At 33.7% G+C, this 72,089-nt stretch overlaps 4 protein-coding genes across 11 annotated transcripts; 1 reads left to right on the top strand and 3 right to left on the bottom strand.

Annotated features, from left to right (window-relative positions):
* Window positions 1-20,098: 20,098 nt before the first annotated feature.
* On the bottom strand, window positions 20,099-35,021 carry LOC138333803 (shiftless antiviral inhibitor of ribosomal frameshifting protein homolog). 2 transcript variants are annotated; one of them, XM_069282410.1, is made up of 8 exons: window positions 34,857-35,021; window positions 32,873-32,943; window positions 30,433-30,544; window positions 30,004-30,047; window positions 29,603-29,737; window positions 29,069-29,169; window positions 28,590-28,762; window positions 20,099-27,586 (listed from the first exon to the last, which is right to left on the bottom strand). In XM_069282410.1, exons 2-8 carry the CDS (start codon window positions 32,897-32,899, stop codon window positions 27,405-27,407), a joined length of 774 nt encoding a protein of 257 aa, XP_069138511.1. In that variant the 5' UTR covers window positions 32,900-32,943; window positions 34,857-35,021; the 3' UTR covers window positions 20,099-27,404. The 2 variants fall into 2 exon arrangements, with proteins under 2 accessions (XP_069138511.1, XP_069138512.1); XM_069282411.1 differs by lacking the exon at window positions 34,857-35,021 and adding an exon at window positions 34,117-34,332.
* A 253-nt stretch (window positions 35,022-35,274) lies between these two features.
* On the top strand, window positions 35,275-56,545 carry LOC138333802 (shiftless antiviral inhibitor of ribosomal frameshifting protein-like). Of its 6 annotated transcripts, XR_011210032.1 has the most exons (10): window positions 35,278-35,454; window positions 37,063-37,174; window positions 37,310-37,353; window positions 52,200-52,311; window positions 52,468-52,511; window positions 53,769-53,900; window positions 54,057-54,160; window positions 54,914-55,077; window positions 55,673-56,149; window positions 56,350-56,545. XR_011210032.1 is itself a non-coding variant. In XM_069282406.1 (9 exons), exons 1-9 carry the CDS (start codon window positions 35,413-35,415, stop codon window positions 55,876-55,878), a joined length of 960 nt encoding a protein of 319 aa, XP_069138507.1. In that variant the 5' UTR covers window positions 35,278-35,412; the 3' UTR covers window positions 55,879-56,545. The 6 variants fall into 6 exon arrangements, 5 of the variants coding, with proteins under 5 accessions (XP_069138508.1, XP_069138507.1, XP_069138506.1 ...); XM_069282406.1 differs by having other exon boundaries at window positions 55,673-56,545; XM_069282405.1 differs by lacking the exons at window positions 52,200-52,311; window positions 52,468-52,511; window positions 53,769-53,900; ... (2 more) ...; window positions 55,673-56,149; window positions 56,350-56,545 and adding exons at window positions 41,624-41,758; window positions 42,257-42,357; window positions 43,043-43,107; ... (1 more) ...; window positions 44,709-44,837; window positions 45,269-46,385 and having other exon boundaries at window positions 35,283-35,454.
* Window positions 56,546-56,589: 44 nt separating this feature from the next.
* Window positions 56,590-62,103, bottom strand: LOC138333801 (serine-rich adhesin for platelets-like). 2 transcript variants are annotated; one of them, XM_069282404.1, is made up of 5 exons: window positions 61,882-62,103; window positions 61,584-61,701; window positions 60,533-60,616; window positions 57,515-59,893; window positions 56,590-56,708 (listed from the first exon to the last, which is right to left on the bottom strand). In XM_069282404.1, exons 3-5 carry the CDS (start codon window positions 60,612-60,614, stop codon window positions 56,695-56,697), a joined length of 2,475 nt encoding a protein of 824 aa, XP_069138505.1. In that variant the 5' UTR covers window positions 60,615-60,616; window positions 61,584-61,701; window positions 61,882-62,103; the 3' UTR covers window positions 56,590-56,694. The 2 variants fall into 2 exon arrangements, with proteins under 2 accessions (XP_069138505.1, XP_069138503.1); XM_069282402.1 differs by having other exon boundaries at window positions 61,877-61,994.
* A 2,041-nt stretch (window positions 62,104-64,144) lies between these two features.
* On the bottom strand, window positions 64,145-69,566 carry LOC138333809 (crt homolog 2-like). The gene is made up of 4 exons (XM_069282420.1): window positions 68,866-69,566; window positions 68,057-68,277; window positions 65,430-65,525; window positions 64,145-65,086 (listed from the first exon to the last, which is right to left on the bottom strand). Exons 1-4 carry the CDS (start codon window positions 69,377-69,379, stop codon window positions 64,688-64,690), a joined length of 1,230 nt encoding a protein of 409 aa, XP_069138521.1. The 5' UTR covers window positions 69,380-69,566; the 3' UTR covers window positions 64,145-64,687.
* Window positions 69,567-72,089: the final 2,523 nt, after the last annotated feature.

Raw genomic sequence — 72,089 nt, 5'->3', positions numbered from 1 at the left:
TTGACTCATATAGTGACGAAATACTCCGAATGTTAATATATCCAAATGTTTTTACCATGTCAGTGATAAAGTATACATTGAATTGAATTATGTCTAAATAATATTACGTGTATGGTTTAAAGAAACAAAAATGAACTGTAAATACTTTTGTGAGTTAGAAAACATTTCAAATAATAACTATGAAAACATATTCTATTATGATATATACGTATTTGTATGAATCAGTATCTAGGCCGAAATAGGAAAACGTGAATCGATTTCGATCGGTTACATCATGTAAGAAGCCCGTGTAGCTCAGTCGGTAGAGCATCAGACTTTTAATCTGAGGGTCTAGGGTTCCAGTCCCTACATGGGCGTTTATGTTTTGAATTTTGATCTTCCCTTAAATGCCCATAGAAGTTTCGTTTCCATTAACATTTTTTGTTCAATTGGAAGAAAACCCTTGTAGGAAGTTATCCAAGCGTTAGAAGGAGTATTAAAGAAACGATGAATATGAGCTTTCTGCAAACATTTCGGTCCTAGTCTTTTATATCATTTGAAATTTGTTTTAATTTATTTTGTCAAAAATATTAGTATTAGAATAAATTATATGCATTAAATCTCATAAGAACAATTGAATTGATAAAAAGAGTGATTCAAAAATCATTTAAGGTTCTACCGAGATTTGATCTCGGATCGCAGGATTCAGAGTCCTGAGTGCTAACCATTACACACCATAGAACCGCTTAGCGAAAAAATGCTACAAGCTACAGCTACCATCAGACATTTGATCCTTAGATGTGTTTTTAAATGGGTAATCGTTTTAAGCATATGTTAAGTTTCAAATGCGAGAATAAAGCAGTAAAAAAATTATATAAAAACAGTGGTTGAAATAGATTCTACCGAGATTTGAACTCGGATCGGAGGATTCAGAGTCCTGAGTGCTAACCATTACACCATAGAACCGCTCAATGATGAATTCTGTCTTCGGAACCACCAAATGAATGAAATATTTTCATACAACTTTCAACTATCAATTCTTTCAACTGTCAATTGTTTCATAAGTGAATGATTGAAAGGTTATTATATCATATTTAAAATTATGATACCAATATACAAAGAGAAACGAGATCAATGGAACAGTTTGATGACAAAGTCGGTCCGCAACGTCGCGTTTTCAAGCTTCCGCCTTCCAGCCGACTTTTTTGCAAATGACAAACGATCAACAAGAAATACAGTTAAAATCAGATTTGATTGACATATTACAGTAATCCTAAGTTGATTCTATATCAAGAAACAATACATTTAAGATTATACATTAAAATATTATGTGGGACTATTTTTGTATTGATATGAAACTGGCGCGATGTTTGAAATCAGCTGATCGATGCCCGATAATCATTGTATTCATAGTGTTTTCATATGGACATGCTTGTTTTCGCCAGTTGGTTGACTCATATAGTGACGAAATACTCAGAATGTTAATATATCCAAATGTTTTTACCATGTCAGTGATAAAGTATACATTGAATTGAATTATGTCTAAATAATATTACGTGTATGGTTTAAAGAAACAAAAATGAACTGTAAATACTTTTGTGAGTTAGAAAACATTTCAAAGAATAACTATGAAAACATATTCTATTATGATATATAATACGTATTTGAATCAGTATCCTAATGCCTCCCTTGGCAACGCCTCACTTTTGGCCTTGAGTTGAGCGTTCGCCCCTGTGAGGAAGGCTCTGGGTTCTGTCCCCTGGCCGAGACCACCAAAGTCTATAAAAGTGGTAGTTTCTGCTCCTGCTTAGCGTTCAGCATACAGGGAGTGGGACGACTGGTTCGCCCGTTGTCAGTATAATGTGACCGGGTGTGGTGTGGTGCTTGGTGTCTTCGGCGGCATGCTTCAGTGATATAGCACTATAAAAAGGGCAACAGTTCCACTATACAAGAAGACACAACACGAAATACCGCAGTCTCCCAGTACACTCACCCTCGCACAACATACACGCAACACACCGCATTACATGGGAGGCCGTCCTTACATGACCATAGCTGTTAATAGGACGTTAATGAATCAAACAAACAAACAAACAATCTAGGCCGAATAGGAAAACGTGAATCGATTTCCATCGGTTACATCATGTAAGAAGCCCGTGTAGCTCAGTCGGTAGAGCATCAGACTTTTAATCTGAGGGTCTAGGGTTCGAGTCCCTACATGGGCGTTTATGTTTTGAATTTTGATCTTCTCTTAAATGCCCATAGAAGTTTTGTTTCCATTAACATTTTTTGTTCATTTGGTAGAAAACCCTTGCAGGAAGATATCCAAGCGTTAGAATGAGTATTAAAGAAACGATGAATATGAGCTTTCTGCAAACATTTCGGTCTCAGTCTTTTATATAATTTGAAATTCTTTTAATTTAATTTGTCAAAAATACTAGTATTAGAATAAATTTTATGCATTAAATCTCATAAAAATAATTGAATTGATAAAAAGAGTGATTCAAAAATCATTTAAGGTTCTACCGAGATTTGAACTCGGATCGCAGGATTCAGAGTCCTGAGTGCTAACCATGACACCATAGAACCGCTTAGCGAAAGCATGCTACAAGCTACAGTTACCATCAGACATTTGATCCTTAAATGTGTTTTTCAATGGATAATCGTTTTAAGCATATGTTAAGTTTCAAATGCGAGAATAAAGCAGTAAAAAAATTATATAAAAACAGTGGTTGAAATAGATTCTACCGAGATTTGAACTCGGATCGGAGGATTCAGAGTCCTGAGTGCTAACCATTACACCATAGAACCGGTTAACGAAAGCATGCTACAAGCTACAGTTACCATCAGACATTTGATCCTTAAATGTGTTTTTCAATGGGTAATTGTTTTAAGCATATGTTAAGTTTCAAATGCGAGAATAAAGCAGTAAAATTTTTAAAATAAAAACAGTGGTTGAAATAGGTTCTACCGAGATTTGAACTCGGATCGCAGGATTCAAAGTCTTGAATACTAACTATTACACCATAGATCCGCCCAATGATGAATTCTGTCTTCGGAACCACCAAATGAATGAAATATTTTCATACAACTTTCAACTATCAATTCTTTCAACTGTCAATTGTTTCATATAGTGAATGATTGAAAGGTTATTATATCATATTTAAAATTATGATATCCATATACAAAGAGAAACGAGATCAATGGAACAGTTTGATGACAAAGTCGGTCCGCAACGTCGCGTTTTCAACCTTTCGCCTTCCAGTCGACTTTTTTGCAAATGACAAACGATCAACAAGAAATAGAGTTAAAATCAGATTTGATTGACTTATTACAGTAATCCTTAGTTGATTCTATATCAAGAAACGATACATTAAAGATTATACATTAAAATATTATGTGGGACTATTTTTGTATTGATATGAAACTGGCGCGATGTTTGAAATCAGCTGATCGATGCACGATAATCATTGTATTCATAGTGTTTTCATATGGACATGCTTCTTTTCGCCAGTTCGTTGACTCTTATAGTGACGAAATACTCAGAATGTTAATATATCCAAATGTTTTTACCATGTCAGTGATAAAGTATACATTGAATTGAATTATGTCTAGGGTTCGAGTCCCTACATGGGCGTTTATGTTTTGAATTTTGATCTTTTCTTAAATTCCCATAGTTGTTTTGTTTCCATTAACATTTTTTTTTGTTCATTTGGTAGAAAATCCTTGTAGGAAGATATCCAAGCGTTAGAATGAGTATTAAGAAACGATGGATATGAGCTTTCTGCAAACATTTCGGTCTCAGTCTTTTATATAATTTGAAATTGTTTGAATTTATTTTGTCAAAAACACTAGTATTAGAATAAATTATCAGCATTAGATCTCATAAAAATAATTGAATTGATAAAAAGAGTGATTCAAAAATCATTTAAGGTTCTACCGAGATTTGAACTCGGATCGCAGGATTCAGAGTCCTGAGTGCTAACCATTACACCATAGAACCGCTTAGCGAAAGCATGCTACAAGCTACAGTTACCATCAGACATTTGATCCTTAAATGTGTTTTTCAATGGGTAATCGTTTTAAGCATATGTTAAGTTTCAAATGCGAGAATAAAGCAGTAATTTTTTTTAATAAAAACAGTGGTTGAAATAGGTTCTACCGAGATTTGAAATCGGATCGCAGGATTCAAAGTCCTGAGTGCTAACCATTACACCATAGAACCGCTCAATGATGATTTCTGTCTTCGGAACCACCAAATGAATGAAATATTTTCATACAACTTTCAACTATCAATTCTTTCAACTGTCAATTGTTTCATAAAGTGAGTGATTGAAAGGTTATTATATCATATTTAAAATCATGATACCTATATACAAAAAGAAACGAGATCAATGGAACAGTTTGATGACAAAGTCGGTCCGCAACGTCGCGTTTTCAAGCTTCCGCCTTCCAGCCGACTTTTTTGCAAATGGCAAACGATCAACAAGAAATAGAGTTAAAATCAGATTTGATTGACATATTACAGTAATCCTTAGTTGATTCTATATCAAGAAACAATACATTAAAGATTATACATTAAAATATTATGTGGGACTATTTTTGTATTGATATGGAACTGGCGCGATGTTTGAAATCAGCTGATCGATGCACGATAATCATTGTGTTCATAGTGTATTTCATATGGACATGTTTGTTTTCGTCAGTTCGTTGACTCATATAGTGACGAAATACTCAGAATGTTAATATATCCAAATGTTTTTACCATGTCAGTGATAAAGTACACATTGAATTGAATTATGTCTAAATAATATTACGTGTATGGTTTAAAGAAACAAAAATGAACTGTAAATACTTTTGTGAGTTAGAAAACATTTCAAAGAATAACTGTGAAAAACATATTCTATTATGATATATAAGTATTTGAATCAGTATCTAGGCAATAAATAGGAAAACGTGAATCGATTTCCATCGGTTACATCATGTAAGAAGCCCGTGTAGCTCAGTCGGTAGAGCATCAGACTTTTAATCTGAGGGTCTAGGGTTCGAGTCCCTACATGGGCGTTTATGTTTTGAATTTTGATCTTTTCTTAAATTCCCATAGTTGTTTTGTTTCCATTAACATTTTTTGTTCATTTGGTAGAAAACCCTTGTAGGAAGATATCCAAGCGTTAGAATGAGTATTAAAGAAACGATGAATATGAGCTTTCTGCAAACATTTCGGTCTCAGTCTTTTATATAATTTGAAAATCTTTTAATTTAATTTGTCAAAAATACTAGTATTAGAATAAATTTTATGCATTAAATCTCATAAAAATAATTGAATTGATAAAAAGAGTGATTCAAAAAATCATTTAAGGTTCTACCGAGATTTGAACTCGGATCGCAGGATTCAGAGTCCTGAGTGCTAACCATTACACCATAGAACCGCTTAGCGAAAGCATGCTACAAGCTACAGTTACCATCAGACATTTGATCCTTAAATGTGTTTTTCAATGGGTAATCGTTTTAAGCATATGTTAAGTTTCAAATGCGAGAATAAAGCAGTAAAATTTTTAAATAAAAACAGTGGTTGAAATAGGTTCTACCGAGATTTGAACTCGGATCGCAGGATTCAAAGTCCTGAGTGCTAACCATTACACCATAGAACCGCTCAATGATGAATTCTGTCTTCGGAACCACCAAATGAATGAAATATTTTCATACAACTTTCAACTATCAATTCTTTCAACTGTCAATTGTTTCATAAGTGAATGATTGAAAGGTTATTATATCATATTTAAAATTATGATACCCATATACAAAGAGAAACGAGATCAATGGAACAGTTTGATGACAAAGTCGGTCCGCAACGTCGCGTTTTCAAGCTTCCGCCTTCCAGCCGACTTTTTTGCAAATGACAAACGATCAACAAGAAATAGAGTTAAAATCAGATTTGATTGACTTATTACAGTAATCCTTAGTTGATTCTATATCAAGAAACAATACATTAAAGATTATACATTAAAATATTATGTGGGACTATTTTTGTATTGATATGAAACTGGCGCTGCGTTTGAAATCAGCTGATCGATGCACGATAATCATGGTATTCATAGTGTTTTCATATGGACATGCATGTTTTCGCCAGTTGGTTGACTCATATAGTGACGAAATACTTAGAATGTTAATATATCCAAATGTTTTTACCATGTCAGTGATTAAGTATACATTGAATTGAATTATGTCTAAATAATATTACGTTTATGGTTTAAAGAAACAAAAATGAACTGTAAATACTTTTGTGAGTTAGAAAACATTTCAAATAATAACTATGAAAACATATTCTATTATGATATATCTAAGCATTGATGTCAGCATTTTTTAATTTTATCGGGGTATGAGAAAAAAATTGTTTGCAAACTGTGTGAATCCGCGTAGCGGATTCTCACAAAAGTTTGCAAACAATTTTTTTTTCATAACCCGATAAAATTAAAAAATAGTGACATCAATACTTATAATTAATTTTATACTCTATTTGATAAAATGAAGTATGTTTAAATGTAACATTATAGTGGTTTTTCAAGGGATTCTTTTTTCCGAATCAATACGCAACGTCAATGTCTCTATTGTGACGTCACGTTAACGTCGGGGTTTCGGGCCATTCTCGGATTTTTTTTCATAGTGGTATGCAAAAAAAAAATATTGGCCAATCAGAAAGCCAGATTTGGTATGAAAACAAAGAAAAATTAATTATACGTATTTGAATCAGTATCTAGGCCGAATAGGAAAACGTGAATCGATTTCCATCGGGTACATCATGTAAGAAGCCCGTGTAGCTCAGTCGGTAGAGCATCAGACTTTTAATCTGAGGGTCTAGGGTTCGAGTCCCTACATGGGCGTTTATGTTTTGAATTTTGATCTTCTCTTAAATTCTCATAGTTGTTTTGTTTCCATTAACATTTTTTGTTCATTTGGTAGAAAACCCTTGCAGGAAGATATCCAAGCGTTAGAATGAGTATTAAAGAAACGATGAATATGAGCCTTCTGCAAACATTTCGGTCTCAGTCTTTTATATAATTTGAAATGGTTTGAATTTATTTTGTCAAAAACACTAGTATTAGAATAAATTATAAGCATTAGATCTCATAAAAATAATTGAATTGATAAAAAGAGTGATTCAAAAATCATTTAAGGTTCTACCGAGATTTGAACTCGGATCGCAGGATTCAGAGTCCTGAGTGCTAACCATTACACCATAGAACCGCTTAGCGAAAGCATGCTACAAGCTACAGTTACCATCAGACATTTGATCCTTAAATGTGTTTTTCAATGGGTAATCGTTTTAAGCATATGTTAAGTTTCAAATGCGAGAATAAAGCAGTAAAAATTTTAAATAAAAACAGTGGTTGAAATAGGTTCTACCGAGATTTGAACTCGGATCGCAGGATTCAAAGTCCTGAGTGCTAACCATTACACCATAGAACCGCTCAATGATGAATTCTGTCTTCGGAACCACCAAATGAATGAAATATTTTCATACAACTATCAACTATCAATTCTTTCAACTGTTTTTCATAAGTGAATGATTGAAAGGTTATTATATCATATTTAAAATCATGATACCTATATACAAAGAGAAACGAGATCAATGGAACAGTTTGATGACAAAGTCGGTCCGCAACGTTACGTTTTCAAGCTTCCGCCTTCCAGCCGACTTTTTTGCAAATGACAAACGATCAACAAGAAATAGAGTTAAAATCAGATTTGATTGACTTATTACAGTAATCCTTAGTTGATTCTATATCAAGAAACAATACATTAAAGATTATACATTAAAATATTATGTGGGACTATTTTTGTATTGATATGAAACTGGCGCGATGTTTGAAATCAGCTGATCGATGCACGATAATCATTGTATTCATAGTGTTTTCATAGGGACATGTTTCTTTTCGCCAGTTGGTTGACTCATATAGTGACGAAATACTCCGAATGTTAATATATCAAAATGTTTTTACCATGTCAGTGATAAAGTATACATTGAATTTAATTATGTCTAAATAATATTACGTGTATGGTTTAAAGAAACAAAAATGAACTGTAAATACTTTTGTGAGTTAGAAAACATTTCAAAGAATAACTATGAAAACATATTCTATCATGATATATACGTATTTGAATCAGTATCTAGGCCGAATAGGAAAACGTGAATCGATTTCCATCGGGTACATCATGTAAGAAGCCCGTGTAGCTCAGTCGGTAGAGCATCAGACTTTTAATCTGAGGGTCTAGGGTTCGAGTCCCTACATGGGCGTTTATGTTTTGAATTTTGATCTTCCCTTAAATGCCCATAGAAGTTTCGTTTCCATTAACATTTTTTGTTCAATTGGAAGAAAACCCTTGTAGGAAGTTATCCAAGCGTTAGAAGGAGTATTAAAGAAACGATGAATATGAGCTTTCTGCATTATTTCGGTCTCAGTCTTTTATATCATTTGAAATTGTTTTAATTTATTTTGTCAAAAATATTAGTATTAGAATAAATTATATGCACTAAATCTCATAAGAACAATTGAATTGATAAAAAGAGTGATTCAAAAATCATTTAAGGTTCTACCGAGATTTGAACTCGGATCGCAGGATTCAGAGTCCTGAGTGCTAACCATTACACACCATAGAACCGCTTAGCGAAAAAATGCTACAAGCTACAGCTACCATCAGACATTTGATCCTTAGATGTGTTTTTAAATGGGTAATCGTTTTTAAGCATATATTAAGTTTCAAATGCGAGAATAAATCAGTAAAACATTCAAATAAAAACGATGGTTGAAATAGGTTCTACCGAGATTTGAACTCGGATCGCAGGATTCAAAGTCCTGAGTGCTAACCATTACACCACAGAACCACTCAATGATGAATTCTGTCTTCGGAACCACCCAATGAATGAAATATTTTCATACAACTTTCAACTATCAATTCTTTCAACTGTCAATTGTTTTATAAGTGAATGATTGAAAGGTTATTATATCATATTTAAAATCATGATACCCATATACAAAGAGAAACGAGATCAATGGAACAGTTTGATGACAAAGTCGGTCCGCAACGTCGCGTTTTCAACCTTTCACCTTCCAGTCGACTTTTTTGCAAATGACAAACGATCAACAAGAAATAGAGTTAAAATCAGATTTGATTGACTTATTACAGTGATCCTTAGTTGATTATATATCAAGAAACAATACATTAAAGATTATACATTAAAATATTATGTGGGACTATTTTTGTATTGATATAAAACTGGCGCGATGTTTGAAATCAGCTGATCGATGCACGATAATCATTGTGTTCATAGTGTTTTCATAGGGACATTTTTCTTTTCGCCTGTTGGCGAAATACTCAGAATGTTAATATTTTTTGTTTGGTTTGTTTATTTTTTTACGTCCTATTAACAGCCAGGGTCATATAAGGACGTGCCAGGTTTGTCGGTGGAGGAAAGCCGGAGAACCCGGAGAAAAACCACCGTCCAACGGTCAGTACCTGGCAACTGCCCCACATGGGATTCGAACCCGCTTCCCAGAGGTGGAGGGCTTGTGGTAATATGTCGGGACATCTTAACCACTCGGCTACCGCGGCCCAGAATGTTAATATATCCAAATGTTTTTTACCATGTCAGTGATAAAGTACACATTGAATTGAATTATGTCTAAATAATATTACGTGTATGGTTTAAAGAAACAAAAATGAACTGTAAATACTTTTGTGAGTTAGAAAACATTTCAAAGAATAACTATGAAAACATATTCTATTATGATATATACGTATTTGAATCAGTATCTAGGCCGAATAGGAAAACGTGAATCGATTTCGATCGGTTACATCATGTAAGAAGCCCGTGTAGCTCAGTCGGTAGAGCATCAGACTTTTAATCTGAGGGTCTAGGGTTCGAGTCCCTACATGGGCGTTTATGTTTTGAATTTTGATCTTTTCTTAAATTCCCATAGTTGTTTTGTTTCCATTAACATTTTTTGTTCATTTGGTAGAAAACCCTTGTAGGAAGATATCCAAGCGTTAGAATGAGTATTAAAGAAACGTAAACAGAAGCTTTCTGCAAACATTTCGGTCTCAGTCTTTTATATAATTTGAAATTGTTTGAATTTATTTTGTCAAAAACAGTAGTATTAGAATAAATCATAATCATTAGATCTCATAAAAGTGATTGAATTGATAAAAAGAGTGATTCAAAAATCATTTAAGGTTCTACCGAGATTTGAACTCGGATCGCAGGATTCAGAGTCCTGAGTGCTAACCATTACACCATAGAACCGCTTAGCGAAAGCATGCTACAAGCTACAGTTACCATCAGACATTTGATCCTTAAATGTGTTTTTCAATGGGTAATCGTTTTAAGCATATGTTAAGTTTCAAATGCGAGAATAAAGCAGTAAAAATTTTAAATAAAAACAGTGGTTGAAATAGGTTCTACCGTGATTTGAACTCGGATCGCAGGATTCAAAGTCCTGAGTGCTAACCATTACACCATAGAACCGCTCAATGATGAATTCTGTCTTCGGAACCACCAAATGAATGAAATATTTTCATACAACTTTCAACTATCAATTCTTTCAACTGTCAATTGTTTCATAAGTGAATGATTGAAAGGTACATCGTGTGTCACATATTTAAAATTATGATACCCATATACAAAGAGAAACGAGATCAATGGAACAGTTTGATGACAAAGTCGGTCCGCAACGTCGCGTTTTCAAGCTTCCGCCTTCCAGCCGACTTTTTTGCAAATGACAAACGATCAACAAGAAATAGAGTTAAAATCAGATTTGATTGACTTATTACAGTAATCCTAAGTTGATTCTATATCAAGAAACAATACATTAAAGATTATACATTAAAATATTATGTGGGACTATTTTTGTATTGATATAAAACTGGCGCTGCGTTTAAAATCAGCTGATCGATGCACGATAATCATTGTATTCATAGTGTTTTCATAGGGACATGTTTCTTTTCGCCAGATCGTTGAATCATATAGTGACGAAATACTCAGAATGTTAATATATCCAAATGTTTTTACCATGTCAGTGATAAAGTATACATTGAATTGAATTATGTCTAAATAATATTACGTGTATGGTTTAAAGAAACAAAAATGAACTGTAAATACTTTTGTGAGTTAGAAAACATTTCAAATAATAACTATGAAAACATATTCTATTATGATATATTTAAGCATTGATGTCACTATTTTTTAATTTTATCGGGTTATGAGAAAAAAATTGTTTGCAAACTGTGTGAATCCGCGTAGCGGATTCTCACAAAAGTTTGCAAACAATTTTTTTTTTCATAACCCGATAAAATTAAAAAATAGTGACATCAATACTTATAATTAATTTTATACTCTATTTGATAAAATGAAGTATGTTTAAATGTAACATTATAGTGGTTTTTCAAGGGATTCTTTTTTCCGAATCAATACGCAACGTCAATGCCTCTATTGTGCCGTCACGATAACGTCGGGGTTTCGGGCCATTCTCGGATTTTTTTTTCATAGTGGTATGCAAAAAAAAATATTGGCCAATCAGAAAGCCAGATTTGGTATGAAAACAAAGAAAAATTAATTATACGTATTTGAATCAGTATCTAGGCCGAATAGGAAAACGTGAATCGATTTCCATCGGTAACATCATGTAAGAAGCCCGTGTAGCTCAGTCGGTAGAGCATCAGACTTTTAATCTGAGGGTCTAGGGTTCGAGTCCCTACATGGGCGTTTATGTTTTGAATTTTGATCTTCTCTTAAATTCCCATAGTTGTTTTGTTTCCATTAACATTTTTTGTTCATTTGGTAGAAAACCCTTGCAGGAAGATATCCAAGCGTTAGAAGGAGTATTAAAGAAACGATGAATATGAGCTTTCTGCAAACATTTCGGTCTCAGTCTTTTATATAATTTGAAATTGTTTGAATTCATTTTGTCAAAGACACTAGTATTAGAATAAATTATAAGCATTAGATCTCATAAAAATAATTGAATTGATAAAAAGAGTGATTCAAAAATCATTTAAGGTTCTACCGAGATTTGAACTCGGATCGCAGGATTCAGAGTCCTGAGTGCTAACCATTACACCATAGAACCGCTTAGCGAAAGCATGCTACAAGCTACAGTTACCATCAGACATTTGATCCTTAAATGTGTATTTCAATGGGTAATCGTTTTAACCATATGTTAAGTTTCAAATGCGTGTATAAAGCAGTAAAATTTTTAAATAAAAACAGTGGTTGAAATAGGTTCTACCGAGATTTGAACTCGGATCGCAGGATTCAAAGTCCTGAGTGCTAACCATTACACCATAGAACCGCTCAATGATGAATTCGGTCTTCGGAACCACCAAATGAATGAAATATTTTCATACAACTTTCAACTATCAATTCTTTCAACTGTCAATTGTTTCATAAGTGAATGATTGAAAGGTTATTATATCATATTTAAAATTATGATACCCATATACAAAGAGAAACGAGATCAATGGAACAGTTTGATGACAAAGTCGGTCCGCAACGTCGCGTTTTCAAGCTTCCGCCTTCCAGCCGACTTTTTTGCAAATGACAAACGATCAACAAGAAATAGAGTTAAAATCAGATTTGATTGACTTATTACAGTAATCCTTAGTTGATTCTATATCAAGAAACAATACATTAAAGATTATACATTAAAATATTATGTGGGACTATTTTTGTATTGATATGAAACTGGCGCGATGTTTGAAATCAGCTGATCGATGCACGATAATCATTGTATTCATAGTGTTTTCATAGGGACATGTTTGTTTTCGCCAGTTGGTTGACTCATATAGTGACGAAATACTCCGAATGTTAATATATCCAAATGTTTTTACCATGTCAGTGATAAAGTATACATTGAATTGAATTATGTCTAAATAATATTACGTGTATGGTTTAAAGAAACAAAAATGAACTGTAAATACTTTTGTGAGTTAGAAAACATTTCAAAGAATAACTATGAAAACATATTCTATTATGATATATACGTATTTGAATCAGTATCTAGGCCGAATAGGAAAACGTGAATCGATTTCGATCGGTTACATCATGTAAGAAGCCCGTGTAGCTCAGTCGGTAGAGCATCAGACTTTTAATCTGAGGGTCTAGGGTTCGAGTCCCTACATGGGCGTTTATGTTTTGAATTTTGATCTTCCCTTAAATGCCCATAGAAGTTTCGTTTCCATTAACATTTTTTGTTCAATTGGAAGAAAACCCTTGTAGGAAGTTATCCAAGCGTTAGAAGGAGTATTAAAGAAACGATGAATATGAGCTTTCTGCAAACATTTCGGTCTCAGTCTTTTATATCATTTGAAATTGTTTTAATTTATTTTGTCAAAAATATTAGTATTAGAATAAATTATATGCATTAAATCTCATAAGAACAATTGAATTGATAAAAAGAGTGATTCAAAAATCATTTAAGGTTCTACCGAGATTTGAACTCGGATCGCAGGATTCAGAGTCCTGAGTGCTAACCATTTCACCATAGAACCGCTTAGCGAAAAAATGCTACAAGCTACAGCTACCATCAGACATTTGATCCTTAGATGTGTTTTTAAATGGGTAATCGTTTTAAGCATATATTAAGTTTCAAATGCGAGAATAAAGCAGTAAAACATTTAAATAAAAACGATGGTTGAAATAGGTTCTACCGAGATTTGAACTCGGATCGCAGGATTCAAAGTCCTGAGTGCTAACCATTACACCATAGAACCACTCAATGATGAATTCTGTCTTCGGAACCACCAAATGAATGAAATATTTTCATACAACTTTCAACTATCAATTCTTTCAACTGTTTCATAAGTGAATGATTGAAAGGTTATTATATCATATTTAAAATTATGATACCCATATACAAAGAGAAACGAGATCAATGGAACAGTTTGATGACAAAGTCGGTCCGCAACGTCGCGTTTTCAAGCTTCCGCCTTCCAGCCGACTTTTTTGCAAATGACAAACGATCAACAAGAAATAGAGTCAAAATCAGATTTGATTGACCTATTACAGTAATCCTTAGTTGATTCTATATCAAGAAACAATACATTAAAGATTATACATCAAAATATTATGTGGGACTATTTTTGTATTGATATGAAACTGGCGCTGCGTTTAAAATCAGCTGATCGATGCACGATAATCATTGTATTCATAGTGTTTTCATAGGGACATGTTTCTTTTCGCCAGATCGTTGAATCATATAGTGACGAAATACTCAGAATGTTAATATATCCAAATGTTTTTACAATGTCAGTGATAAAGTATACATTGAACTGAATTATGTCTAGGGTTCGAGTCCCTACATGGGCGTTTATGTTTTGAATTTTGATCTTCTCCTAAATTCCCATAGTTGTTTTGTTTCCATTAACATTTTTTTGTTCATATGGTAGAAAACCCTTGTAGGAAGATGTCCAAGCGTTAGAATGAGTATTAAAGAAACGTAAACAGAAGCTTTCTGCAAACATTTCGGTCTCAGTCTTTTATATAATTTGAAATTGTTTGAATTTATTTTGTCAAAACAGTAGTATTAGAATAAATCATAATCATTAGATCTCATAAAAGTGATTGAATTGATAAAAAGAGTGATTCAAAAATCATTTAAGGTTCTACCGAGATTTGAACTCGGATCGCAGGATTCAGAGTCCTGAGTGCTAACCATTACACCATAGAACCGCTTAGCGAAAGCATGCTACAAGCTACAGTTACCATCAGACATTTGATCCTTAAATGTGTATTTCAATGGGTAATCGTTTTAAGCATATGTTAAGTTTCAAATGCGAGTATAAAGCAGTAAAATTTTTAAATAAAAACAGTGGTTGAAATAGGTTCTACCGAGATTTGAACTCGGATCGCAGGATTCAAAGTCCTGAGTGCTAACCATTACACCATAGAACCGCTCAATGATGAATTCGGTCTTCGGAACCACCAAATGAATGAAATATTTTCATACAACTTTCAACTATCAATTCTTTCAACTGTTTCATAAGTGAATGATTGAAAGGTTATTATATCATATTTAAAATTATGATACCCATATACAAAGAGAAACGAGATCAATGGAACAGTTTGATGACAAAGTCGGTCCGCAACGTCGCGTTTTCAAGCTTCCGCCTTCCAGCCGACTTTTTTTGCAAATGACAAACGATCAACAAGAAATAGAGTTAAAATCAGATTTGATTGACTTATTACAGTAATCCTTAGTTGATTCTATATCAAGAAACAATACATTAAAGATTATACATTAAAATATTATGTGGGACTATTTTTGTATTGATATGAAACTGGCGCGATGTTTGAAATCAGCTGATCGATGCACGATAATCATTGTGTTCATAGTGTATTCATATGGACCTGTTTGTTTTCGTCAGTTCGTTGACTCATAAAGTGACGAAATACTCAGAATGTTTAATATATCCAAATGTTTTTACCATGTCAGTGATAAAGTATACATTGAATTGAATTATGTCTAAATGATAATACGTGTATGGTTATAAACAAAAATGAACTTTAAATACTTTTGTGTGTTAGAAAACATTTCAAAGAATAATTATGAAAATATATTTGATTATAATATAAATGTTTTTGAATCAGTATTCTCCATAATTGACATGAAATGGTTTCTAAAACAACAAAAGACATCATTTAGTAAGTCTAACTTTAACAAGTTAGAATTATTGGTTTGAAAACAATAAATTGGGGACAGTTGGAAAAGTGTTGGGATCATTTCACCATGGCCATGGTATGTTTTGACCCCCCCCCCATGATATGATGTTCTCATATTCACAGTTTCTGTAAATAACACTAAATATTAACTGAATTCATGATATTTATGATTTTATTGTACCTTAAAACAGTTAAATGTCAGTTGAAAAAACGTAATTGGAGTGAAAATGGGGGTTGCTATGGTATTTTGAACCCCCTTTCCTGCTTCACCTTCTAAGTTTAAAGTGTACACGGAATGGTTTCATAGCGATTACGGTATTAGAGAAAATGCGACTTTTCTCTAGAACACACCTGAAGTCCCAAGCCATGGACCCCGATTCGGCACCCCTGATCTGTTACGTCACGAGGACAACGGGGTGTACTCTACTCGCATAAGATCAACGAAGATAGAGTGGCGATTTTCGGTGTCTGCCATCTAATAAAAACTATCTGTTTGTAATATCGATTTTGAAGACACAAATACCTGTGTACATGTCCGATACCTAATTGATATTATCCTCAATCACAGATATGAGTTTGGAATACGCTTGAAATTAGGGATTTATACCATGCATATATTGATGTACCTGCCGTAGATATATGAACATCTCTGCGCGATTTCTGCATAATTATACACAATAAAATGTACATAAAAACCCACGTACGTGGTATATCTGCGGTGTTTGGAGCCACATATTCATGAATATTATATCAAGGATTTTTGATTAAGTAAAGTTATCCAAAACCCGACTTGGGTCGTTGAATGTCTACTGGTCAAACCAGTTTTACAAATTTCTTTTCCTTTAAACCTACCCATACGATAAGGTTATGATTCTAAACAGAATTTTTGCATTAACTAATTGCGTTATATCTGAAATCGATCCCTTTTTTTTTGACGAAATACATTCAGCTTTCATATAATACAGTACATTTGAAAACTTGTTGATATTTCACTTAAGTTCATTCATGAGTGTCATAACACATAACAAATGTATCAATCACTAGATGTATACATTTCAGAAAGACTCATACATTTGTCTTGTATATATGTTTCTGGTTAGATGTAAATGTATTTTTATAACAGAAACTAAAATTATCTACAAATGACATGTCGAGAAAGAACAATGCAAATATAATGCTCAATGTCAGAATTTTGATATTTCTGATAGTTGCTAGATTTCAGATATCCAATTCGTTGCGAATTTTGGTCAATATTGATCATTATATAATACCAGTAATGATAATCTATATGACCAATAAATATAATGTTAAAGATTGTTAAAATAACACTTGTTGTCATACATGTAGCTTTAAAAAGAAGAGGGACTCGTTACAGCTACATGTATAAATGAATTATACATTGTAAATTCAATCTCTCAAGTGTTTTTTTACTATTATTGTTTTACTCCCCCTCCGAATTTATGTGTATGATACAGTTGGTAGTAGACTAAAGGTTACACCCTTGTGCACACGGAGTGCACTACGTTTAGACTACAGGTAGACACGGAGTGCACAAGATTTAGACTACAGGTAGACACAGAGTGCACTACGTGTGAACACGGTGTCCACTACAGGTAGACATGGTGTCCAGGTACATTCAGACCTAGACAGACAAGTTGATGTGTTACAGCTAGGGATCAATGAAAAAATACATATGCATTCTCCACTTTGAAATAATACATAAATATAAATCTTTAGTGTTTATTATCTTAATTACAACATCTACAATTCAGTGTACAGTATATATAACTATACGATATTTTTCTTAGTAAATACATCATTGCTACATAAATAATACCTTTTTCCTGCAAAAGTAACAAAGATAAATTGATATTCATTAAGTATATGTGTATTTTATTCTATATAATTAGTTTCCAATTCATATCTAGAATATATTACGTTTTTAAAAGTCCATAATATATATATAATTTACATGAAATACAAGCATTTTCACAAGTCAAAAACAACTTTTAATTGCAGTAATAACCAGACATATTGTACTTTTTGGACATATTTTATTTTATAATAAGCTATCAAAAACACTATCATATTCCGGGCAAAACATTTGATGCATATCGATCAGTATCTAGCGATTGTCTTTCATCAAAATATATACACTTGAATACTACTTTTCTATATTTAAGTTCTAAAGTAGTGTGCGTAAAAATATCTAAATTACGCATCCTTTATTAACAACTAAATGTCAAAGATCATGCAGAATTAAATCCAAATCAAACTATGTGACGTCTTCCACTTATTGTATTCTACCTAATACCCAATTTAGTTTGTTTTTTTATTCTTAATTATCGGTAAACACAATACGTTTATGATCCAAATCTGCAAGTTATCTTGACCGTATGTTGCGTCATGGTCCATTAATTGCAAGGTGACCATGGATAGATAGCCAGAGGGCAGAACCGTTGTCTTCTGTGTCTGCACGGCTCTATGAGAATGGGGGCAGTATCTTTTTACATGTAATTTTAGAATTGTTTCAATGGAAGTTTGTTAGGACAAATAAATACTTTACCGGTTAAAAATCAAATAGGTTTATAAATTTGAAACGCATCAATATCATTCTTATTAGTTACATGTACATGCATGTAGGAGAGCCTGGGTTAACATCTACACCGCCGAGTATCCTGAGGTAGATTAAGATGAGGTAAAAACTAGCTGACAATTAACACATAGTGATGCTGAATGCACCTCAATTATTCTCATGAAAGGCAGCCGTGAAGTGGAGCTGACGGGAGCTGTACTATGCGTAAATCTACCAATAATACTCGTATATATATAAACAGTGATTTAAATAGTATATCAATATTTAAATCTCTTATATTAATGATCAAAACTAATTTAGATAAGGTACTTATTCAACATTATGATAGGTTATTTTGTATACATAGTCAGAATAATCAAGTTTGTGATAAATGTATAATACCAGTGTCAGAAAAATAAAATTAATTAAGATCAAGGACGTACATGAGATATATAAATCCTTGATTAAGATGGATAAAATTAGATATTCCATGTCCTTTGAAATAATGTTTTCGTTAATTTTACACCTGGTATTTATATTTTTTATTTTCATATACATATATATATACAATATAAATTATTGTAAAATGCTTCATTATCAATTAAGGGAAACGCAACAACAGATAAAACACATATCCTTATTGACTAGCATTGTTGTATAACTGTACGTATTTGTGTGATGAGTACAATGTATATACATGTATGTATATGTAATACGTAAGAGAGGCTGTCATCTAAGTATAGCATGCTATAAATGGACCTCCTGGGGTTAGGATAAGGTACACACAGGTGCTGTTAGCTGTGTTACACCTGACTGAACATATTGAAGGGGTCTGACCAATGTTAGGTCATTTAAATTATCATACCCGGTGTACAAATGTATCCGTAGTTGATGGAACAGTATGAAGTCCAAGTGACCATGGCAACTGCAGTCCTAGACTAGCGGTCTACCTTTCGAGCAGGCATACTTTACAGTATAATGTGCATTTACAATAGATGATCAAAATATTTCATTGCACGTACTACATGTCCACGTACAATGTATGGATCACACATTTTGTTACCACATTAAATTATACACTTAAATATTATTGGAACTTTCAAGACAAATACAAAATTCACAATTAATATGGCCAAAGTCAGTGCTTATGTTTCTGACAATGGACTTTTCTAAATTGAACGAATTCCTTTTTGATAATTGAGAATAATTAAAGCCTTGAAGCATCCACGAAACTGTTTATTTAAGCACTGGTGTCACTATTTTTTTTAATTTTATCGGGGTATGAAAAAAAATTGTTTGCAAACTGTGTGAGTCCGCGTAGCGGATTCTCACAAAAGTTTGCAAACAATTTTTTTTCATAACCCGATAAAATTAAAAAATAGTGACATCAATACTTATAATTAATTTTATACTCTATTTGATGAAATGAAGTATGTTTAAATGTAACATAGTGGTTTTTCAAGGGATTTTTTTTTTCGAATCAATACGCAACGTCAATGTCTCTAATGTGACGTCACGATAACGTCGGGGTTTCGCGCCATTCTCGGATTTTTTTTCATAGTGGTATGCAAAAAAAATATTGGCCAATCAGAAAGCCAGATTTGGTATGAAAACAAAGTAAATTAATTATATAAGTATATTCTAAAAATTATATTATGCCATAATTGTATATTGACCCCCGGGTCAATATACCATGATTCAAAGGACCATGCAACACCGGCTTTCCGCTACCGTTCTTGTCCTTACCATGTTAACATATTGCCATTTATAAGTTAAACTAGAGTGTTAGCTTCAAATTTGTAATGGGACTTTATCATAAAACTTCTACAATGTGATGTACTAATACATATCACACAAGTGTGTTGACGTCATCCGTATGTTAACGTAGAACGCCAGCATTCATTGTTAAACTATTTTATTTATTTTCCATACTTATCATCTAAAGATGTTGAAACTACATGTAGATCCCAACATGTAGTCGTAATTTGTTGACAATTAACACAATTATTGTGGTAATATCACAGCATGAAAACCAAATAAAATGTGGGACTATTATACACATCAAAACATCATCATTAGCGAGGTTACATATTCAATTACAAAAAAGGGGCATGATTTACCTGCTGTTGTTGTAATATCTTATCACAATGGGACCCAAGAATCAGAGAAATTCGTCTACATCAGCTAGTAACAGTGAACATTCAATAAGTGAGCGTTTGGATGATATTCCTAAAATACTAGTCTGCATGGTCACCAAATCGGATATAGACACAAAACTTTTAAATCTCAAAGAAACCCTAAAGGCTGATATAAGAGCGGAAAATAGAGAACTCATCGATTCTCTTAAAACCCGGATCGGGGACCTGGAAGAAGAAAACGATATCATGAGAGAAAAGGTTGGAGACCTAGAAAACCAGGTACTGGTACTCCAAGAAAAGCAGACAGAAAATGACGACAAATACAATGACCTTGAACAACAAGGCAGGAAAAACTCAATCCGTATATATGGACTGGAGGATACAGATAAAAAAGAAACAGTGGAAGAATGTGTTGAAAAGATTGTGAATTTCGTAAACTCTTAGTTAAAGGTGCCATTACAGAGTTGTGATATTGACATCGCCCACAGACTCGGGACATTTGATTCAACTAAGAAGACCACTAGGGCAGTCATCGCGAAATTCACTCACAGAAGGAAAAAACACGAAATATTGAGAGCTAGGACAGTACTAAAGAACTCGCAGTATACTGTATCCGAGGACCTTACAAAAGTAAACCAGGACACATTACGACGGGCTTATGGGCTGGAATGTGTACAGAACACATTTAGTACAGACGGGAAACTTTTCGCTGTTTTAAAAGTAAAAAACAACAACGATAAAAACAAAATTCGCCGAATCGTACCAAACACGCCTTTGGATGAGGATTACCTCTTAGATGACTCAAATTTTATCAAAAAACGCGCAATATAGAGCTGAGACTTATTCAATATATCGGCAGTGACTTTTTTCCGGGGTTTAATCCGCCGGTCGCCGATAACTACTTTTCCTATCATTCTTAGGACACTCAGTGCATGCTAAAATTTTGTGTCATTATTCTGTGTGTAAATGTGAGTTTACGAGGAATTACTTGTGTGAAAAGGAGTATATCTTCCCTATTAATACAGGTAAGGTCAAATACTAGTGATTTGTTTTTTTTTCTTAACTAATGTTACGGCTGTACATATAAAATTATTTTTGTTAATCAGTTAATATGCAGGTATGATATGATATCAAGGAAACTAACGCATCAATTTAACTTTACTGTAGTATTGTAATTTTTGCAATGATATATAAAAAATGTTTTTCTTTTTTCGGTAAATAATGTTTCAGGATTCCACATACCGCTTTTTGGTTCAAATATTCCTATGTGACTTCCTGTTCTAAATTCACTTCCGGCGGTATTGGTGTGGAATCAAGTGAAAGTAAGGTGTGAGAGTTAGTAGTTGTACGACTTTGACCACAAATGTTCGTCTTTGTTCCTTTTTTCGTTTTTCTTCCTTACTCTTTCCCCTTTCCTTTCTCACTGTAACGAAGAGTATGCAGTACTAGTGCACTACTTCTTAGCAAACCCTCTCTCTACCCTGGTAAGTCTCTTTATTGTTTGGTGCGAACTGGCAGAACTGAACTTGTTGATTTTCATCTATAAGTGGAGGGTGTAATGATTATGTCGGCTAACGTGCAAGGGCTATCGAGTAGAGAAAAACGCAAAGATGTTTTTTCATACATAAGGAATTCTAATTATAATATTTTCTGTTTACAAGACACGCATTTCACCGAAGATAAAGAAGAGTTCATCAAAAACGAATGGGGATATACATGTAATGCTTATTTTTCATCTTTTCGTGGAAATTCTCGTGGTGTGGCCATTCTCTTTAACAATAACTTCGAATTTAAAGTTCATAAAGAAAAGATTGACAAGACTGGAAATATTTTAGCACTTGAGATAGAAATTGAAGGTTCACATATTTTACTTGTTAATATATATGGTCCTAATCAGGACAGTCCTGACTTCTATGCAAAAATTTCTGATATATTAGAAGAATTCAACTGTGCACATGTTATTTTATGTGGTGATTTTAACCTTGTTCTAAACCCTGATCTTGACTATGACAACACATATAAAAATATTAATAATCCTAAAGCTAGAGATAAAATTTTGGAAATAATTGACAATTTTGGTCTTATTGATGTGTTTAGAGAACAACATGAAAATGTCAAGAGATTTACATGGAGAAAAAAGAACCCGATTAAGCAAGCACGTTTAGATTATTTTATTGTTTCAGAAAGTTTATTACCCAGTGTTAACTATTCAGGTATAGACCCTGGCTACAGATCGGATCATTCATTTCCAAAAATACTAATGAAGTTGAATAATTTTAAAAGAGGTAAAGGAACTTGGAAATTTAATAACTCACTTACACATGATTTAGAATACTTGAAAATGGTAAATGATTGTATTGATGATGTCAAGAAACAGTACTGTCTACCTATTTATGATTTAAATAACATTGAAACTATTTCTAATTCTGAGATCCAATTTACGATTACTGATCAATTATTCCTAGAAACACTACTTACGGAAATTAGAGGTAAAACATTATCATACTCAGCCTTTAAAGTGAATAGTCGGGCAAAGAAAACCAGTCTAAATGCGTTCATTGGCCTTCCAAAAGTTCTCACATATTAATACGACGGTCAAGTTCTGCTTAGTTTCCCAGTTCTGACCATTAAAGTAAAGAAAAGTTGAAAGCATTGAAAGCGAGGCTGTGTGGAAATGTAACCACGGACATAGTGAGCCGGGAGGACGTTTTAGAATTCCCATACTTTAAATTAATTTCTTCGTACGCAGACAGATTTTGACGAGAGATTTTTATTTTTCCATTTCATAAGAAATTATACTGGATACATTCACACCATTTTCACCGACTTTAGCCATCCTTGCCCGACTGTTCACTTTAAGAAAAAGCAGCAAAATTTTCAGGAAGATTCTCTCAGGAAAAAGATCATAGATCTTGAGGAACAGGAAATTTTGAACTTAGATGAATTAAATGAAAAAAAAGAAAGAGTTAGAAAAAATAAGATCCCATAAAATTAAAGGAAGTTTCATAAGAGCAAGAGCCAAATGGACAGAAGAAGGGGAAAAACCCACAAGTTATTTTTTCAATCTAGAAAATAGAAACTATACATCAAAAATTTATCCAAAACTACAAACTGATAATGGAGACATTATATCTAAACAGGAAAACATACTGGAAGAAGTTTGTTCTTTTTATCTATAGAAATCTATATAATGTTTCAAATACAACTGATGCACACAATGTTAATTTAAATCAGTATCTTAATCATTATGATGTTCCAAAGCTAACCAAAAATGAGTCTGATGATTTAGAAGGGGAAATTTCGCTAATATGAAAAACAATAAAAGCCCTGGATCGGACGGTTTCACAACTGAATTTTTTAAATGTTTTGGGGGAAAATTAGGTGATTTTATTATTAGGTCGATAAATTTTGGGTATCAGACAGGGCAACTTTCAATTACGCAGAGACAAGGAATTATAACTTGTATTCCTAAAGCAGAAAAACCTAGACACTTTATCAAAAATTGGAGACCAATTTCGCTTCTTAATATTGTTTACAAAATTGCATCTGGAACTATAGCCAATAGAATAAAAACTGTTCTTAATAAATTGATAAATGATGATCAGACTGGTTTTATTTCAGGACGTTATATTGGTGTGAACACAAGATTGATATATGATATTATGCAATATTCTGAAGAAAATGATATACCGGGTATGCTACTGATGATTGATTTTGAAAAAGCGTTTGATTCAGTTTCTTGGCTATTTATTGAAAAAACTCTTGTTCTCTTTGGTTTTGGCAAAAGTATTATCCATTGGTTTAAAACTTTACACAAAAATGTTCACTCTACAATAAATCAGGGGGGTAACTTATCTTCATTTTTTTTACATTAAGAGGGGCTGTAGACAGGGGGACCCGTTGGCACCATACCTATTTATACTCTGTGCAGAAGTGCTAGCCACAAAATTAAGATATAATGAAAATATAAAGGGTATGAATATTGAGAACTGTCCTATTTTATTATCACAATACGCTGATGATACATCACTTATACTAGATGGAAATGAGAGGTCACTTAAGGAATCAGTTAGTGAACTGAAAGAATTCGCAATAATTTCAGGATTAAAGATGAATGTAGAAAAAACTCAGGTAGTTTGGATTGGGAGCAAAAAGTACAGTCAAGACTGTTATTTACCTGAGCTAAACTTACAGTGGGGGAAGGAGAAATTCACACTATTAGGAATAGAATTTAGTGTAAATCTTCATGAGATTCGTAGACTTAATTATGACAAAAAACTAATAAAACTCAAATCACTAATTAAGATTTGGAAAAGAAGGTCTTTAACACCTATTGGCAAAATTCATATCATAAAATCGTTACTTATATCTCAATTTAATCATCTATTTATATCTCTTTCAAACCCAGACGACAAATTTGTTAAGAAACTAAACTCTTTGATATATGATTTTCTGTGGAACGGAAAACCAGACAAAATTAAAATGGAGGTAATTATTAAAGTAACTGTAATGGTGGTTTGAAAATGGTTAATATTACTGCTTTTATAAATTCTCTGAAGCTGATATGGATAAGAAGGCTTTTCAAAACTAATGAGAAGTGACAACATATAGTAAAACTTATGTAGATGAAGACCGTCTTGCCATTTGTGGTTTAGAATATATAAAAGTATGCATCAATAAGTGTACAAATAGATTCTGGATAGATGTCTTTAACTCTTGGTATGATCTGATTGCTAAATACCACGATAAATTTATTAAAAAAATATACTTAAAGTCCCAATTTGGTACAATAGAAAAATAAAGATTGGTGGAAAAGCTGTTTTCTATAAGGCATTTTACCAGAAAAATGTTTGCATTTTGAATGATATAATAAAAGATATCTATAAGAATTCTATTCCTTTGAAGATTTTATTCATAAATATGAGGTAAACACTAATTTCTTACAATACCAAGGCCTTATATCTGCAGTGAAACACTATATTTCAGCATATGATACATATGTCTGTAAGATTTCCTACCCATATATACCATTAAATCTTCATTTTATTCTTAACCATGAAAAAGGGTCGAAAATCTTTTATAATATTGTAATAAGATCAGATGTGACACCATCAGGTACAAGAAAGTGGAATGATATCTTTGAGACTATCGATAAAACAACTTGGAGCAACATTTATCAAATTCCTTTCCATGTAACAAAAAACACAAAACTTCAGTGGTTCCAGTATAGAGTGGTTCATCATATTCTTAATAAAAACTCATTTTTATATAAAATTTGAGTAGTTGCCTCCCCTTTATGCATTCTGTGTAACTCTGAACCAGAAACTATAACCCACATTTTTTGGGATTGTCAAGAAACTCAAAAACTTCTAGATAGTCTCGAAACGTTATTAACGGCACTGTTAATTCCATTCTCGATTAATAAAAAAACATTTCTTTTTGGATTCGTTCATCAGAATAGTTTGCCAAGTAATAGAGTTGATAATGAAATTATTATCATTATCAAACAATACATCTATAGAATGAGATGTTTACATAGTTCTCTGAATATTAACTCTCTAATTAACATAATAAAAGATAACTACAAGATACAGAAATACTAAAACTAAAACTAATGGTAGAGATGCAAATACTATAAAGAAGTTTGAAATTGAATGGAAGAAATGGGACAAACTGATTCAGCTATAGTTAATTAAAAAAAAGTGTTTTATCATTATTATAATTACATTGGCAATTTATGCATACATTGTATGTAGACATGCAAAATCTCATGTTGAGCAAACAAATTTGACTAATTTAGTGTTATTTGAGATACCCGGGATTATATTTTCCAGAAGAATTTTCTCCCTTAAATCCTGTGATACAGCTGATAGCCCTTCACAAAGCCATATATATTTTGCAATACTATTAGAAAAAAAACTTATATTTGCAAGTATTCATAGCTCTGCCATCGCACTCCAAATAAACATACTTAATTAATCTACTGTCTCTCTTTCTACCAGCTGCTCTCTCTCTCTTTTTCTGTCTTCTTTTTCTCTTTCTACCAATCTCCTTCTTTCCATAAAGTCAATACATTATATTGGTAACATCAAATTTACTTAATTATAAATGCTTGCATTTGGTATTTGATTTAAATTATTTGTAATAATTGTATGTATTATAGTTTTCACACTTTGAAATCATAATAAAATACATAATCTTTAACTTTAAACTAATATATGCTAATATAAACTAAACGCAATATGCAACCTGATAGGAATAAATAGTAGATATATATATGTGTTTATGTGTGTTAGTAATGTATTTGATTACCATGTTAAATACTTTTTGAAAGAATATAAAAAATCAATATCTTTAAGTGGGTGCAAATGAATGAAAGATGAGTGCAAGCATTTTCATACATTGTATATTGTACATGTATTGATGAAAAACCTGAATAAAAAGTAAATTATAAAAAAGGGGGCACGTTTTGAAAGCTATATTGGGGAAATGATGTAAAATCCATTGAACCGAGGCGATACTATAACACAATACAATTGAGTGCGTAAGTTACACAGGTCCCCTAATTTTGGAAGAATGATAACAAACATGCAGAGGTCAGAACATCTGACATTATTTCATAGTTTCATTGTTATTCGATAGCAAAGACAGAAATAGATATTATCCTGAATGCGTATGAATGAATTACGATCCAGTACATGTATGATGAAATTCTACCAAAATACGTGCTTCCAGAGTACAAGGACTTTTCCACAACATTGTTGCTGTTTACACAAACTATTTAGAAAGAAGCGAAGAATCTGGATACAAACTTATGGTTTAGTAATATGCTTAAGCTTCAACAAGTTCATTTACTTAAACACCAATAAAGCAGTCCAAAAAAGCTAGTTATTGGTCTTTTTTTGTGAATCGAATTTCAGTAAGTGGCACATGTGTTCATTGTAGATTACACAAAGAAATCACGTGATATTTATGTAAGATTTTCTTTGATCTCATTTCATTTCAAGCGTGCCCTAATGTCCGACAGAGTTGTGTTCTGCATGGCTGAACAGAGGTCGTCCTGGTCCCTGACGGACGAGATTGTCGACCCGGTACTGATGTGGGCCTCACTGGCCACGATCACTTTGGACTTTCCCGCTCTAGATCGAGGATGTACGCATTTCTTCTCTGAACCATCTCCTGTATTGGTAAAATAAAGCAAGCGTTATATTATCTTGTTTTCTAGAATTGCGTATTTTCTTATCACTTAACTAATTAATAATGCTTGTTATACTAGACAAAAGCAGTTAAGGGTCGTCGCACATGGTAAGGAGAAGGCAATTTATGTTTTGTTTTCTTTATAATAATATAATAATAATTCTCACCCCACAATAATCGACAAACAAAATATAAGAAAATACAGGCACACAAATTAATGCATTTTTTCTAATTTGAAAATAAATAAGACAAATAAATACATATAACGTGTTTAAAGAGAGCTCACTAAAATGTCCAAACGACGGCTCAGGATAGGGTGTAACAAACATACTGGCCTTGTTACGCCATTCCTCACACTTACCAGATGTTTGGCACAGTGTGAGATTGTGGAAACATTTCCAGACGGTGTGTTTGGTACCACCAAAATGCACAACTCTATAGACAACGAGTACAATTATTTTGTTAAAGTGTTACACATATGTCGCCTATGCATTGGAGACGCCATCAAAAGGGATGATATCGCGACTGTTACTGGTTATTTTGAAAGTCATTTACATTAATGAAAAAACTAAATTTTAGTCACTGTTAAAATTATTTCGCCAGAAGTATATCCTAGCTACAATTTGTAATTTTTATTTCTTTTGTTGATTATATTTATAGATATCCAATACACAATGTATCACTGGTTCCAATCCTTTTTTAAGTCCCTCCTCCTATTGTTTGGAAAGCTCTGAATCTTAAATTTCCATGAAAACGATACCTGGTAAGGACCTTACTTTAAATGTCCTTCGAAAGTCTTAGTAAAAAGTGTCAGAAAATAAAAATAAATATTGGTAAAAGTTTTCCCATACGATATTAAAAGCTTGACTGTCGATATGCCCTTGTGTAATGTATTTATCCTAAAAATACTTGCATCACCACTGATAACTTATTACATTTGACAGACTAATGGTGATGGAATAGTGTAAAGTAGATGTTATTATACCGGCTCTTTGTCTGCGGGCCGAATCACATCCGGGACAGTCCGGGGCGTCACACATGTGCTTCTGGTTAGACTTTGGCGGTCGTCGGCGGGACGGCGGGCGGATGGTGGATGGATAAGATAATGCCCCACAACTGTAGCATTTACTCTGCGTCTTTCCCATCTGTCCGAAACCACTGATAGAAAAACAAAGGAGACGGAAATACATCTTTTGTTTGGAAGAAAAAGGAAAAGCAGTTTTCCCTCAGTCCAAATAGTTGCATAATTCTGTTAGAATTATTTAACTTTCTTTTGCATTAATTGAATATTTTGGAGCATATTGTATTTTTAGAGTTTCGACAATGTAAAAATAAAATCAGAAGATTAGGTGAACACTTCGTTACTCCATGAAAACATACACAAGGTGTAGTTTCTTCACATGATAAATTGTGTAGTTTCTTCACATGATAAATTGTACTATGTACTTAACATATGTATATTACCTGAATTCGTTGCCGCAATCACATTTGAACACGGCCCAGCCCCACATCATATCGGTTGGGATAGCATCGTACTTTGATTTGCATACTTTGCATTTCGATACCTGATGCCACGAAAAAGACTTGAATTTCAACATCTGCCCTCTTGATGTTGTCCCTCATCCTTGCTTAATTTCATGGATATATATATAGCTAGGAGTTTTTTTGTAATGTAATTGAGCAAATATTATTCTGGGATAAGACAAACTAATTGACTTATGGTGAATAGTATACAGATTTAGACATTTATAATCGTTAGAAAGGTGGACGTTCATTAAACAAAATCATTGGTACATATCTCATTTGTATTAAAGCATGGAGTGATTTCTCGCTTTATGAAACTTTATTGAGTAAAGTAATCAATTTATCTTGCAAATTCATGACATAAACATAGGTGAGGATCGCTTATATCACCTCAGCACAAAAAAGAAAATCAAATTAGTGAATAGGTTTTACAGGTGCCAAAGTACAAAAGGACGGATGGCGAATTATAATTACCTGTTTGTTGACGGGGACTTTCTTCCACCAGACTTGGTCACACTGGACACAAGAGAACTGTCTCACGACGTCCGTCAAACCTTTACTGACAGTCCGAATGATATCGTCATCCTTCTCTATCGCGCCATTCTCATTCTAATTCGGGAATTAAACGCGAAATGTTAATCTTATTTTATATTAATTGATGGATGCTCATGAACATTTTATTTATCGTGATTTTGCTCTTGGCTTAAAACATGTGATTACACGATACATTCGTGCTGTTTGGCTTAAAATAGACTGAAAATAGACTTGTTTAAGGAACTGAACAAGGCAAATAGTGCAGCAGGGAATGTGATTTGAAATATTATATTTATAATAGCATAACTGATCGATGACAAAATTCGAAATAACAACATTACCCCTAGAAGTCGAAAAATGAGTTTACGGACTTCACTTGGCTCGCCTGTAAGAATAAACAAAAAGCATATTTTAGCCAAATATATTCACAAAAATAAAAAATCTAGGCATTCAAAGAAAATGTACATGTATATAATTTGGGATTAAATTTCAAGAACTAAAACAATTAGGTATACAAACATCTGCCAAATTGTTGAAATTATTTATCTAGTAGCAAATATAGACGACGCAGAATATTTCAACTTCCTACTGATGTTGAGAGTTTGAATTATCGCCAATAAATAAAACAAACATATTTAGATGTTAATTATCGTAAGGAACGTCATTGAGGCAAAAATATAAGGCGTAAGGCTTTCATGCTCGCTATTACAAGAACATTTTTTTCTGAAATTATCAGGACCATTTTGGATTGAAATATGTTTTTTACTAACTTTCGTTTATGAAGTTGATTGTTTTGCTTTCGTCCCAGTCGTGATGTTGTAGTAGACATTTCGTCTCTTCTTGGTTGTATCTGTCTCTATATAACTTTTGTAGGGTCGAAATCTACAAACAAGTGCATTCACTTATAAATAGAGTCGAGATCTACAAACACCGCATGTACATAACTTATATACAATATAGAATCTACACTAGCAGGTGGTGACTTATTTAGCACCAAAGTCAACAAATAATACAGATATCTATACATGTAGATAACATACATATTTGGTTGAAATATACACAATAGTCATATAGCCTATGTATTGGGTCGTACACTGCTGACAAAATACAGAAGTATACAAACTGTACTTATACAAAATGTTGGTAAATTTAGTGATTGGACGAATACTACATATACACTTTTATATACTTTGTATATAATGCTATATGATGATTCCTAGATAAAAATTGAGGATTTATCGTTTGACAATCTTGAGGTTTGTTTGTTTGATTATTTTAACGTCCCATTAGCAGCCAGGGTCATGTAAGGACGGCCTCCCATGAAGGTAACGTGTAGCGAGCGTGAAGTGCGAGGTGCGTGTTTTGGGAGACTGCGGTATGTTCTTGATGTGTCTCCTTGTATAGTAGAACTGTTGCCCTTTTTATAGTGCTATGTCACTGAAGCTTGCCGCCGAAGACACCAAGCAACACACCCCGCCGTTAACATTATACTGTGACAACGGGCGAACCAGTCGTCCCACTCCCTTGTATGCTGAGCGCCAAGCAGGAGCAGAAACTACCACTTTTATAGACTTTGGTGTGTCTCGGCCAGGGGACAGAACCCTGAGCCTCCCTCACAGGGGCGAACGCGTAACTCAAGGCAAAAGTAAGGCGGTGCCAACGGAGGCATTAGGAAGGGAAAAGTCAATTAGGAAGAAGATAAAAGTCAAGATTCTAAATTTAGTCGCCTTTTACGATCATGCAATAGGGACAGCTGCTGCATAGTGTTTCCCTGAGCCCCGATTAGCAGGGCGTCGCACCGTGCCCTGTCTGTCTCCAGTACATTTTTACTGAACTACCAAAATACCAGGCAGTCGCTTGATAAGGAGTAAACAAAAGAGGTGTGACCACTCCCTGACCCCCTAAGCAACACCCCAGTGGCCCTAATAAGCAGCCTTGGGCTATTTCCACCTTGGCTTGTGGTGTCACTTTCACGTCTGTGTATTACGTAAGCTGAAGTCAAGCAGCCTACCGGTAGCCTAGAAAACAATCAGCTGACCTTTCAATAAGTTTTATGACTACAGCTAGTGAGCATGACTACAAAAACAAATACTGCTTACAACTGTAAATGATTTACTCACGTTTTTAATGTTAAATAAGCCTATCTATATCTGATGGATATCACAAGCTTTGCAAACGTAATGGCCGCCATTTTGGGTGTATTGTAATAGTGGTTCCGGTTTTCAGGAATTTACTAACATTCACGTTTTTTAAATTAAAAACAATATTTTTTTTTCAGAATTCCGGTGTGAATATATTTTTAGAAAAAATATATTAATAATAATAAAATTATTAATAGCAAATTTATTCAAATAAATAAAATGAAAAATAAATCAACTTTTTCTCTCTCAGATTAAATTACATTTTGAATACTACTGTAACAATCATATCTATATTTTTTATATTTAGTGCTTGTAAATTTAAGAACTTTATTTTAATTAATTATCCATTATTATGAAACATGTTATCTTATTCAATTAAATACAGTATTTTTTAATATTTCAACCAAGAAAGATAAAGGTAATTGGATTGAAATAAAGGCAAATGTTTTTTAATTAATATAAATGAAATGTAAATAAATCTTTCTTGTGAATCAATTACAGTAATAATCATATGATCGGGAGATTACAATTTCCAAAATCATTTTTTTACTCAGAATAATTTAATATATGTCCTGATATTACTTAGCAACTCAGAGAGTTTAAAGCATTTGAATGATATTAAGTTGAACCAGAATTAAATAAACAACAAGACAATTTTAAAGATTTTCACTTTTATTGGAAGTCATCGAAATAACCTTTGTGCCCCCCTGATGGATATTTATAGCGGTCTAGGTGCCCGTTTCAAAACCCATCACCATGCCCTTTTTTCCCTGTGGGAAACACTATAGCAGGTACAATTCTAACGCCCTACCTGCAGGACCAATCTTGAGGTGAATATATATACGTACATGTATATGTACATTAGTAAACATTATAATGTATGTGGGTCTTGTGATTAAAGGCCAACAAGGTATTGTGACAAATTTCATAAAAAAATTTTTTTATTTATGTTTAAATTTCTTAATTAAACTAAGGAATAATGTCACATTTCTCACATACAACTCGTAAAATACATTATCAGGTATCCATTGAGAACTCAAAAATAATTGTTTTGATAAATGTTACCTACCTGAGACTGCGTTTGGACTTCTGCCATACCATTCAATTGCTTAGCGTTAAGTCACTGGTTAGAATTTCACCCTGAAAGAGTAATTGAAAATCAATAGATATGGAAGGGAAGACATATGATTTATTAGAAACCGTCTGGTCAACAACGGCCTGCTATAACGACAAAAATAAACGGCACCAACAACAACGATAACAACTTCGACAACAACACCAACAACGATAGCGACAACGATATCAACAACGACATTAACAACGATATCAACAACGACATCAACAACGACATCAATAACGACATCAACAACGATATCAACAACGACATCAACAACGACATCAACAACGATATCAACAACGACATCAACAACGATATCAACAGCGATATTAACAACGATATCAACAACGACATCAATAACGACATCAACAACGACATCAACAACGATATCAACAACGACATCAACAACGACATCAACAACGATATCAACAGCGATATCAACAACGATATCAACAACGACATCAACAACGATATGAACAACGACATCAACAACGACAACAACAACCACATCAACAACGGTATCAGCGATAACGATAACAACAACATTGACAACAACGATAATGATAACGACAACAACAACAGCATCCACGATAATGATAACGACAACAACAACAGCATCCACGATAATGATAACGACAACAACAACAGCATCACACGATAATGATAACGACAACAACAACAGCATCCACGATAATGATAACGACAACAACAACGATAATGATAACGACAACAACAACGATAATGATAACGACAACAACAACGATAATGATAACGACAACAACAACAGCATCCACGATAATGATAACGACAACAACAACGATAATGATAACGACAACAACAACGATAATGATAACGACAACAACAACGATAATGATAACGACAACAACAACATGCATCCACGATCAATGATAACGACAACAACAACGATAATGATAACGACAACAACAACGATAATGATAACGACAACAACAACATTGACAACAACAGCATCAACGATAACGACAACAACAACAGCATCAACGATAATGATAACGATGACAACAACAGCATCCACGATAATGATAACGATGACAACAATAATGATATCAACATCATTGGCAACAATGGCATTAACATAATAACGACAACAACAAAGCCAACAACAATAGCTACACCAGAAAAACAATCACCACATCAATGACAACAATCAAACATACCCTGTCAAAGGTTCCTGTATTCAGTTCAGTTGGAGAGAATTATGGTGTACGTTGTGAAGCGGAAAATTGCAGAAAACATATATATATAGGTCCATTTGTCGTCTTGTCGCTTAAATAAGCTTTTTTTGCATGGGATTTTCATAGATTACGCTCGATTTTATCTTACAAGTGTAACTTTCACAACGTACGATAACTTTATCTGGGAGTGTTGTTGTTTCGGTTTCTATTTCGTTTCTGAGAATCTCAATAGCACACCATAGTGTTGTTTTCAGAAATCGGAAGCAGTAGACTGCATATGAGCCTGTACGATAATGTTCTGTATGTAACAGTTAAATTGTCTTTAAAAACCCTAATAAGGAGGAAAATATTCGTATATGTTACAGCAACAGTGTGGCATTTCGAAGTTATTATCTATAGGCCTAGGACCAGCTAGAAGCTAACAATAAGATATTGGTTGAAGAGCAGTTTTAGAATACGAGCCCACCAAGGGACGACGTGCTGCATGGCTTAAAGGCATCGTGAGAAATAAAAACGTAAACAAAAACGACATAAAACGAAATAAGAAAAATACGTAGAAGAATCTAGACAAAAATCTGTCATGCAGGTGGTGAATTTTACCGAGAAACCGTTATAGAAATATGTACTTGAAGCTATATTTAAATATCAACAGGACTTGCTGCAGCTGTGATATTCAAATACATTTTATAACATAAATTTTATAACACTTTACACATGCTTACCTTTAAAAGTCAGTCTTACGTAGATATATAGAAATAGGAATAGCTAATACACAACTAGGCACTGAACTCATCAGTCGATCAGTGCAGGTCACATGTGCTCCCATATGCCTTCCTATATTGCTGGTGGCATGAGTGTGTGTGTGTGTGCATATGTATTACATAATATTATGTCATGTAAGAAGTACACAAACAAACTGAGTGACAGGGAAGATCACTATATAAACATATGTGTGACATCATAGAGAAAATATACACGTTACAATATACCATTCCATATGTATGCATATAAAAAATAAACAATTATATTATATAATTTACAATTTGAATAAATATTATTGCATGTAATATCATATGTAAATGTATTGTGATATGTAATTTGCATTTTTTTAATATATATAAAAATACACAAGCGCACGATACAGTGACGTAATACACATCTACGTTCTACGCAAGCCTTGCATAAGTGGCGAAAGAGTAAGGACCGTCCACACATCATAAGGTTTCTGATCGTTTTATCAACATAGATATTTGATCGAAGATCTGATGGTTTTTAAGGATGACAGATAATCTTCAGGAACAAAGAGAACGACTCAAGCAGGTAACATATTTAAGTTTTACTTTTAACAGGAATATATTATTGCATCCTGTTTATTCTATAGTGTTTACAGAAGCAGGAGATATCGAAAGTGAAACTAAAAATAGATGGGAATAACTGAATATGTATGTGATTTTGTTAAATATTTTCAAAATGTTGATAAATGAACGTCATTTTATGAATCGAGTAAGACGAAACAGTTGTTAATGTTGAATCTGGTGATCAAATGGTAAACAATTTAATGAATTCTTTTGACCGACAGTCAACATCAAACAGATATCAATTAAAAAAAACTCCGATTAAATTGATGATATCAGTTGAATGGGTTGATAGTAACAGTACAAAAAGGCCTTTTGACCGGACACTGTACATATTCCTTGGACGCTTGTCCTAATTCAAATAACGTTTCATGTAGGCGTCGTAAACGTTAAAACTTCTTAGGCGCGGTTCATAAAATATATATTACTTGGTGTTCGTTTATGTCCGTTGTTTTTATGTTGTGTTTTTATATTCAATAATATTTTAAAGTCAATGATATAGCATGAATTCTTAGCGATGTTTTACTAATTAAATGTGTTAGTGTGTACTGTATATGTAATACCATTGTCGACACAGTCGGTATTCCGGACGATGATATACTTTCAAAGTTTATTGACTTATCTGATAAGGAAGTAATGGGCCAAAATCGGTTGACTATAATATTTAGTTCTATTTTTAAATGTCATTTTATTTTGTGTAATATCGATCGACTGTTGTCACTCACAGATAAAATATTTAACAACTTAACTTCTTATATAGATCTCCGATATATGTTCATTCTCTTTCGAATTATTGGCTTTTTTGTTATAATAAAACGTTATACAGGTGTAATATTGTGACAGTCACATAAAGAGATGTCTGTACACTATAGAATCGAGAACCATTGATCGGTCGATATCTAGGATAAAGGATCGAGCAAAGTTAATAATAAAAGTTTGAATTTGTCTATGGAACTACAATTTAAAACGTAATTTTAATGAAAACAATGCGCATCATTCAAATGTTTGCTCCTTCTTATTCAATCTGATTGAAATACAGATCCTTATAACCACTCCGTTCAATATAGGATCTCACAGTATCCCATATGGGGTCACGTTCGGATGACCTTTTACCACGTGTACTCCAGATCAAATTCATGTTCTACACATTTCTACGTCAGTTGTTAACGCCATTTCGTCCCAGTAAGCATATACATTGAGCATTGTTGTGCACTTTGGGCGAGATGACTACATACACGAAAATAATTCGGACAACTTTTTTCAAAATAGTTCGTCCCCAGTCAAGATTCTGGCAGTGCCAATTTGATTGGCCATTTCCAAAGGTCATCCTGACGTGACCCCTAATGGGATATTGTCAGATCCTCATATCAAACGGTAGTGATAATAAGGATCTGTATTTCAATCAGATTGCTTCTTATTCAATACAAAACAGCCAAAATTCAGTCATCATTTTGGCGACATTTTGGACCAAGCCTTCTGTTACTTACCTACTGGATTAGTGTGGCATTTACTATGCAGATGTTCTTTTATATATTATATGTTATATTGTGGAGATAATTGTATCGTTTTTCAGGTACTCAATTTACGAGAGCTGTACCATGGGAGATTCACTCAGGAGGAAATTGATGCTCTTCTTGTAGACAACGACTGGAACGACGATGAGGTCATTAGTTTCATACAGGAAAGTAAGTAACATTATTTGATTAAAGGTGCTTCTTAAAATAATACGTTCTCCAAAACTACGTTGAAATATAACAGTTTGATATTTTTAGTTGGGGGGGGGGAGAAAGAAAAATTCTAATTCTGATTTTTTTTTGTAGATGAGCCAGCTACCGTTCGGCAAGCCGTTCAAAGACTAACAGAGGTAGGTCCCCATGTTTAGAACACCAAACGGATAAATATTTCATTGTCTGTTTGATATGAAATACAGAAGCCGGTGTAATGTTGACTTTGAATTCCCAGTTAGGCGATATGAGAATTTGCCTTTCATCTAACCGACGATATGGAAGTGAGAAGACTCAGATTTTCTCCGGGTACTCCAGCTTCTTTTTTATTCTAAGACCCTAGCACGCTCACATCAGATCTATCGAGAGTTATGTGTACATGTATGGCATAAAATATATACTTTAAGTTAAAAGTGTTTCGTTGTTGAAAATTTCTCAAACCAGAACGTATAACTGTGAAAGACCTTATTCTTGTTTAGCCCTTAGCACCCGGAGAAAGACAACTGTCATTTCAGTTTAATGTGGCAGGTCTATTTGTCTCTCCTGGTTATCTGACGGGTTTGCTGCTGTGAGACACCATTATAAAAAATGCAATAATTCCTGTTGAATACCATGCAGCATACACAACACAAACATACCACAATCTCCCAAATCAGACACACCACACACTCTTGTACGACGGTACTTGGAAAGCCGACGTTATAAAACATTGGCTTATCCTAGGATATTTAGACCAATACTTTCTATAGAAATCAATGTCTTCATCAGAATTTTTCGTGGTCTGTCCATGATTAACTTCACTCGTCTTCAGTTGTTCCTAGGTGCATACAAGCATGCAGTTTCGTGATATCATCATGTTCTCTCTCATGGTAGTTGTGATACTTCAGATTTACATATGAAATACAGTTTCAATGTACAAAAACGATCTTTCATGATCTGTCAATCTGGTTACACAGTAATGTACTCCGATCGTAGTCAACAGTCGATGTTTAGTTCGATGTTCACACCTCTTTATCGATCATTATTAAAGAGGTAGTGTAATGTGGAAGCAAACCTTAAATAAAATCATTGATTAACCATAAAAAATACTATAACACGAAGCAAAAAAATTTCCGGTGCGTCATTTCACATATAAAAGGCGTAAAAGTAATCTCCGTTCAAAAACATACCTTTAGAATTTTCAACTTTAGGGAATTCCCCCTTTTACCGGAAGTGACGTACTGTGAGCAACAGATTACGTCTGTGTTGTGACAACACGATGGCTTCGTGCTCGATGCGTATTAATTTGAAAACATTGCATTATAACTCATCGCCTCTTTATATTTGAATTTATCTTTTTACGTACGTATACAGTTTTTTGTATGCCTAAGCTTAAGTTTTTTCCTGTAAATGTGATAAAAATGGCAAGTTTTCGGCACAAAGGATGCCGGTGCATTGTTGCAGCAGGCAGCAGCGGTATCAGGAGACCTCGGCACTTGGGTTTTTTTCACCTCGGCATTTTCCCGATATCTCGGCACTTGTCGGTATCTTTGTCGGTATAATGATATAAAGATACATCATTGGCCTAATGTTTGTTATATGAAATACTGCAGTAGATTCTACCCCTTTTATAATTTACAGAATACGAACATGAATTGTAGAAATTAAGATTGATTATAATTTTCGACACTTGTTTATACATGTACAAGAATAGTTCTCTTTTCTTTTAAAACTCTACCAACGACGAAGATCTAAATCTTATGTCATAAACACACGTGTTCCGTGGTACAATAATAATGTACATTGTAGTTCAGACTTCCGAATGTGTCAATTTACGATATATTTATACATATAAATATTCATTAACAACCTTAATGCATGTTATCATTTTTCTTTCAAGTCGGTTAATTATAAGCTCTGCAGTTATCTTTCATATCATACAATAATTAGTTTACTGCAAATTAAGTCCTTAAAAGTATCTGTCAGTGATTAATGGTAAAAGATACAGGGAATGTAAATTATGCTGTCGACAGACTTTTGAAGCGTGTAGTAACTTACAAAATATCGATAATCGGTAATATCGATAATCGGTAAGAGAATAAAATATGCTTCAATTTCTTGATTTCAGCATTTTTGAAGATGACCTCTGACAAGTGGTATTTTTTTCTCTATCAAAAACAAGAGCTGACGACTTTACACTTAGTATTACAAAAGTTACTTACTTTACATCATTACCACCATTGAAAAGTTTGAGCTTCTAATTTTACTTCAAGATAAAGATATAAAAATAATTGCATCCCGAAAAAATATGTGGCACTATGTCCTATATGCAATGAAGTACTGATTACGTATGCACCAAAATCAAATTAATTTATCATTTGTGTTAATTAGATACCTGTATATACATACGCGATTAAACACCAATTATAGTTCAAATGGTGAGTATCGTTTATACTCTGTCGGCGGTGGAGCATCTTGAATAAATTGGCTGTAATTTATTTTTCTGATATTCACAACTGGAATATTTGCAACATATTGATCATCGTATCGCTATAAGTCTATAACAACCTGTCATTTGACACGAACGCATGCATTTTTATGTAATATGTTTTTTTTGCGGGAGGTCGCCGTAGATCTAAAGGCCCCGCCCCCGCCATAGCATTGGCTACAAGCCTCGATATTCATGTGTCAGTCAATTATAATTACCAACTGATTGACGAGGCGTGTTCCATTGGTTACTGAATCATTTATTTCTGCAACCAAACCGAAGCATATGATATGAAATGTGTCGCTATAAAGAAATCTTCAAGTATATGTTGCAAAAAACGTTAATTTACGTTCCGGGACTTGTATTTTGCATAACCAGAACAAAATACCTATCACTGTAAAATCTACTAAATTTGATGTATACGCCGTAAACTCCCTATGAACGGAGTAAATAATGAACAGCGAACTTTAAGTTGATTGCTGTAAAATCTTGCGATATTGGAAATTAAAGCTCAGATATGTCAATGTCTGAGGCACGTTCATGTCTTCTCAGTAACAACTTACAAATGTACCTAGCTTCAGTTAACATTTTATGCAGAGAGAACGTGGTAAATTTTCTTGTACATATATGTTTGTGGTTAAAAAAAACCCTGAAAAGTTACGTGTATTGGGCCTTTGACATTGTCGAAATCAATTCTTTACGTTTGCAAATTGCAATTAATTGTAAAATCAGATTTCCTGGTATTGTATAATTTTTTTAATATATTTCATGCCTTTTGACATATTTTTAGTTGATTGTCACAGTTTCGTTATTTAACCAAATTTAATTAAATTCCGTATGATCGTAGATAAAAATTTGCAGATTCCATAATAATGGTATAATTTTCCGTGGTCTATTTAATTTATATTCTAATGTTACAGGCAGTTTTATCGCCAGCGGAACATGATATTGACGTCAATTTTTTGTTAAGCACTAACAACAGAATTTATGGAAAATTCGTTGAAAAACGAAGGTGAAATTCGACTGAAAATTAGTCAAAATTCATTAAGTATCATATATAAGAAAAGTATCAATAATATACTAAAACGAACATTCTTAAAAGTGTGCAATATAGCGATTCCCCCTCATAAAAAGCTATTTCTTCGTTCGCGGTACCGCCAGGTGGTCGCTCTCACTGCCTTGAATGTTGCTCATATGACGTCACAATGCTTCGAAGCCAAACCGGAAGTTGCGTTTTTCAAACAGGTGCAAATGGGCAAATTTTGATCTTAAATATCTCGAAGATTTCTGGATCGATTTTCATAATTATTTTTTTGTTTTTGTTGGATTAAAATTTTCTTTCTGAATAAAGGAAGGAACATTTCAATTACACTACCTCTTTAAGGCCTCAGGCGAATGAAAATTCGCTCAAGACAGACTTTTTATACTGTGTGGGTTGTAAAAACATGGTCGCTTGTCACGTAAGACAGGGAGTCGCTGAAGACAGACCCATTATATAGCAAAATACGTTTGGGGTCTCAAGTAAGGTCACATAAGACAGGGAGTCGCTACATACAGGGGGTCGCTCAGACAGTCTCGACTGTACATTGATTAACGATTGAATTCAACATAGCCTTTGTTTTTGCCACGCGATATTTTTTTTCTTTTTCTTTGTTAACGTTATGCAATTTTTTCATGATGAAACTATATTTAATGATTATGTTCACTTAAATCTAACTAAACATGAAATCTCTTTTGTAAAATGCAATGTTTGACGAAGGTTTAGTGAACAAATGGTACATACATGCACATTGTACATGTAAACTGCAGTTGTATTTGCCTAGTGCAAGTTACTTCATCAAATATCACATCATTAATGTATCAAGTATGGAAACATGTACATGTCCCATGCTCTAATATGATTTTATAAAAAAAATTAATAATAATTATAATAAATATTTTAGGGAGAAATACAGACAATCCAGAGTGATCCAGACATCGCTCGGAGTCTTGCCGACGGTATTAGATCAAGTACTCGGCTTTTCTCGTGCCAGGATTGCGACCGTTTCTGGTGGAGGAAGGTGCCCTCCAGAAAAGAGGTAATGTCTCTTTGGGTGTTTTTTCCCACACAGATTCATTATGTGTGAATCAAATGATTATACATTATTTTTATTTTCCGTTTGGTTTAAAGAAATAGCTTTGTTATGTATATTTCCTTGGCTATCCATTTTATATTTTTGATAATTCTTAATAAATATTTATAATCGTCATTCATATTAAGTATGGTTGTCATGAACGTTATTGGTAAATCGTACCATTAAAATCAGGTATGGTTGTCATTCATGAAATTGGTAACTCATACTGTCAAAACCAGTTTAAGTTTAATTTATACCACCGATAACTTGTACCATGTAAATTGAACGCATGGTAAAAACAAAATTGTTTTAAAATGATTTTATGAAAACAAATAATAAATTGGGTCAGTAGACAGGATGTTCCTAGTCGCCAAACAATAAAATTCAACAAAGGTGTCATGAAAAACATGGTTGTACCAAATGCATTTTCAAATAAGTTTATTAATCATTAATCTGCAACAGGTATCGAAATGCCATCGGTGTCATGTGAAATACGACCCAGTACCACGAGACAAAGAATGGGGATGGGCTGTTTATAGCTGTCAATGTGGCAATGAATTTAGGTAACAAACAATTGATGAAATTTATCTTTAGTACTACTTTTCACCTTTGCCCTTTTCGCAGCATCGATTCCTTCTCTTTCGTCTTATCGCGTAACTCCTTACTATCTGTTGCCATATGCAAACGTAATAAACAGTTTGTCTTAAGACTTTATACAGTAGGAGATCAAATGTGTCAAAGAGTACTTTCAATCTCGACCGTAAGTCATTAGACTGGTTCTTCGCATCAAAGAAAATATATAAAATAGAATACGTCGTGTTGTACTTTTCTTAATCTCAGTTGCTATGGTAACGTAATGAATTCATCGTATTGGTCAAACTCTAACGTGATATCGATGAGAAGATGATCCAGGTACAAAACACGTAATTCAGGATATATCAATGACTTTAGATTTATTTTCAAAGAAGTAATGTGAATCTCATTTTCTTCATTATGGCAAGTTACTCTTTTGGTTTGTGTTTTACTGTTGAGTGTTCTTTAGGTTTAATTGTGAATGTTGTTTAGTCTTTATTACTCTGTTCATTGATCAATCATATTAAAATAAGACTTTTCATTCTGCTCCACTACGATGCTCTTTGACACGCGCCAGAACAGTACTCTATTGGAGAGTGCCGTAGAGCATCGTAGAGGAGTGGAATTACAAGTTTGATTTTAATTAGATTGTTCATTGGTGTTCATTCTTTTAAGCGGACATGGTTGTTATGATGTGGGAAGTCAATGTTACAAGTGCAGAAGCATAGCCTACCCTACAGGTATGTTTTCAAGTGTTATTTAAAATAGATAACACAGGGTACGAAAAATATCTAGACATTTTAATATGCATGGGTATTCACGCATGATGTACTATTTTCTTTTCACGAATTTCGCGAAATAATACAGAAAACAGTTAGAGATTCATAATAATATGACACAAACTAACAGCAATAGCTATAAGAATATGAGTCAAATTAAAACAGCTTAAAGATGCTTCACCGTCAACTGAAAAAAATTGTATCAATTGATAACAGGAGCAGACGATTAGTATTTTTCTGTGCAGTAACGGAAGTTACTTAATTTATTGAAAAGTGTGAGTGTCTTATTTTCAGGTAAAATTATATAAATTACATCCCAGAACAATACATGTGAACAAAAATCCGTAGACGAAGAAGATCTTTTATACACGCTTTATATTTTTATCAATATTTTCTACTTTCAATTGGTTCGAAAGAATGAATAAACGAAAAGTAAAGTCATTTGAGCACCAACGAATATCTGCAATGACTTTACAGTGATATTATTGGTAATTATGATATATAGCCCTTTAATTGTCATTTTGGAATAAAATAGCATTTCGCTGTACTCAATATTTTAGAAATCCGTCCGCCCTCGAAACGGCGTGGTAGACGAAGCCGCCAGCAACACAGCTGTAATGCTCCCGACTGTGACGGGTTTAGGAGCCATCAGGCGGACAGTAGGAATACAGGGACCGGAGGAGGAGGAGAAATAGTATATAACCGTACCTCCGCAGGACAGAACCAAACAGTGAATGGTCATGTAGCACATGTTGGTGACCATGGTGTTACTTCCGGACAACATCAAGGCGGACAAAATCGACAATCTGGCGCAGGTAGGAATTGTCTATAATTGACAATGAAGATTTATTAATTATTTTTCTTCATCCACATAGACTCTCGGAAAGCACACTCTATAATGATACTTTTCAGAAATACATCATCTGCCCTTTGTGAACTATTTTCAGAATAATTATATTTCATTGACTTTATAGCACGCTATGTGAATGTATCTCTTCTTACTTAAAAATTGTCATCTTATCATCACTTTTTCATCACTTGAAAAAAATGTTATTTCCCCTATACTGGCTGTCTAATGTTTTTCCGATGTCATCCTACTCCAGGGCCCGGATGTTCAAAGCATGATTAGCTTAATCACAGGATTAGTGAAATTTTCATTTCTCATTAACTGCAAAAGTTGTAATCATTTCTTCATTAAATAACGCAAGTAAGTAAAGAATGGAGTTCTTAAATAACTTTATAAAATTTTGTAAAATTTCTATTACCAGAAATAATTTTGTCTTGAGTTGTAAATTATCGTTAAACTGTGATTAGCCTAATCAGCCTTTGAACAACTGGGCCCTGAAGTTGACTTTCATTGTGAATATATTTGAAACCACGTTCTGTTCTTCTAGTTTCAAGGTGTAATAATCGGGAAAAATGCAAATATCGAAATTCAAACTCGCGAAAATATCAACATTTATAATATGTAACGTATGTCAAAAATGTCAACTGATTGAAGTCGTTTTAGACTCAAGAAATCGGGGCCAGCAAAATTTAATCATCAGTTTGATTTGTCGTAGATGGTGTTGAAGTGGTGTATAACCGAGACACACCAAGTACTAACCAAGGAGGCAACATGGCGGCGGGAGGTGATCACGATGGAGCCCCTGGTCGATATCAAGGTGGACATAATGGGCATTTAGGCGGAGGTAAAATATATTTTGGAGGTTACTTTTAAATACATCGTTAAGATATATCATAACATGTTGTAACTTTCCGTATTTATATGATACTATATATACACTATGTACTTATTTCTATTGTGTAAAGTGCAACGACGTTGATCAGTCCTAAAGTAATCTGAAAAACACTACAGCTCTCGTGCTTATCGTCGCTTAAATTTTCTGTGTGGCCCCTGACAAAACAGACCTGAAAATTTTTTAAAACATCATTATTCTTTTACATCTACGTGTATTGCCAACCCATGCACACAACTTGTATAGCTGATGTTACCTAAATACCCAACCAGCAGGTTCCGAATAATTAAGTCTATATTAATCTTTCTGCCCCAAATCTATTTCACACATAACCTTTATTAAGAATATCTTGATCACTTCCTTTGTGATTTTTTTTTATTCAGTGGCGGGACATGTTTGTGTCAGTCCACAGTCTAGGCGGGGCAGACCGAAGGTCATATACGCCAGTTCTAGGCATGTCAGCTCTGGTTCTACTGTGGATACGTTCCTAGATCAGGATGATCTCTGCTCCCTAGATTCCTACGTATCATCCTTACCTGTTATTCCAGAGCAGTGAGGACAAGATATGTTCTATAGATTATCACATCATACAGCAGTGAATCCGACAAAAACATATCATTACTCATTTTTTATGGGTGAAACTCTAGGATCAGACACTAGGGATGTTTTATGGTGTGATATAACCAAACGAATAAATGTGTGGATAAAAACCATTCCTTGTGAAGTCGAGGATTTGATAATCAATAATTAATTAAGGAGAAAAAGACTGGGTAAGAATGAATGTGCAACCATTGTGCTGATTTTGCTTATGAATTAATGGTATGGTAAAGAAAGTAACAAGTAAGAGGTGCAACCCATATATGTGGTCGTATATGTTTCCTCTGACTTCTGAGTTTTAAGACATGAATTGGCTACTTTGTGAAATCCGAATATCAATGTTTCATTTCAGTCATTTATACTTCTGTTGACGAATCGTGTGGTAAAATTAATCATGTGGTAAAATTAAAGCTGTTCAAAGTTATGCATTCCATTTTTACCATTTTAACCAGTGATTGCCAATTGCGACAGAAAATGTCCACTATGATTTGGATTCGATAATGCATTGATGTATAATGTTGTTGATGAATAGGCAAATGTATTATTTTATTAAATAACAAATTGTAAATATACAGTTTTATATATTGGTTGAATACATGCGCTTGATATTTGAAACGAGCTTCATATTATCCAAATTCAATAACATTTCAGTATACTTGATAGAGTGTTTATGTGCATAGAAATAAGTATTGTATGAAGCATTGATCTTACCTTCATGAATTCGACGAACTGTCGGCGACGAACATGATACGTGGGCTATCAATAAAGCAAATTACTCTGACTCATTTCGGAACTGTAAACGTGAATCGATTATATCATGAGGGTTGTTCTTCATATTCATATCCATTGAGTGCATGCCTCTGTTATTCTGATTAAAATATCAATGATTAATTAAAACGATAATTGATTTAATTTTCTATTCTGCCCTCCAGAGTTAATTGTGACTTGGCACACCGCTAATTTGATCATAAAAATGGGCGTTTATTTTATTTCAACTATGTGTTGGCTGAATAAAATTCCTCCCCGTTGGTATCATCTTGATTACGTTAAAATAAATATTTCAGAATCGATGATGACCAAACATCGAAGAATATCGCTGTGAAATAATATCATTATACATGTACAGCCAAACCTGCCCTAGCGACCGCCTCTGAATAAAGACCACCTGCGCGTATTCAGGGTCCCAAATGGTCACTTTCAGCATATTTTGTCTTCGCTGTCGGCCTGTTGCATATTGTCCAATTTTCATAATATTAAGGCTATTATTGGTTATAAAGATTTTTTCCAAGTCTCTTCGGTGGTCTTAATAGACAGGTGTGATAATGTGATAAATAACGTCATATCAAAAGCATTGGTTTTTTTATAAATCACTGGGCCCGGCACCATGAAATTTTCTCAGACAAATGTTTTACTCAAGTATGTGATTTTACATAGGGACCTGAGTAAAAAATCTGTCTGAGAAAGTTTTATGGTGCCGGGCTCTGATATTTTAAGATAATTCATTATTTTTAAGGACAAAACATTGATGAAGATACAGGATTGCATTTTAGGACAAAGTATTGATGATTTAGGACGTATAGGTCAAGTGGGTGCATGCATCGCCTGATATGTTCAAGTATGTCGACTTTAGTACGAAACCGATCTCGACTTCAAAGTTCTTTTTCACAGACATAACGACGAATGCATTAAACATAGCAAAAGTAAATGACACAAGAAAAACAGTTTTGATGAAAAATTAAAATAATATCACGGTAAACAAGAACAACGCACGACAATTTAAATTAGAGCAAATAAAATAAGGTGATTAACTGAAAAGAATGAATATTAGGGAGTTTTGTATTCGACTACACTTGACGAATTTTTTATCAAGTGTCGTAAGCACGTAGCAGAGAGCCATGGATCTTCCGGAGCACATTGTTTAATTTCATAATATTTTGTGCATATCCAATTCTATTTGTCAACATAGTTGGCTTCTTAAATAGGTATATTTCGCTGAATTAGATTACTTACATTTGAAACGATGTGTCTGATAATACGGCTAGTAGAGCTATCGAATGACAGGTGAAGAGTTTTAGGGATCAACCAACTAAATAAAAAAGACCTTCGAAATGGCCCCTGTGTATACAAGATTGAGCCCAGGATAGAATTTTACCCCGGCCGCTGATTGGCTGGCTAATTATGAATTTCAAAAGTAAAAATGTTTTCTGACAGGTAATTATTCCTAGATAACCATGATATGAATTTGGAAATTCATATTGAGATTTAGGTTCAAAATATCAACTTTGATAATGAATAGGTAAAAGCATTAGAATTTCAGGATTTTTTAGTGCAAAATGCGCCTGATTTCAATAAAGCTACCCTGGTTGGAGTTTTAGCAGAAGGACCCAAACTTTTTTTTTCTATTTAGTGTTATATGAGAACCTAGACTTTAATTATAGAACACAATAGCTAACTAATATTCCTTTGTTTTAATAATACAGTACAAAACTTTAACAAAGTTTAACACTGTGGTCTAAATTATTTAGTTGGTTGCTCTATTTTACGTGCCGTTACGCTATATATCTCGTTTCGGGGCTTTCGAATGACATAGGCGAATAAACCGACCCCAATAGGCGACATTCATACTTTTTCAAGCTAGACGTAATAATCAATGTGACAATTTATTAGTGCAGGGCGTTACGTTAACTCCGCACCGTATTGAGCGTGTGTACCCGTTGAAACAGCACACATGAGTAGCCGTGTATTGTGCACTCCTCTCGTCTTTAACAATTGAAGTGTTTTTACGTGCAACCTTACACGCCGTGATAACATTGTAGACTCTATAGTAAAACAACCTGACCTCAAGCGTTTGCCCTGGCACGTAGCTCCCTAAAGCCCCTATTGGGTCCCGGCGATGGAAGTAGAAGCTGCAGTTGTTGGGGATCACGGAGCGACGGATGATCAACTGCAGCAGGTATGTTGGTGTTGACATGTTTGAACCGGTTCAATCAACACGTTTGTTTACATTACAACTGTTTTAAAATGTGTGTGTTGGAGGTAAGGGATAGCCGATAAACTCCTTTTTCAGTCTATATATAACTAGTTATGTTATCGGTTTGTAGCAACACAGCGTCTGATAAGCAAATATGTTCGTAATTAGTTTACATCTAAGTCAGCGGAAATGCAGCTGTATGTGCATAAGTGCATTGTGTTTGTCCTTTCAATAACTGGCACATATTTCTAAAGTCAATCACACAATATATAATTACCAGAAATTTTGTTACATTTTTCTCAGACTCATGTGTATGCTGCTAGGACAACATGTTTACAGTAAACATATATAGAAAGAGTTCGCCCGTTGTAAGTTCCATATTAGAAGTTAGATTTTATCACCTCATGTACATGTAATCCTTATTCCGGTTTGTATCTATTAATAACAACGCGGGCCAATGAAACGGCTGTCCATATAGATAAAAAATGTGTACTCCGTTTTGGTTATTACCAGTATATGTGTGTTGACGAATCGTAGGACATTTACTCTCGATAAGATAATCATGTCTGAGATAAGAGGTAAAGTGGGTGTACAGATCACTGAGCAACGGTTATTCTCGATTACCGCAAACTTCCGGCAGCCAGGAGTATTTGTATTTCCTGGTCACTGTTGTTAATATACATATTCAGCTAAATGTGTTTTCCCATTGATACTATATATGACTGTAGAAATGCATGTAGAAATGAGTACTTCTAGCTCAAAAACAAATGTCAATATGGCATAGGATGTACGATGTAAAAGACAGGTTATCTGTAGATTATCATACCGGTTTATTGTTAACATAAACAATTTGTTTTACGGCCCATCGACAACTAAGGTCATTTAGGAGCAAACTACAAGGCAGGCATTAATATCAGAAAATAAACAAAGACTGTATCAAAAAGATCAGGATGAAAAAAATAAGTAAGAACTTAAACACTTAAAACAATAACTAAGCCTTGTGTTTCAAAGCTGGTGATGATCATCTGCATTTTTTTTTTTTTTTTTTTTGATATTTCGACTTGCAATCAAATAAAGATGTAGTCATTAATTATTTAACAATAGTGTTCATGAAGTTAATTGTTATGGTCTAACATACTCTAGTTAAATGTACCATATACCAACATACATATGAGAGGTAGTGATCCATAAATCAACATAAAAAACATAGAAATATCACTTCATGTAAGCGTCCATTCATATACAAGTAATATTTGATCACATCGATCAATAAAAAACTACTGTTTTTCTAACAGTGTAAACATTAGTATTTAATTTACAATGTAGATACTGACAGGTACGTAGTTAATGCAGTAAAAGGAAATCAATCGATTGACATTTTAACTAGTGATTTAAAATGCTAATGTGGTAGAAGCCAAATCTTATTTTAACGAAGCATTTCATTATTTCTATCTTTAGAACGATTTTATTTTCAAAAAGTGTGTTCATAGTTTAATCATAATATTGAATCATTGATAACTGAACACCCAGAATTAAAAAAAAAAATTAATGCGGGGTAACGCGGGGCTTTATTAGTTTAACGTCATATTAACAGTCAAGGTCATGTAAGGACGTGGAAGGTTTGTTGGTAGAGGAAAGGCGGAGTACTAGGAGAAAAACCGCCGACCAGCGGTCAGTGCTTGGCAGCTGCAAGTCAATGTTTACAGATATAATAATAAAATATATGATAAAAAGACAAAATATTGATACGTTGCAGTCATGACCTTATTCACATGTAACTTAAATATGCTTTCGAAAGGAATAGTTTTCAAATTCATAGTGCAAATCCTAACTAAAATAATAAACAGTCACATGGTTTTTTTTTACAAATACACGTTCTTTTAATTTCGAGTTAAAGACGTAAACGCAACTACGACTTTAGATCTAACAATGTACAATGATCAACAATTACATTTTAAGAGATTTAATTTGCTGTGTAGGCAGATCTGACTATAATGACTACTCACGAAAGAAAGGCTGTCTACATACACGTGCCAAAGTGATATAAAATTGATCATTTTGGGACATTAAAGTTAGGTGACATGGAGTTATCGCTATAATTAGTGGTAATGTATTAATTATATATTGAATGATGTTCTTTATTCTAATTTGAAAAAGAAAGTAGTGTTAAGTAAAGGAAAAGTCGAACAATGTCGACTAATCATAAATGGAGACTAGAAAATATAGAGAATAGAAATATCCAACTATAGAATCGAAGGAACAAGCCAAGCATGCCACTACTTGTTAATGTTGATATACATGTGGTTTATATACATGATTACCTGGTCGTACATGTACATACACTATAACCGAAACACAATACACTAGTCCTACCCGATAATTAAAGCTGTTATATGGCTGAACAGGTATACAGGTCTGGTTGTTCTACAGCTTTGTACAATATGATATTGAATTCCACATTACCGATACAAATATAGTTTACGACTCTTCTCGATCGTCTTATGTCTCATCGTTTGCACTCTGCACAAGAAAGCAATATCAATGAAATGTTTCAATAATCTTATATTGACTGTGATTTTTTAAAAGTTTATAGAAATGTGGTTAAGCTTAATGTTTTGAACGGTTCGGGTTCGGTTATCCATGTTCAAAGTGTAAAGGTAGGGTCATAAAGGTAGGGTGTATGGAGCATGTATGTACTGACATGGCATAGACGGGTAAATATATTTCATGTGATCGTTTTATTGTAACATATTATCTTTTATATCAGTTTCCATTATCATAAGATGTAATGAAACCGTATCTATTTCAATATCTATGGACTACCACTATCTAAAAAACACAACTCAAAAGGTACATGTATCTATGTAAACAATTTTCTTTATAAAAAATGATAACTGATCAGAAGCGTATTACCGATTGAAGTGAAATAGTTGTGTCTGAAACCGCACGTGCCTATGTATTTCGTGTAATGTATCACATACGTTTGTAATTAACTCACTGTTAATATACGTACATGTATATGTATTCAAATACATGTTCAGTGTATCAATGCTATCCCTATAGCAATTTTTGGCTGATTATTTTAACGTCCTATTAACAGTAAGGAGCCCCCCCATGTATCTATAGCAATGCAAAGTTGCCCAGGGTTAGTGCGAGACTATCACTGGTTTATTAGCTTATCGAGTACAGTCTACTGACGTATATAACAATACTTGTATGCATCTATCAGGTTATATGACATGTGAGACGTCTGATACAACCTATTTATTCACTGTATAATATATGAATATTTTTAAAGTATGCGTGTCTCATAGGTCAAATATTGGCCGGACATTTTTTAATGTTTATTCTATATGTATTTTAATTTGTGACACGAAAATAAAATATATATTATTATCAATTATTATTATTGTTATTATATCACGATATTAAATGACTCTGTTAAAATTATTGCATCGACTGATGTACGTTTTTACAGAATTTTATTCAAGAAAAAACGACTTTCCTCATTGTTTTAATATTTCAATGGATGTAAATGTAAAATCAATAGAAACATTTTTTTGTAATTAATTTACTGTCATAATGTACTTGACAAGTTTAATAACAACCGAAATGATATATTTACCTCGTTCCGCTTTTCATAGAGTGCATTTGTAGGGGTTATTATCCACTATTTGATGGTTGCATATCTATATAACTCTTATAATATGTGCTAGCCCTATTTGGTTGTTCCTTTGAAACCTTAGGCCAGACGTCTTCAGGAGCTGTTAAAGGGCAGGTTCACGGAGGAGGAGGCTTTACGGATATTGGAGCATCATGAATGGGACCTTCAGGCCGCCGTCCACTTCGTATTCGAAAGTAATTATATAGAACTGTTATTACGTTTCTGTGTGTCTGAGCTTTTGATCGATCCAGTTTATAAATTTCCAACTATAAGAAAGTCCATAACAAGTAGTAAAGTACTTTTATTGAAATACAAAACCAATATGGTTTTAACTGTATTTTGTATTTCAGGTGAACCTCGACAAGTGAGGCAGATTTCAGGGTCAGGAGAAGGGGTGCGTATTGTTGTGTTCTTGGCTTTCTCTTTTAGCAATATCACAAAAAATGTACAGCACAGTTTTGTATTTTAGTACAGCCACGTAAGGTTATAAATCCATTTCACTGCTCTCTACAATACCGTATCTTCTTCACTGAAATTGTAAGCAAGCTGGGATTCCTATTATCCCAACTAAACTATGCACTTTGCGTTATCTCCAATCCAACTTGTAGCCTAAAACATCAACCTCCAGCTCCTACACTCACTAAAACTCCTTTCTTCTCTCTCCCTATCTACCTGCTCTCTGTATACCCCTTACATTTCCTAAACGGTATCTAAACTAAATCTAAACTAGACCTTACCTTTGGACCTAAGCAAGGAGAGGGGCATTTAGATAAAAAAAAAATACATGTCTACCTTATATTCCGAGAAAGTGGACTTAAATGTCATAAATCTCTACTTGACCAGAATGGAGAGGGAGACTTGGTTACAGTTTAGGTTTCAGACCTAAGACCGTATACCATAGCTGCACTGTCAGTAAGATGTTGCGGATAAACGTGGTATCATTATGTTTTGTAATGTTAATTTTGCTGTTAGGTTTTTGTGTTTCATTTTATTTATAACACAATACAGAACAATGTATAATTAGATATGTATAATTAGATATCTTTAAAGATGCTACACCGTGTACAAATGGTATTTTTTCACTATCAAAAACATAAGCAGACGATTTAGTATTTTTCTTCAGGTACAAAAGTTACTTACTTTACACCATTACCACCATTGAAAAGTTTGAGCTTCTAATTTTACTTCAAGTTGAAAATATGAAAAATAATTAATTGCATCCCGAAAAAATTCTGTGTCACTATATCCTATATGGAATAATGTACTGATTGCGCATGCATCAAAGGCAAAATAAATTATTTGATATTATTTATTGTGTTAATTAGACATATATATACACGAGTAAACACCAATTATTGTTCAAATGATGAATATCATTTATGCGGCGGAGCATCTTTAAGTAAATAGTGACGAAATTGGGAGACTAGGTCACTGTTACATATATTTTACATATTTTATGTATTTGCGCAATGGCGAAACTGCAATATATATTTTCCATTTTATTATTACCTTTATTCTATCTCAAACAATTCAAGACCATTTCCGAGTACTGTACATACTTGTACAGACAACTCCCGAGTTTGTTACTTATTTTGCCAGGATGATAATTGTCAATGTAACAACGAAATAAATGTTTTCTACTTTATCAAAGTGGACTGAAATTCGAGCTGACCATAATGTACGGAATCTAGCCTATCAAAACCATGTCCCTTTCCAAGTACGACAGTTTGCATGTGAGGAGAATGATAATGTGTGGTGGAGGAAAGTGCCTACTAGGAAAATGGTAACGGTCTTTCAATTTTTATCGATCTCCATTTAAGTTCTCATTCAGGTTTCTGCGCTTTTGTGTCTTATCAGGTCATGACAATATATGATAAAGCATATTGTGAAGTAAATAACGGGATGAGACTCAAAGCTATATTTCAGTATATTTTACTAGGTTTCCAAATGTAAGAAATGTAAGAAGCGATTCGAAGCTGTACCTAAGGATCGAGAGTGGGGATGGGCCAAGTTTGTTTGTGGAAATTGCGGAAACGAGTTTAAGTAAGTTTAACGACTCACTACAAAATTTTGTTGTTGATAACAAGTGGTGATATTCTGTAAAGAATTATTAGTTTTTTTCCGGTATAAATCTTGATGTTGATCACTTAACGATTGATAAAACCCTTAATCTATACGGTAAAACAAAAGTGTAATAATGTGTGCTAATTATATGGCATTATGAAATTTTGCGTTGTGGTATATGAGGAAAATATGTATTGTAAACATTGTAATTGATTAATGCTATACATAATTTTCATTATATATATGGTGAGTTGCAAACATTCTACATTGTAATACACGAATGATAAATAAAATAAAAATTTTATATGTTGGTTTGTAGACATTCGAATTAATTATTGCTTTAAACACTCTATATCCTGATTTGAAAACTGTAATTAATTATTGCAATAAACACCTCTTATTTAAGTGTTTGGTGTAACAAACTACTGTATAGCAGGTTATTTTCACAGACAAATGGAAAAAACGATTTGATCAAAAAACGAGAAAATCATGTTAGCGATTTTCGCGATAAGGATTTAAGGATAGATATAATTCAATCATTTTTCAATATTTCGCGGATCAAATTTTCGCGATCCTAGTAATTTCCGCGAAATCGCGAAAGCATCATCCCCGTGAAAATAACCGGCTGTACGGAATCTCAACATTGTCCATTTTAAACGCGGATTTATGAAAAATTCTGTGAAATGTACATGGCTATTGATACCGTTTAAACTGGACCTTTATTTGTTACAGTGGATTTGGTCAGATGAACAGCACAACATCTCCCTGCTATCACTGCGGTACAGTGTGCCATGTAGACGAAGTTATCCCTCCATACCGTCGCGATAAGAAAGGACGACCATCACGCCGTTCTACCCACACGTGCACAGCACCTAACTGCTACAATCGATCACCAGGTCAGTTAGGATTGTCATTATGTACTTTCACTTTTAGGTGTAATGTAAAAAATTTCGCTTAGTAAGCTTTGAAACTGTTCTTGGTATGTCATTTTTCTCTCATCTTCACTAGCCATTACTTCTGATTACGTTACACTCCGAGAGCTTTCCTTTATTAGAACGTAATCAGAAGCATTATTTAGCGAAGATAATTTGCTCTCAGTGCATTTATAATGTAATTATTCACATAAAATATTTAAACTGGTCTAGTTGAGATACACACTGAGATATATTAAGCGAAAGTTATCTAAGTCGCGGTATGTATTTCGTATTACTTTGCCATATCTAAAACGATATCATTTGATAAAATTTGATGTTATATAAACTATTTAGAGTTATGAATAGAACGTCTCCAAGCGTTCGTCTGATTTTATGCTCATCAAAACGTTTTATAAGAAAGCTTTCTTAATCCCATTAATATTAGTTATGATGATGAAATTGAGAAAGACAATAAACAGTCTGTGATGTATGGTCATCGTTTTTGCTTAAGAGTTTGTTTATTTTTTTGTAATCTCCAATTGTCCCTACAATCATATATACATATCATACTTTGCAGATGCACCTTTACGTCCTACCAGGTGTGTCCATCCACGATCTCTGAGACGACAGGTAGTCCATCCTAGTCTACGTCATCAAAGCACAGGCTCTACTGTAGCTACATTCCTTAGTCAGGGTGGCCTGGATATTTTTCAGGACTACCCAGGACCACGCAATATGGCGGATGTTTCTGAGGCTGGAAGTGACATATCTGATAACAATTAGATCTAACCGCATACCCATATAACATTTTTTATGTAATATCTTATTTTATTTCTGAATTTCGTATTTCTATTAACATTATCTGTCTTCTTTCTTCAAAATCCAACGTATTATATTTATGTGTTTCGAAATAGCTGTATTCAGATACAGAAATGGTACGGATTTTCTAACCGAAATCTACATATAAAATAATTTTGCATTGAATCATACACTGTAGGTGGAAAACTTTAGAATAATAGAGAAACACGCACTATTTTCTGATTCTATTTTGTAGGTTTGTTTGTTTGTTTGATTTATTAACGTCCTATTAACAGCTATGGTCATGTAAGGACGGCCTCCCATGTATGCGGTGTGTTGCGTGTATGTTGTACGAGGTGCGTGTTTTGGGAGACTGCGGTAAATTCATGTTATGTCTTCTTGTATAGTGGAACTATTGCCCTTTTTATAGTGCTATATCCCTAAAGCATTTTGTAGGTTATATCAATGATGTCATAATCTAAAAAAATACATTAAATGTTTGGAATGAATGTATATAGCACTAAAACAGAAGTATTGAGCTTTAAATGCGTATGAATGTATTCACCTTGTAAAATTCATGTATTTTTATTGAAAAGTTTTAACACTAAATCAAACGTAAACAATGTGTTTTGTTTTCATTTTTGCATTTGAACACAACCGGCATGAAATAAAATAGAAGATATATGAAACCGTGTGCTTATTGATATATCAATATAATATAAGTTGTAATTGGACAAGGCTTGATCTTGTTTTCATCTAGTTGGAAGTTCTGCTGTGTCACTAGTCCTTACTAGTCTTTACTTAGTATGTTCCACCTGGAAAACAACAAAAAACTTTTATAGTCGTAATTAATAAGTTAGAAATTTAAGCCATCCATGGTTAAACCAGATATGTTACCATCATTTTTATACATGTATTATCACTCCATTAACAATCAAACTCTAAAGGAAACTCTTTACTTGATGATACATATAACTGACGTATGTGAACGCATGTGTAGAAATCTGACACTTTGCAATAACAATCATTGTCTTTAATAATTGACTTAAATAAATATTATTTTATATAATGGAGATTTAGCGTAACAATATACATGTACGTGTACTCTAAATACTCAAGTTATTTTGTGTAATATTTCCATAACATAAAAATCTATACACTATCTTCATTATAATTCAATTTACTAAATAGTATATCTTCAAATTTTCAACTTCATTTTTGGTACTCTTTTTATATGAATCCATAACGTCATTATCTTGGCCAATCAGAAGCGACCTACAAACGGCGACAACATTTTTTCCGTTATGGGCAAATAAAGTATTTTGAAGTCAGTGCCAAAAATGTCAAAAGCTCTTTACAATCAAAAAAATAGGTATGCCACCAATTTTAAGGAATAAACTAAATTGCCATGTTGGTTGTCAGATATAACACGCATCACATACACTTGACACATGATCAACTAATTAAACATTTAGAAATTAAACATATTTGCTAATGCATGACAATGATTTGAAATGAACATTATTCTATTCATTTTGTACATTTAAAAATGTGACGACTATATCCTCCATTTCAAAATCTATAAAATCGTTTTATTGGTCAGTAAATGCATATTACATACCGGCCGTCATCATATTGCCTTGAAATATTCCTTGTCTGGACTTAACTCCAGTCGAAGTAGGGCTGTTCCAAATATTCCCTACTCTATTTGCTGATGTTCGTGCCCTTCCAAAGGTCGACCTGTCTCTCACTATATTGCTGATTTGGTTAGGTAACTTGAAGCCACCTAGGTTAGAAGTGCTTCCAACTGAAATGCTTGATGTACCTAAAGGAGATCCACGATTTTGGATAAAACGGGATGTTTGGCCAAACTGTGCAGATCCTCTCGCTGAAGGATTAACTGTCACTCCTCTGGCCGGTGCAGTCGCTCTTGTAGGAAGTATCATAAATACTCTTACAGGAACATCCGGTTTCCCACTACCTTGAAATGGAGAAGAGGAAGAACCCGTTTTCCCTAAAGAGTTTTGATTATTTCCAATCCAAGAGTTCGACGAACGAGGGGAAGTCGCAATAGTTCCTTGTGTTTTACCTGTTACAGTATTACCTGGAAATCCTGATGAAAATATGCTATGCATTGAGCCTGAAGCACCCAGTTGTTGTCGAGTGTCTCGTCCATTATTGGATCCATTATTTCGGGCTAGGGTTGGATTTGCTGGCGATTTAATCGGCTGTCTTGTTATTTGATTTCTGAAGGAAGCCCTATTTCTTGTTCCAATAACAGAACTAATCCGACTGTCTTTCGTACCCACATTAGATGTGAATTTGGGAGTGCCTAACTTAGCTGAATCCCTAGATTTGGTTCTGGTTTGCTTACTTGTTTGAAATACCATATACGGACCACGAGACACGAAATTGATGTTTGTAGAATCACCTTTCTTGGTATTGTCCATACTGCTCTTAATCTGCTGGCGGTCTGTGTCTCTTGAATTTGAAAAAGTTCCCTTTTTAGAGGAATGAATGTTCGGAGAAGACATTGTCCTATCAGATTTTGCTTGACTTTCTTCATTATTTGTTCTGTCCCTCGGTCGAACTTTGGATGCAACTACTCTTCCTGATTTTGAACCAAAACGAAAATTTTCATCGTCAATGTGCTGGCCTATTTCTACGTCTCTTGTACCTGAGTTCTGTCTACCTTCTTCCTGTTTAAATCCTGTGTGTGTTCCTCTTTGATTAAATAATTCACTCATACGTGTTAAACCAGCATTGTCAACGGCGAAATCTTCTCTACCGTCGTTAAATGTCACTTGTTCTCTTGCTTGGCCTGACATTACAGCCCGATCCTCGTCTGTGATTCCTCGATTTAAGCTTGTGCGTCCTTCTTGTTGGGATCCAATAGTTTCACTCTGAGAATTATCTATTGCACCAAGTACATTATCAATGGTACTTAGAGAAGCATCACTATCCCCAGAGGTAGTACTAAATATTCTAGACAAAAGAGTGGAAATCAAATTGTTTCCAAGAGACGACGAGCTCATTCCCCCAACATTAGAATCCTCAGTGCGGAGAGTTGATGCCAAGTTACGTCTTTCTTCAGTTGGTACTGACATACTGCCACTTCTATCGTCTAGTAAAGCATTCTGGGAACGTACTGAATCATCGAACCCATTAAATAAAGAGCTTCGGTCATCTGTAGTGCTAACTTGCTGATCTTGTTCGCTGAAGACTTGTACTGGACGGGATCGTATACTTTCCCTGGCTTGCGCTGATGGTCGACGTCTTTGGGATCCCGAGGCTACTCTTGCACCTTCATTGATTACTGATATGTCGTCATTCCCACCTATAATAACAGGTTCTCTAAATATTCGACCTTCGTCCACATCAGAGAATCGGACATCTTCAAGCCCACCATTTTGTCGGAATAAATCCCCTGTTGGTCTACTATCGGCAACCCTAATCCTATCGGACCGTGCTTCCGTCATCATTACACCTCGTGGAGTTAGTCGCACAAGAAATCGCTCTGGTGTTTCATCACTTCTACCTGATGGAAACACCGATATATCTCTTTGACCAGGAGTATTGCTTGCTCTTCCGATTGCATTGATCGATGGAGACATTCTATCTAATCCACGCCGCAGTGAGGTAGTTTCTCCATTCATGACGTTCACATCATCGACAGGACTCGTGCTGTCCTCGGTAATGGATTCGATGGTTTGTGATGCAGATATTGGACGAAAAAGAGAACTGAAGCTGTCGATAAAATTTTCAATTCTCTGTTGTGGAGCAGATGCGCCGTCATTATTTTCAGTTAGAAGAGTTCCGAAGATCTCACCGTTTTGAGCTCGTCCTATAAGTCCAAGGTCTCTCATACTAGTAAGAGAACGAGAGCCTGTTGAACCAGCAAGGGATCGAGGGCTCGTGGACAATCGAACTTTAGGCAGACGTTGTTTTGAAGAGAAGCGTTCCTTTTGGCTGCTCTTTTCTCTCATCCCATTCCGGTGATCTTTAAATAACAAAACATATATCACCACTTTGATCAGACCTATCAGTTAGCATCTTACTAAAATACGGAATATATTCAATAAATTGGTAATTTTTGCTATCATATGATAATTCAATCTTACTAGTAACAATCATTTATATTGGCATAATGTAAAACTATTGATGTTGTCATATATAACAACGTATTTGATTGGCTGATACAGAGGCGTAGAGATTTATCATAGAGATTTATCAGACAAATAAGTTTCATAATTGGTTTGATATTTCACTCGATTAGATTGGATCGTAAGGATTAACTTGAAACGAGTTTTATGTTATGAAGCTTTAATACAAAAATCCAAATTTACTTAAGATTATTTAACAAGGAAATGATTTACGTACAAGCCAATCGCATTATAAAAAACTATTATTGAAAAAGACTACTAAAATGCAAACAGTTCCTCTTTTAAGATTTAATTTTACTGCAAAGATTTAATCAAGAATGAAAATACAGTATCGGCTGACAAAATAGTTCAATATTAGTCTAAAACCTATCCGCCTTTTCTATTACGTACTAAATAATACTAATTACTTATGTCAGTACAGACGTAAAAGAGTAACTATTAGGAGATGTAATGTTAGTATGTAGTAATTGTCTTACCTGTAATTAAAACAACCTTGCAAGAGCAATATCCGATCAAAATGACGACAACGACATACTGGATCCATGCGGAAGACGCCATACCTGTTAGGAAGAATGCTCATAAAAACCTACATATATTACAATTACATAATTGAAATCTACCAACATATGTTGTCTAGTGTCGTGTAATCATTATGATAACATATAACTAAAAATGCTACATCGCTTACGAATGGTATCTTGTCTGTAACAAAAACAGGACAAGGCGATTTAGTATTTTTCAGTTTCAAACGTTCCATGCTTTACACTGTTACTATCAATGAAAAGTTGGAGATTATTATTTTACTTGACGATAAAAATATTAAAAATGATAATTACGTCCCAAAAACATTCCATTGTACTATGTCTAATATGGAATAAAACACCGATTGCGCAAGCGCATCAAGCAAAACAAGTTATCTGATATGTATTTTTGTGTTAATATGATATAAATTGATATAAGTAAACGACCGTTATTGTATAAATAGTGGTTACACAGTGAGTGGTTGTTGATTATTGAATTTATTTCACGCGAGTGAGTTTTTTTTCCAAAAGTTACAAAAGACACGAGCTTTAGCCAGATAATCATAATAAAGGTCATAAAATAGAGATATATAATCATTGAGTATTCATTTTATATATGTTTATCTATATTTTTGTGAGACTACGATGTGAAACATTTCAATGACATGTGTTACAAGTAATAAAGCGGATGGACCACTTATCACGCCATCCTTTAATTATAGCATGGCAATGATATTCCTACCACAGTCAATGAAAAACGCTCAATGCCATATTTCATTGAAACATATGCACATATATATCAAATTACATGTTCTAAGCCAATGTAGGGCATTATGAAATAATTAGCAAATGCGAATAAAACGTTGACAATTCATAGTTTTTACTTTAAATGTCGATATATATGTATCAAAATAAATGCTATTATAAAATGTGTTAAGGAGATATTAACGAAATACACTTTATAAGTAATTATGCAAACTATTATATCGATATACTTTTGCATTACCTGTATCCGCTCACGAGACGAGGAGCTGCAGTCTGTCCGACTCAACGAGATAATCCTACAGGTTTCCCATCATTTTAAAATACACTGCAACAGTGGGGGACATCAGGGAAACGCATGTCTTAAATTCAGATGGAAACAAAAATGAACAAAGAAACTAAATCAAAAAAAAAAATATTTCGAATATTCTGTAAAAATTGCAAGTGTGATAGATCAAAGGACATGAAAATGACAATTTTACTACAGAAAGGAACAGGCAATCGTGCAGTAGTAAGTCTGCGGATTGCCTGTCGCACCTGACCCAATAGACACGATCAAAGCACGTTGCACATGCACTATAGTTGTACAACACACTCCCAAGCAGTGCCACTGCAGCCGAAATGACGGAAGTCGACGTCCCAGCAAGGCGTCCGGGTCAGACATTAGACACCACCGGATGTATGTTACACGCATACTAAACGCCTTGAAACACTACTTCAATAATTTGCGTGTCTGGTTTTAGAATAATGTGTTATTGTATAGTTTTAAACCTGAAGACATTTAATTCGGTGACTAACTTTATTGTATGTACATTGAATTTATACGCTTTGCTGTTCGTTCTCCATTAAAGACGTGGTGTGCATTGTTCTCTAAAATGACTACCTATATAGAAACAAATGCTTATTTAACGCCAGAAAAACATATTTTCATTAATTCAACCGTAGGTTAAGTGCAATATAGGAAAACACACGTGCCTCTGAATAGTCACTGATAATATATTAATCGATGTTCGAGTTATGACTTATTAGGTGTTTGTTAGTTTCCTCATTCTTATTATTGTTTCTAAAATCATCACAATAAAATACATTGACAGAAACTTATCAATACAGAACATTAACATTGATCATGATTCGATCTTACTAAAATTATTCGTATTCGTACTTGATGTGTCATTTCCGTCATTTTGATTCTGATAAGGATATATCGAACTACGTGGTCACATTTGTCATACGTGTAAGACCCCTTAAACTTTTATCAAATTTTTTGTCTTTACCAGCCATCTTTAAACCTTTCTTCGAATTTCTTCCGTAAAACTCGCAAAAAAAATTGTATCCTGCCTGATTTAAGAGTCTCTTTGAACCCGTATATTCCCATTTCTTTCTTTATAATTCTTCTTAAAATCCTGGTTGTACTAGTGACCTGTATTGAATATCACGTTTACGTTGAAAATGAGTAAATTATAAATCAATTTTACCAGTTATACATCTTGAAATGAACTTCCAAATCGTCCGTCTACCATTTACGAAGAGACACTTAAAATAAACTCTAACATGTTTTCCTAAAATATTGTCTTTCAGTTTCTACTCTTTTAATTTATATTTTTCTTATCTCTGTTTCTCGGTTGTTTGGTTCACTTTACAATCATTGTAACATCTTCTAGTCTGTATTCTAATGATCCTCTTAAAATATGTTCCCTGTTTCAACCTTTACGAGTCACCTTCCACCTTGTATTCGGATTGTTATACATACCATGGTTTCTACATCTTCTTACTACATTATTTATCACAGTTTTAGTCGCTGGATGATGCACACAATAACATAGAACAAATCAATGAACCGTGTCATTTTTATTTCTAAATAACAAGTATTTATACCAAGTACTCATAATTCGATGACCATAAAATTATACCCATCTTCAAATAATAGTAGTATAATTTAGTTTTCTTTAACATTTATTTAATACATGGGACTTATTGCAGTCACTTCTGAATGTTTTCGGTAGGTTGGGTGTTAGAATTGTACCTGCTGCCCCTATTGCATGATCGTAAAAGGCGACTAAATTTAGGATCTTATCTTTTTCTTCTTCCTAACTGACTTTATCCTTCCTAATGCCTCCCTTGTCACCGCCTAACTTTTGGCATTGAGTTGAGCGTTCGCCCCTGTGAGGAAGGCTCTGGGATCTGTCCCCTTGCCCATATACACCAAAGTCTATAAAAGTGGTAGTGTCTGCTCCTGCTTAGTTCTCAGCATAAAGAGAGTGGGACGAAAGGTTCGTCCGTTGTCAGTATAATGTGACCGGATGGGTGTGTCGCTTGGTGTCTTCGGCGGCATGCTTCAGTGATATAGCACTATAAATAGGGCAACAGTTTCACTATACAAGAAGACACTACATGAATATACCGCAGTCTCCCAAAACACACACCTCGCACAACATACACGCAACACACCGCATACATGGGAGGCCGTCCTTACATGCCATAGCTGTTAATAGGACGTTAATTAATCAAACAAACAACAAAAAGAATGTTTTCGGCAAATCAATATGACAAAACAATGTGCTTCTGTATTACAATGATAGAAAACCTGTAAAATACTTTTAATCCTAAACAGCCTCAGATGTCTGCGCTTTGGATAATTTACAGCCTCAGATGTCTAATTTAAGACACAACACGAACATACCGCAGTCTCCCAGTCTCCCAGTACACTCATCTCGCACAACATACACGCAGCACACCGCATACATGGGAGGCCGTCCTTACATGACCATAGCTGTTAATAGAACGTTAATAAATCAAACAAACAAACAAACAAACAAAATTTAATTCTGCCTCAAGGGGTATACACCGGGTTTAACATTTTGATCCAAAACTTAGTAACATTAAAAACTATATAATACTCTCTAGAGTATACTTTAGAGCAGATTTGCTATTTGAATTTGAATGTTGTTCTTATACTGTCATGGTCTTTAGTGTCTAAATGATATGTTCCCATGGCGGTATCAGTCCAATAAGCTATTATTAACCAGTGGATATGTTATACATGTGAAGATAGGTGTCTACCAAAATTTGATGACCATACAATTTTACCCTTCTTCTAATGACGGTGGTATATGTTAGTCATTTTAAACTATTATTCCATACGATGTTATTGGAACAAAGTGTAAATTTTGGAATTTTGAACTTGAAAGCAGTTCAAACAATGTCATGGCCTTTAGTCTCAATACCATATGTAGTTATGATAACAAGTTATAACGCGATGCAAATCATGTGGGTATGAAAATATTAAGTATCCTCTTCGACAACTTACGACGACGAAGACGATAAGACGTCACCTTCTGTGTAATACGATTAAGAGTTATCTGTCCTTTGTGCAGCGGCTTCCTGTGCTTCTTTCCGACTGAAATAGTTGTAGAGAAACACGCCTGGCACTATGATACCTAGTCCTGCTAGAGTAAATCCTGTGGTGGCATTCATCACCGGCTGCCAGCTGAGAATGTCAGTGGTATCGTCATAGTTAAAAAGTGTCCAGAAAACAGTTGCTAATGGAGTAACCATAGCTTGCACAATTACCGCAAAAACTGAACCTTCCGCATATTGTATTAGCAAGAACTGAAACAAGTTTCCGAATACATAGCCTACATTGAATATCCAGGCTTTCCCTGCTAACCCATGACAGGAATCGGCGGAACTGAACAGGCAGGAAAATCCTTTATTGAATTTCGTAAAGAATTGGGATGGTGAATCAGACTGAAAAAAAAAATATTTGAATATGATTTATTAAAGTTCAACGAAGACAAAAGGAAGTCACATAAACAAAATTAGAAGGAAAGTATTTCAATTACAGATTACTGTGAAACCTTCATAACAAACTGGGAAAAAACATCACTACCTTTATAAAATGTTGATAAAATCAACAAAATATGTGAGGAAAGCAACACTGTCGGTGTGAAACACTACAAAACTATGTGAAAAAACATCACTTCCAACGATGAATACCAAATTTACATGTCATATATTAAAAATTTGGTAATTAGAATTTTGTTCATTCATATGATAACGATATAATTACATAAATCAACGTCCTACTTACCGTTCCGAATCCCGGTACAAAGTCGGTCCAGAAGAAGAAAACCATAGTGACAAATTGAAAGACATTAGTCCACGTGATAAAACCAAGAGACTCGCCCTGAAAGTAGAATGAAATCAAACTGTTTGTTAGAACAATACGTATTTATGTAGGGATATCACTTGTTACAGACGTATCCTTCATTTGAAACGGTTTTAGGTTATCGATTTTTAAAAAATTCTTATCCTTATATAAAGTCCTGTATTCGCGTCGGATACATGTATCTTCAATCTTTGCAAACAAAACCACTGTTTACTAGTCACTTCATTCTGAGTAACATATAATGAAAGGAACATCTCTTTAAGAAATGAGCTCTTGAAATTATATTATGTTTTTGTTGAGGTAAGATTTGATTCATATTCCAACAAGTTATTTATCGTCATATTGGCAATTTTGTCTCATTTCATAAATAGTACGCCATGTTTGTTTTTGTCACTTTTTTTGAAGGTTTACATATTGCATGCGAGAAAAATAAACACATTTCATTATGGAAATGGGCAATAAAATGTCAATGAAATAGGAAAGTAATATTACCTTGTATGAATTTAAAAAAACTCCTTTTCTCTAAATTTGATAAATTGCGATGGAATAATTAAACGCCGTATATGTGCATAGCCTGTATCAATGTCAATGCATCAAAAGGCTTTACTTATTTAAGAAATGTTAGTGTTCATTTCATTATCAAAAGGAAACCTAACAGAAAAAAATAACGCATCTATGGCAGTAACTATAGATTGAGATATTACTGCAAAGCTGGTTAATTTCGGGAGGAGATTTTCGAACATTACAATGATCAAAAACATTTGGCCCTCGGAGAATTAAATAACCATTTTAAATTAAAGACAGGATTAAGGGAAAAAACGAAATGTAATGTAACAATTAACCCCTTCCCTTGATGAATTGTTTCAAGTACTAACACGTTTCATATTTACCTACTTATCTTTACTACCACTCGTTCTGTTGTTGTTCTTTTTTTCCTCTTTTGTTTTATCTAGTGTTTATCCCTTTTATAAAATGATCTTTTGTTCTCAATAATAATTTTTTCTTCATTTGCACTTTAATATGATATGATAAATTGATTATATTGGTATGAATCTATGAATCTAATACACTGAAACTGAACGTTCTGGGGATTTCTTTTTTAAATCAAATTTTGAACTGATTACTTTGCGCAATTTGGAATAGCTAAATTATTGATAAGTACATACCTGTGTTTACTTAAACCTATCTGTACAAAAGAACCTTTAAATGTTAATATACATAGTATGTAGGTAATAAAGATATGTATGAAATATATTGTATTCAATTTCTCTCTGAACTATCTCGGAATGTTTTGGTATCTCTTTATATTTGTTAATTCAAATTTTAATCACTATGCTTACTATGTTTAGAACATGAATAATGAGTTTTTGAATAATACACTTACAGAGAACCTGATGAAGTGATAGTATCCGGTTGGTTAATTGTTTCTCTATTTAGACACGTGATGAATAATATACTATCATACATGTATAAGTTAGAAATTGCATTACATCACTCAGGCTCCGATTAATTTAAAAATAAAAACAAACCATTGATTACCCTACACCAAACAAAGGGTTTGAAAATAAGGAAAGAGTTGCATCTCAACTGGTGGAAGACTGAGTGTCAAGTAGGCTTCTTTTTTTAAAGAACAAACAAAAACGAAACTTTTTAAACACCCTATAGCTGTGTGATAATTTTGGAAATTGAATGATTTGTTCTACATATACAGTTATGTTGTAGTATTTATGCTGAGTAACGACGTCCTAAGATTAGGAGAAAGATGACCTCATTTCTCGTGATCTGATAGCACGCTAGGGTTATAGGAAGTAGGCTGGATTAACTAGTGATGTATTGATCTAATTATGTATTTGTGTTATCGTATCTTTGTGTTAGTACGACAATATATTCGGTCGGTGCTAAAACCTTTAATTTGTAAAAAGTGATCTTCGAATTATAAGCAGATACTTGTTGATTTCGAAAAGTATATTATACTGTGAACATGAATGCTTGTTTTTATATCAATACCTAATGCATTTTTAATTGTAGTTAATATAAATAAGGTAACAAACAGACAAATGAAAGCATACAATGTTGATGAAAATAGCTCTTGTTATCGACATTAATAGAGTTAAGTGCATTGTCGATGTCTCTATTCCATTACTAAAAAATACAAACCAGATATGAAATATTGTGTGATCCTAGGAACCAGAAACCTTTTGGGTTTTTTTCTTCTATTTTTCATTTTAAAACTCCATGACATATAAAGATTTAAACATAAATATAACATATTTCAAACCAATATTCCTTATGCATATTAGACAGTTATGTCCCTATTAGATCTGTATCCTTTGGGTGCAATTCATGTCGCTTTCTCCGAAAATGATGACGTTACGCACGCAAACTCATGACGTCATTAGAAATTGTGTGACCCTAGGAACCTGCAATTTTATATCAAAACGTTTTTAGAGGTTTTCTTTAAAACGCCAGTGCCCTATGCTATAACTAATACTGTATAGTATTAATATTGTATTTTGTCATTTTATGTAACAAATGTAGCATCATCCTACCTCATCTTTCTTCAGCTCTTTTTCACAGAACACATTACTCAGTCCTATCGGTAGGAAGCCAAGTGCAAAACACAGAGGCCAAAGGACTCTTTTGAGGGCTGAAGGTGTTGTTCCAGAGTCCCCAGACCCAGACCCATCCAGTCCGAATGTTTGCGGTTCCGTGCTAACGAACAACCCAACAAGGACCACGCACGTGCATAACGCTCTAACGGTGCTTATACCTGAAAAAAATAGCGGTAATTACCGAAATAAATCAAAGATGGCAATATTTTCATTTAAGTTGTTTATAAAAAGCTTCAGAAGACCCTCACTGCTTAGGACACCTGGTCACAACCCATTTGTGCCATTTAACTGCATTATAGTTAAGTAGTATATGCCTTGGTCAATATCATTCCGGAAAAATCAACGAAAAATATTTTGAATTGCAAATTTTAGATTGTAAATAATGAATAAACATACTAATCAAAACTTTACATTAGAAACACATCTCATACTCCACCTGAACTGTTATTATTTCAATCATATACAATCATTCAAGAATATAGCTTTATTTGAAATGTTTATTATGACAAAATAACGAATAAAATCTTAAATTACGCATGAATATCGAATATTTTACTTATAAATTTAATGAATGTCTGATGGACAGTATATTAATATTCTCTTGCACATTTCTTTTTTGTCAGATGTCATTATCATCATATATCGCTATCTGAGTTGTTTCCGTTACATTAAGTTTCAAGTAATATATCTAAATATGTTTACTCATTGTACTTTAGTGACCGTATGATTTTATTTGATTGTTTTACCTTTCCTGAGAATGATGAGACGACACAGGACGGTGTATGGTATGACTGTAGACGCTAGTATCCCCTGTAAATATGGCGGGGTCCGATCTGAGGGACTGGCGTTTACTACCAATATACCATTAAGGGTGGTAAATAACCCCATAGCTACCAATACCTTCCAAGACGACTTTGGTTTCAAACTTGCGTTTGGATCTAACTTTGTCTTCCTGACTAAAATAGTAAGCAACGCGAACAAAATGGAAACCGTGATACTTGTGTTCATGAGCAGAACAAAAATACCCCCTCCTACTTGGTCCATTGTATCGGCGTAAACCGGAAGTGAAACGTTCATCATTACGTTGGTGACGACGTTAAGGACTGCTATTATGACGTTCCGAACGGTTGGTGATACGATGGGACGGTTCTTCGATCCATACAGATCTCCGGAATCATTGTAGCTAACATTCACTGCGACTCGGCCGCCTCTGCCAAGTAAAGATCGACTCTCTTCAACATCATCGCTGAGACGAGACATGATACACCATCCGAGACCTCGGTCGTAGTCAAGTGATGTGTTTGTTTTTATACAATAGTATATGTACAAGACACATGACTGTCATCATTACAGCATCACAAAATTTCACTGCATCACATGATCTAAATGCACGTGAGTGAACTAGTTTAAGTACTCACAAAATGAAAATCAGATCTAAGATTATCACTATATAACTGATTACCTACATATCTATCAGCCGTCTCCATTGGTAACCTCTGATAAAGCCCCCCTCACCGCCATACATGTACCTAGTGAGTGAGATATGACTATTTGTGACGGACGTACTTGTTTCAATTGTCCATGATGTATATGATACAACAGATTTAAAAACCTATTTTGACAGTCTTTATACACGTTACAATATACAAAAAATATCGTATCGAGTACATACATGTTTAACGCCGTATCTGTGTGAGCATTGTGTATACACTATACTAATAATAGCTTGAATTATTATCTGAAGAATTCATTAAATCATACCTATACACCACAGTTATCAGAGTATAATTTGTAAGTCTCTTAAAGTTATATGTGTTATATTTTTCATTGCACGAATCAAAAAGAGCTTTTTATGTGTTATTTGCCACCAAAAGTTATCAACATTTTGAGAACTACAAACTTTCAATGCATAGGATTTATCTTTAGAAATGATATTAGTACATGTATTTGTAAAACGATTTATTTTCACCTGGTCACGGCAGATATAACTTGCATATAAGTTACATATCCATATGTATATGTCATAACCGGGCACACATTTTGACATGGTATTTTTTCTTCAGTAATCTTTTACATTCATATGTATTTGCAATAACCGGTCGCAAATTTTGACATGGTGTTTTTTTCTTTAGTAATCTTTTACATTCATATGTATATGCTATAACCGGGCGCAAATTTTGACATGGTATTTTTTCTTAGTAATCTTTTACATTCATATGTATATGCCATAACCGGTCGCAAATTTTGACATGGTATTTTTTCCTCAGTTTATGATTTAACCTATGGAAATCATTTAAATAGACAGACAAACATGTATGTTGCCTTATAAATATTAGTTACAACACAGAATTTATACACTGTAAATTTTTAGCTTTGTATGACCTATATATGTTTAGATGGAAACATATCTGTATATAGTGAAAATGAGAAATGACGACCACAACTTGGTTTCATAGTCTGACCCAAATCATAGTGATTTTGGCAGTACCGCCAAATATCAATTTAAACTCTCACTTACTTTCATATAAGCAAAATTAAAGCTATACACTGTAAGTATTGTTATTCTAAAAGTATGTAAGTAATGTAAAAAAAAATACGTCATATAAAGCTTTAAAAACGCCCTGTATTACATTATATAATGAAGCACTTTTCATTAAAAAGCTCTATAATGTAACCATATTGAACAGAAATATCACATTTTTAGACATCTAAAAACAAACATATTTTTCACCAATAATAAATGCAGTTTGTTTATTCAATGTGATCGACTCTTTTTAAGATGTTTTTGTTTTCATACAATTATTTTACTAACATTGAAACTTATAACATAATTAGGTAAGGGTCGAAATATTGATTTCAATGATGAAACAAGTAATGCATCTTTAGTTTTTAAAGCACAAAATCTAAGGCGTGGATGTTATTCCATGTATTCTTAGCTTAAATATAAAAATTTCATACTATGTAATCAAATATTGTCTTATGTCGAAGATTATAACTTTGAAACAGTATTTTGTAGAACATTGGTAGGACATGAAAATATTCCAAATTCCATCATTTTGGAAAAAAATAAAAACACTTTTTGTTGTATTTTATAACTATCATATCCGATTTATATACTGGTATAACTTTGCATAAATTGCCAAGATCATGTTGTCAATATAATGAATCAGAGATTCAATGATTTTTTTTCAATTAGCATTGTCAACTTCATAATTATCTAATTCAAACAAGACCTGAATATGATACTTCTGTAAGAATTTTTGGATTATCCTCTAGAAATTACTGCAGACGTAAAGACATTAATTATGTGTAAAATAAAATGAAGTGCCTTGTCTGGCTTTACAAATCAAGCGCATAAGATATGTTTGTTTTCTTTATTTTTTCTAACCCGAGCAAATCTAGTAGTTTATGCATATAAAAATGTTCTAAGCACTTTCTGTTCTGCTGTGGAAGAAATTTCATTTAATGTGGACATTGAACCAGATCCAAATAAGGTCAAATTTATACCTGTGTAAATATATCACCTGTCAATTATGAGATTAGGATATCTTTCATCGTTTTATAGATAATTATAAAAGTATTATTGATTAACTTTTTTTCATTTTTAAAAGTAAAACCAAGCTGGCATTAAGTTGACAAGTAAATTTGGTCATATTGATAGGCTCGTAGCTTTGTCATTGCAAAATACAATATTTTATTTTGTGTGTGTGCATCTGTATATATATATATATATATATATTTATATGCTTACAATTTAATGGACTACACATGGGGAAATGGAATGTGTTTTCCATAGGCTTTATCTATTATGTTCTGATTTCAAAGATGATAATTTGCTAAATAAATTCATTTTCTAGGCTTCCAACATGTGACAAAAAGGTAAAAAAAAAATCCAAAAGATAGTTTTGCTGTTTTAGTGTGGGAATAACTAATTCTTAGAGCGTAAGTTCACTTATGAAAACAGATTGTA

This window comes from Argopecten irradians, chromosome 10 (assembly GCF_041381155.1).
Source record: "Argopecten irradians isolate NY chromosome 10, Ai_NY, whole genome shotgun sequence".
NCBI classification, from domain to species: Eukaryota; Metazoa; Mollusca; class Bivalvia; order Pectinida; family Pectinidae; genus Argopecten; species Argopecten irradians.
Note: the sequence above shows the minus strand (reverse complement) of the source record. Positions and strands in the feature narration are given on the sequence as shown.

Coding starts and splice junctions, on each gene's coding strand:
- LOC138333802 (XM_069282405.1), top strand. CDS start 35,413: ATGACAGATAATCTTCAGGAACAAAGAGAACGACTCAAGCAG. Junction 37,175..37,309: donor CATTAGTTTCATACAGGAAA/GTAAGTAACATT, acceptor TTTTTTTTGTAG/ATGAGCCAGCTACCGTTCGG. Junction 41,759..42,256: donor AGGTGCCCTCCAGAAAAGAG/GTAATGTCTCTT, acceptor AATCTGCAACAG/GTATCGAAATGCCATCGGTG.
- LOC138333809 (XM_069282420.1), bottom strand. CDS start 69,379: ATGTCTCGTCTCAGCGATGATGTTGAAGAGAGTCGATCTTTACTTGGC. Junction 68,278..68,865: donor TCTCATCATTCTCAGGAAAG/GTAAAACAATCA, acceptor TATTTTTTTCAG/GTATAAGCACCGTTAGAGCG. Junction 65,526..68,056: donor AAGAGCTGAAGAAAGATGAG/GTAGGATGATGC, acceptor TTCTACTTTCAG/GGCGAGTCTCTTGGTTTTAT.
- LOC138333801 (XM_069282404.1), bottom strand. CDS start 60,614: ATGGCGTCTTCCGCATGGATCCAGTATGTCGTTGTCGTCATTTTGATC. Junction 59,894..60,532: donor CAAGGTTGTTTTAATTACAG/GTAAGACAATTA, acceptor TGTTATTTAAAG/ATCACCGGAATGGGATGAGA.
- LOC138333803 (XM_069282410.1), bottom strand. CDS start 32,899: ATGGCAGAAGTCCAAACGCAGTCTCAG. Junction 29,738..30,003: donor TCATTTTTCGACTTCTAGGG/GTAATGTTGTTA, acceptor TTCCCGAATTAG/AATGAGAATGGCGCGATAGA. Junction 28,763..29,068: donor GATTGCGGCAACGAATTCAG/GTAATATACATA, acceptor TTTTTCTATCAG/TGGTTTCGGACAGATGGGAA.